Source organism: Triticum aestivum, chromosome 6B (assembly GCF_018294505.1).
Source record: "Triticum aestivum cultivar Chinese Spring chromosome 6B, IWGSC CS RefSeq v2.1, whole genome shotgun sequence".
NCBI classification, from domain to species: domain Eukaryota; kingdom Viridiplantae; phylum Streptophyta; class Magnoliopsida; order Poales; family Poaceae; genus Triticum; species Triticum aestivum.
In genome coordinates this window covers 690,112,109-690,184,197 of record NC_057810.1, presented here as the reverse complement: position 1 = coordinate 690,184,197, position 72,089 = coordinate 690,112,109, and the positions used below count along the sequence as shown (strand labels likewise).

General features: G+C 45.4%; 2 protein-coding genes across 2 annotated transcripts; both read right to left on the bottom strand.

The window, feature by feature from the left end:
* Positions 1-3,862: 3,862 nt before the first annotated feature.
* Positions 3,863-5,588, bottom strand: LOC123139307 (flavonoid 3',5'-hydroxylase 1). Its single transcript, XM_044559113.1, has 2 exons — positions 4,675-5,588; positions 3,863-4,589 (listed from the first exon to the last, which is right to left on the bottom strand). Exons 1-2 carry the CDS (start codon positions 5,569-5,571, stop codon positions 3,957-3,959), a joined length of 1,530 nt encoding a protein of 509 aa, XP_044415048.1. The 5' UTR covers positions 5,572-5,588; the 3' UTR covers positions 3,863-3,956.
* A 30,869-nt stretch (positions 5,589-36,457) lies between these two features.
* LOC123139308 (probable cinnamyl alcohol dehydrogenase 5) lies at positions 36,458-41,065 on the bottom strand. Its single transcript, XM_044559114.1, has 4 exons — positions 40,816-41,065; positions 37,714-38,341; positions 36,986-37,139; positions 36,458-36,829 (listed from the first exon to the last, which is right to left on the bottom strand). The coding sequence occupies exons 1-4, from the start codon at positions 40,911-40,913 to the stop codon at positions 36,612-36,614; spliced, it is 1,098 nt and encodes a 365-aa protein (XP_044415049.1). The 5' UTR covers positions 40,914-41,065; the 3' UTR covers positions 36,458-36,611.
* Between the last annotated feature and the right edge of the window lie 31,024 nt (positions 41,066-72,089).

The following is a 72,089-nucleotide window of genomic DNA, read 5'->3' as shown; positions in this document are numbered from 1 at the left end:
ACTCCAATTACAAAATTAGGGAAAAGGAAAACTACACCATAGGCCTTGAACTGTCACATTTTATTTTATTAGGAAATCATGTTATTAATATATTGATTTAAGGGCCACCGGGTGAAGATAGAGTTAGCAATATGTGGAGATGAAAATAAACAACTTGACTATATGCAACACTAACAATGGATATAGATAATATAGGTACAAGAGAAACCACGGGTGGTAACTGTCAAATAATAGTAGGAGTAAGATAGTGGAATGTATACCAATTTAGGGGTAGCAATCAATTTCAAATCAACAACATTGGATAATCCATTGAGAAGCAGACACTTCTTGTGAGAACATCCACCACATTTACGGTCACTATGACAGACATTGTAACACCCATTGCCAAGCAAAATAGATGCTTTTTCCAGTAATGGCATCTCTTCAAGGGAAGGAGTCAAGCACTGAAAACTACCTAGTTCCAGTGAGATAAGGCGCGGGGCAGTAATAGGAATGTGGTTATCCTCGGAGAAGGTACAATTCCAAATTAACCACAGATGCTTTAGTGAATTAGAACATATCTTCCCTGCGTCAACGTAGCATCTTTCTATTGTTAGCTCCTCTAATACTGGGCAGCCTGAGAAATCTACTGAGGAACCTACGAGGTCAAGGAATCCAAATTCTATGGTCCTCAAGTGGTGGGAGATGAGAGGTGAATCATTGACTAGTAATGGTTCATATAAAATATCACTAGCACAAATCGAGAGCTTCTCAACCCAGCACTTTAGAGCGTACTCGACCCAGTTCTCAAAGATGAAGCGCAAGCTGGTTTTACGCCTCAAGAGGTCACGCCGCTGGGTACCGAGCACGCAAGTCTGTAGGGCTTCATCCCCCGGCAGAAGGGAAAGGATGTGCACGAGCACATCGTCGGAGAGGACGCGGAAAGGATCCGTGCCTGTGTCAACAGCCTTCTTGTGCATTTCGTCGAACAGGTGGTGGGTTCTGCGGGTGCAGGAACGAAATCAACAAAAACACGAGGAAAGTGGAAACCACAAAGTTGATTGGGGTATTGGAGACAAAGAAAATGATTGCAGCATCACCTGAGCATGACTCCTGGACAGGTCGAAGCTCTGGCCGCCGCTGGCCGCGGGGAAGAACAAGGAGGGGAAAACGCTTCTTCCCATCCCATCCCTGCGGTATTTAAACCACGAGGGTTCGGAGCAATCCCTAGATCTCGATTCCCCATGCGTCATTATTGCCCCGCTCATTTATTTATTTTTAGGACAGTAAAACCGCACCGCTTTTCTGCCCTCTCACGCACTATGCAGTTATGGCCGTCCATTCTTTTGATCCGGTCGTGTCTAGTCATCAGATCTGGTCATCAGATCAGGTCGTTTCTAGTCAAGCTGTCCTAATGGGCTGCTGCTCTAGAGGCTAAAAGCGATCCTTCTGGTTAACTGGGCCTGCACTCTCGCGCGAAGCCCGCTCCAGCCTTGGGGAAAATAGAACTAGCAAAGCGGGCCTCCTCCTCTTCGCTCGACCTCCATTCGTCTGTTCATCTATTCCTGCAGCCACCGCCCGATCGAGAAAGGCCAGGGATGAGGCTAGCGACGGCGATGCGCGGCGTGGAGGCGACGGGTCAAGGCACGTCGTCGACTCCGTCCCCCGTGCCGGCGACCGCCTCCCAGCCGCCGCTCCTTCTTCCTCTGCTCCGGCCTCCGGCGTTCCCCTCCCCACATGTCGTGAAGGAAGTGAGTGTTCACACTCACCCGCTCGGTCCTTGCCTATAGCCATCACATGTGGAGCCAGTGATGGGTTCATCGGCGGGCACGATGTGGGAGGAGGATCGACTTGGGATCTGCCAACATCCAGTAAGTGAGGACCAGAGAAATCCCCTTTGCTAGATGATACTCCAATATTGATCTAGATGATCTCCCCGATTTGGCAATGTCGCATTCAACCTCTTGGTTTGCTAATTTCACTCTGCTCTGAATGCACCACATGCTATGGCGAGTGACACAGACCACTTTCGGCCAAGCTCGCCACGACTTGCCAGCTCCGGATGATTACAATAACAACATGTATCACAATTGCAGTAAGATGAACTTTCGCAGACTATGACACATATATGAATTATGAAATGTGTTTCGACTAGGACAAAATAGCAATGCCTAATTTGTCCCGGATATAATATACATATCAGTTTGTAGCCAATCATTTTATTTGTACTCCCTCCGTTCCAAAATAGATGACCCAACTTTATACTGAAGTTAGTATAAAGTTGGGTCATCTATTTTGGAACGGAGGGAGTATAAAATAAGAATGAGAAAGGTGCGATGTCCCCACATCCTCTATGAATAGTAAATCCAAAAAGAATAGAAAAAAATCAAAAAAACCTACAACTTTGCGACATCATATATGGTCAAAATTTGTAGGTTCTTGCAAGTTTTCGTCAAAAATCATGTAGAGCTCCTCGAATATCATGAGTTTCAGATTTCAGTGCCAAAAGTACTCAAAACTTCAAGCATTGAAATATTTTTCTTGTGTAGAGCTCCTCGAATGTTTTTTGGCATGAAAACTTGCAAGCACCTATAAAGTTCGATCATATTTGATGATGAAAACTTGCAAAGCCCACGTACCATCCTCTAACCCCTTCCCACATTCCTTTTTATATGCCAAGAAACCCCCTCCCCCTCCCACTCCCATCCCGTCAATCCTCGGACTTCTCATCGCTAGTGATTTTGCAGCCGACCGTGTCGTCCCTGTCCCCGACTCGCCCTCGATGGCCACATCACGGCCCGTCGTGCCATCTCCTTCTCTGGCTTGGTGCTCCTCAGCGCCATCTTCAAATTGACCGAAACACCAAAGGCTTTTCAAGCAACTCAAGATAAGCAAAAACATAAATCAAAATCTAAGTTTTGACTCGGTTAATATCACCCTATTCAAATAGCAGTTTACTTACTCCCTAAGAAAATACAAATACTACAAAGTTTTCACCAATTTTGTAGCAATCCTTTTATCCCCAGCAAGAAGTACCATTTGTCCTTCTTTCCTATTCCGACGACGTCGAGTTAGATGTGGTGTCGGCACCAACGGAGGTGATGATATCATTTGCCCTTCTTTCCGTATTGGCATGCAAGGCTACATGCCAATAAGAGGTACCATGGCCTACAAAGACATGTTGTGCTGGAGACGACACCAATGATAGATGCAAGGCATCAACGGTGAGTGCTAGGTCGGGGTTAAGGGTAGGAGTATTTATAGAGATGACATTAGCTTAAATGACATCCACTAAAAAAGATACCGACGGCACCAATGAAGGTGACGATATCATTAGCCTTTCTGTGCATATTTGCATGAAATTTCTGCTAACATGCATCAATATTTTGGTAGTCAAATATGTGGTCAAATCTTGATTCAAACGATGTTGCTTCCCTGCTCTTGTGCAACATTATGCTCAATGATGATTTGTACAATACGTTTATCAATTCGCTTGTGATAATGCACCTATTCTGAACAAATGTACCTCAATTGGCATCTACTCCCTCTGTTTTTAAATACAAGTCATTTTAGAGATTCCAATGTGGATTATATATAGAGCAAAATAAGTGAATCAACATTTTAAAATATGTGTGTTAGCTTAAAAAACACTCTTATATTATGGAACGGAGCGAGTAGTTCTTATTTAAATCTCTAAAAAAAACTTGTATTTAAGAAGGGGGGAGTGCTTCAGTGCACCATAATTTGAATTACTAATAGTTTGTCAAATGTTTCTACTATCTGACTAAATGACGAGTCGATCATTGGACTCAAGCCGCGCCATAGCCATCGATCATGGTTATTCGTACATGATACAACTATTGGAGATGCCCTCAGCAATACGGTTTGAGTCCATGAGTTCATTCTGCAGGGACTTTTACTTCATTTATTATTCTAGCATAGCAGATAGAGCACAGCAGCGCGTTCCTGATATGAGATCACTGGTACGCGGCGGGTGCGAGGCGCGGGCGCACGACGGCCCTGAGCGGCACCTTCTTCTGCAGAGCAAGGCCGAACTCCTCGTCCATGTCCATCCCGGCGGTGCCACCCTCCGGCATCTCCCAGTCGAAGGCGTGCACCAGCACGCCCAACATGTGGTGCACCAGGGTCACCCCCATGCGCGCGCCGGCGCAAATCCTCCTGCCGGCGCCGAACGGGATGAGCTCGAAGTGGCTCCCGAGGGGCTCCACCTTGCTCCCCTCCTCCGTCATGAACCTCCCGGGGTCGAACCTCGCCGGCTCCGGCCACACCGCCGGGTCCCGGCCGATGGCCCAGATGTTGACGAGCAGCCTCGTGCCCTCCGGGATGTGGTACCCCTGCACCGTGCACGGCTCGGTGGAGAGGCGGGGCAGGCTGAGCGGCGTCGAGGGATGCAGGCGGAACGTCTCCTTGCAGATGGCGCGGAGGTAGGGGATGTGCGGGACGTCGGATTCCTCGAGGAGCCGGTCCCGGCCCACCACGCCGTCCATCTCCGCCTGTGCTCGTCGGAGGATCGCCGGGTTCGCCAGCATCTCCGCCAGCGCCCACTCGATGGTGCTCGACGACGTGTCCGTCCCCGCCGTGAACAGGTTCTGCATACGCGCATGAACGTGTCACGTGTCGTGTGTGATGAGTGCATGCATGTTTGGTTATTTACAGGGATGTTCTGGTACGTACGTTAAGTAGAGCTTTGATGTTGAGGTCTGTGATGTCCTCTCCGGCGCCACGACATGCGATCAGCCGGTCGACAAGGTCCGGATGGCGGCCGTGCTGCCTGTCACTGTGGGCCACGGCCGCCTCATGTTCGGACAGCAGCCGGCTCCAGACCCTGTCGAGCCTCGCCGACAACCGGCGCATCCTCCGACCGAGCCCCTGCAGGTCCATCCACGCCAAGGCCGGCAGGAAGTCGCCGAGGTTCACCAGCCCGGCCGTGGTCATCAGCTCCACCACCATCTCCTTGAACTCCCTCGCTTGCTCGCCCCCGGCCTCGTCCAGCACCCGCCGGCCCACCACCGCCTGCCCGATCATGTTGGCCATCGCGCAGAACAGGAACTCCGGCACCTCCACCGCCTCGCCCGCGCCCCGCCGGCTCATGGCGCGGACCATGCGGCCGACCTCCTCGTGGCGCGCGCCCGCCCAGTCGGTGAGCGCCTGGGGGCCGAGCAGGCCGAGGCTGCATTCCCGGCGCAGGCGGCGCCACCTGGGGCCGTAGGGCGCGAAGACGAGGTCCTGGGCGCCGTACGCCAGCACCGTGGGCGCCACGTCGTCCGCTGGCCGGTCGAGGAAGCAGCCGCCGTGGTCCCTGAGGAAAAGGCGCGCCGCGTCCGGCGTGGAGGCCACCACGACGCCTTGCCTGCCGAGGGTCAGGTGCATGATCGGGCCGTGCAGCCTCGCCAGAGCGGCGAGCGCTCGGTGCGGCGCCCGGCCCAGCAGAGGCAGCGCGCCGACCACCGGGTAGCCTCTCGGGCCGGGAGGCAGCGGCAGCGGCGACGCGCTCTTGGTCCGGAGGATGGTTCGCGTGAGGTAGTGGAGAAGGACATAGAGGATCGCTAGGACTACAAGCTCTTGAAACATGGTGGTGCACTGCTGTGCTGATCGATCGACGTGCAGACAAGAAGTGAAGGCTTTTATAGGGCAAATTTGAGGACTGTGCGACTCCGTCGTAAAATCATCTACCATTCCTAGACGACTTTGGTCAATCGATCTACCGTTCCCTGTCGATCGTGGCCGTGCATGCCGGCAATCTAGCTACCATTCCCTGTGGTGGCCATGCATGCCGGCAATCTACCATTCCCTCTTGAAATAGCCTGAATTAATTCCAAGTACCTAGTTTGAGATTGCTGCTTACCACAGTGACCGGCCGTGTCAGGGTCGAATTAGTTAGATAGAAAGCATGCATTTTATCCATGAGGAAATGGCATAGCTAACAAACTTTAAGACGAGAGGGAATGGTAGATTGACGCCCAAGATTGTAAAGACCTAGCTAGCTGGGAAGGTGTTGCTAACGGCCGTGCGGGCCGGTGTGAGAATGAACATATACATTTGTGTTTGGAAATGCTATCTGGCGAACGCTCCCCCAGCCGTCGCGCGGATGTTGGCACATGGCCAACGCCATGTAGATCAGCTGGAGGTGTTCACTGTGAATCATTTTTTTTTTTGCCAAACAATCTCTTTTTTTTTATCTCAAAAAATGTTCCCAGGGGACTCTAACCAAAGAACCCGTCACCACTTGGACTGAAGCAACTTGTGCGCCCACTGGACTAAAACCTGTTTTGTGTATCTTTCTAAGCTGAATTCTTTTTTTTTCATTAAAAATACAGATTTCCCCCCATTGTTGATAGAACAAAAATCCTTTTAAGATGGGAATTTTCCAAGCTTTCCATGTGCTTTTTTATTAATGTAGCATGTCACTTTTTTAGGTATTTTTTGTAAGAGTTTTTATCATTTATGCCACCAGTTGTGTCCCACTACTCAGTTTTGTCATTAGAAGTTTCAACTACTCAAAAATGCCATCGATCTGTGAGATGCTTGCTCAAAAATACCATTAGATATCTCAAAAATCCCATCATTCCGTTAGATGTTTGCTCAAAAATGCCATTAGACATTGTTATTTTCACGTCAAACCCGTTGACCATGTTATATGACAAAAATAAGCCTAGAGCCACATGTCAGTTTTCTCTCTATCTCACAATGATAAGGGTGGCCCCACTTGTCAGGAGTAAGCAAGCGAATAATTTTACAGGAAAATAAGAACGCTGTTGGGATCAAGTGGGCCCCACACTTGATTGTAGTGAGATAGAGGGAGAGATGGCATGTTAGTCCATAGGTATTTATGTTGTTATAACATGGCAAAAGAGATTTGAGATCACAATAATGATGTCCAGTGGCATTTTTGAGCATGTGTCTAACGAAGCTATGGCATTTTTGAGCATGTGTCTAACGAAGCGATGGCACTTTTGAGCAGCTGAAAATCATAGTGGCAAAACTGAGTAGTGGGACACAACTGGTGGCATAAATGATAAAAAAACCCTTTTTGTAATGCCACCATGACAATTTTTTATTAAGAGCATGTCATTTTAATAATTAGTAACATGTCATTTTTATTATTAAGAGGATGACATGCATGTCATTTTAATTATAAGTAACATGGTTTTTATTGTCAATAGGATAGAACTTTTATGATTAAGATCATGACATTTTTATTATTAATAACATGGAATTTTTATTATTAGGAGGATGGTAGTTTATTATTAACAGGTTGGTACATTTATTATTGAGAGCATGCCATTTATATTATCAAGAGGATGATAGTTTTTTTATTAAGACGATGGAAATTTCATTTTCATTAGCAAGGCATTTTTTTATCATTTTAGTAAATTATAAATGATAGAAATGGTAATTTTGTTAGGTAGCATGACATTTTTCATATTATTCAGAGAATGGCATTTATAAATTTATGTTTTCCTCAGTTTTTATAAGAAAATGTGTATTTTTTCGTCATGGCATTTTTATCTAGAGGATGATAGTTTTAAAGTTTAGCATGGAAGATTTTTTTCTAGACCACAAGACCTTTTTTTATCATACAGATTGCAAATTTATAAATGAGAGAAATGGCAGTTTTGTAAAGTAGCATGTCATATGTCATAACTCAAAGGATGGAGTTTAAAAAATTTAGGTTTTCTCTATCTTTTATAAGAAAATATATTTCTGGTTCATGACATTTTTTAAAATAAAAACAGTTAACCGGGCCATTTGGGTCAATCTAGGTCGCCCTGGCCTACCCCCTAACGAACATTTAGAAACGATCGCTGGGAGCTGCTCCCTTGTCGAATGAATCGTTTGATGGGAGCAGCTCCCAGATAATCAGTCACCAGATATTCAGGTCTTTTTTGTGCCAGTGTAGGTGGTTGTGATTGCCTAGCTAGTGATCATGCAAGAAGGCTCTGGCTGGTGCTCACATGGGGTCGTACCACAACAGAATTGATTTGTGTATGATCTTCAAATGAAAATTTAATCCTAAGTTTGTTGTTCAAGTGGCCATTTTATCCTGTTGCGATTGATTAGGGTTGGACAAAAAGTGTAATCATTGGAATTTGAAATGAATTAAACACATATTTGGAGAATTGGTAAATCTCACGGTGAGGGTATGTAACGAGAGAATATTCAATGATACCACACATTAAATGCTCCCATAATACCTAAAAATCAATTTTAAATGTATAAAATCATCTGAAAAAAAATCATGAATATTCACAAAGAATGTGTCTACAACCCCTAAAAATTCCAGCTTCATACTCGAAATGCACATTGAGAAACAAAAAAGACAAATCCAGATGTGAATCGTGTCAAATTCGGTCTTGACTTTGTGTGACCCTATTCATGCTAGATTTGTCTTTTTTGTTTCTCAATGATTTGGATCTGGTTTTTAAGGGGATGTATCCACATACACCGTGAATATTCATTTTTAGAACTTTTTTAATCATTTAAAATTATTTTTTCAGTGTTGGTATCATAGGAGCATTTACGATGTGGTATCACCTGATAGTCTCCTGGCAGTTAATATGCCACGAGTGTCCGAAGATTCAATTTTGGAGTCCACGTGTCCAACAGGATTCTTATACATTTTGTGTTAGCTAAAATTATCTCATGCAAGGACAATTTTCATATATTTTATGGCAGGCGATGCGCCTTGAAATCCTGCAAAACATTTTGTGTCAGACACGTGACACTAAATTAGCTGTGTACTTGGACGTAGTGTTTTTTAGCTCGAGCTCGGGTGAACAGTAAAAAAAGTTGAAAACAAATTAAAAATTTGTGAGTTTTTGACAAATATTGACAAATGTTTTGAGTGCTCACAAAATTTCATCCCAGAATGACATTCGTGAAAGTCGTGGCAAAAAACCGATGCTCCAAAAGTGCTATTTTGAAAGCATTTTGGGGTGCTGTTTTATTTTTGCCATGACTATCACGAATGTCATTCCAAGATGAAACTTTGCAAGCACTGAAAACATTTGTCAAAATCCACCACAAAAACTTATCAGATTTTTTTGAATATGTTTTCTATTTTTTTGGAGTGTACCGTTCGTCGCGAACTCATTTGAGCTCGCGAGCATAAGACGACTTTCGGTGTAATTAGCGCTAAATCAACCACAACCACGTTCGAATTAAAGATACACTGAATTTTTCGAACCATGTACTTCTCTTGTTTTGCACGAGCTCCGTGTTAGAAGGGAGAGAGGGAATTGGTGGAATTGTTCGTTGTATTGCTTGAGCCTCATGGGCATATATATAGGAGTACATGGTCATCTTGAAGTACAAGGCAAGGTAGAATAATATCCTACACTATCCCACGTTTCCTAATAATCACGATACTCAACACCCCCCCCCCCCCCGCAGTCACAACGGTAGCGACGCAGACGGTGAGACTGGAGAAGAATCAGAAGGCAAGCCGACGGACATGCCCCCCACAGTCGTAACGATCGACGCATCGCGAAAGGCGTGGCTGGAGTGGAAACCGACGAGGTTGCTCAAGCAAGGAAGTAGCTCTTTGTGCCGTTTGTCGAGGTAGCCGAGAGCGTAGGTGGTGTAGCCGTAGTCGAGGTAGCCGTGCGAAGAACGCCGTGGTCAGTGTCGAGCCGGGGGTCGCCGGTGTCGAGGTAGTCGCCGTGGAGCCGCGGAAGAAGAGCAGCGGCGGCGGCGGCCTAAGGAGGCGGCGGCGGCGGCTAGAGAAGGAGCGCGGCGGCGGTGCTTGAAGTAGGCGATAATGAACTCGACAGCATGACGAAGACCGGCGCGGACGGTGACGTTCCCGCGCCAAGGGAGGTGGCACGACGCATATCACGTGGAAGTCAACGCGCGTGGACAGTAGTGGACCGCGGGCCGTAGCGTTACAGCCAGAAGGGGTGACGCAACGGCGGCGGGTAGGTCGGGGCGACGGCGGGGAAGACCTAAGGGCGGTTGCAGGGATCTCGTGCCACGCTCGCTACGGGCCGATGGGGCGACGCAACGGCAGCACGAGGGTCGGTGCAGCCTAGGGGATGGCCTAGAGCGGACGGCCTAGGTGCGGCGGTTGACCGCGGGCCTCGGCACTATGGCCCGAAGGGGCGACGCTGCGGCATCGCGCGAGGTGGTGCAACCACGGGAACGAACTCAGGGCGGTGGCGGGAATCATGTGCCGCAGAACTATGGCCCGAAGGGGCGACACATTGGCGGCGCGGATCGGTGTAGCCATGGGAAGAACCACGGGGCGACGGTGCTGTGGCCCGACGGGGCGACGCAGCGGCAACCTATTGCTCGATTGGTAGAGGGGCACGCTAAACTCGGGGACAGGGCGATGATGGCCGGCGTAGATCGACGAGCGGGCCGACGCCTGGACGACGTCCGTGAGGGGCCGCCTGTCGAGCGAGGCCGCTGGGTCGGGGCGACGGGTGGGCAGACACACGGACGACGACCGTTAGGTGCCGCCTGTCGTGCGAGGACGCCGGGTCGGTGAAGAGGTCGGCCGATCGCACCGGTGTCGTAGTAGAGGTGCACGGGGGTCGATGGCGGTGGAGGGCAACCCAAACAGATCAAGTATAGATCGGAGAACCAAAAAGAAAAACGCCGATCAAAACGACCAGCGAGAGAGCGAAAAAACCCGAAAACTAATACCATGTTAGAAGAGAGAAAGGGAATTGGTGAAATTGTTCATTGTATTGCTTGAGCCTTAAGAGCATATATATAGAAGTACATAATCATATTAAGTATAAAGCAAGATAGAATAATATCCTACGCTATCCTACGTTTCCTAATAATCACGAATACTCACAACAATGATGAACCTGGGGTAAACGGGTGAGGGTGGGTTGTCGGTCATTGTCAGCTTGCTTAGCAATAAAATGCGTACCAACAAATCACTCTGGACTCAGCGGGGCAACTGTTTGTTTGTTTGTTTTACCTATAAGGGGAATAGTGGTAATATAGGCGAAAATGCTTCACCACCGGGTGTGGTACTCCCTCCGTTTCGAAATATTTATCGGAGAAATGGACGTATCTAGATATATTTTAGTTCTAGATCGATATATCTATTTTTATACATTTCTACAACAAGTATTTCCGTGCGGAAGGAGTATTTTTTTTTACACTTAATAGTATAATAAAGTTGGTGCAACCTGTCCCAAGCAAGTCCCCACCTACTTTATGTACCACTCACTCTGTAATTTAATATAAGACATTCTTTTTGTTTTGCAAAACTAATATATGACGTTTTGTAGCACTTAAACGTCATATATTAAATTACTAAGGCAAAATCCTTTATATCAGCGCTTCATACCTAGAGTATAAATGTAATACGGAGTGGCCGGGATAAGGGAGATGCTAAGTTGATATAAACAAGCGAGCCGATCCAGAACACTTCAGAGTTTTCACAACGTTTTCTTTTCTGAAAATAAATAAATTAATATCACGAAGATATCAATTACACCAATCTCTACACCAACAAGATACTGAAAGTCATTAAGGATGCACACAGTCAACAGAGAAAAGAGAAATTTTAAAACAAAGACTATTGTCCACCCGTGTTGCCGCCTCCTCCTACCAAGGTCGCCGCTCACTCTGTGCGTTCGGTTTATTCGGTTTGCATGGTTCGGTTTATACGGTTTTCTGGTTTGTACGGTATTAATATTTTGGTTTATACAGTATGATATTAAAATACGGCTCGGTTTCGGTATATACCAAATTATTTCGGTATGGGTTTGGTATATACCATAATAACGAAAGTTGACGCGAATTTAAAAATGGCATACTATATTTTACAAACTTATAAATTCAAACACATACTTTTGAAATACAAACTGTATATAACTTTATATAAGTATATATGCATGCCTCAATTCATTCCTTGAAAGGTTATGGACGACGTGGTTAGCATTTTTGCAAGAGAAAAATTACTACGTTACAAGAAAACATGAATGTTCTTTGCAGGAAATTTTACTCTTATACAAGAAAAATGACTACTTGTATTGTTGTTTGCCTCAAGAAATATTTTTTTTATTTCGGTTTATTTGGTTAACCATTCGGTTTTTCGGTATGTATCATAAAAACCGAAATTCAAAACGATATGAAAAGTTCATACCATATCGAAACCAGAAACCATAAAAACCGTGAATTCGGTTCGGTTCAGTTTATTTTCGGTATGGTTTTTCGGTTCGGTTTTAACACCCGGCACACAGGAAAAAAACCTGTGCCGTCATTCTTCGCTAATTTTTTTTAAATAATACATTTTTTATTAAATTGCACAAATATTACGTTGATATTTTTGTTTTTAAAAATATTACCCAATCGGCCAGCAGCAGGCCGACTACGCCTAGTCAGCCCACAGTAGGCCGACTGGAGGCCTATCGGCTTGCTACTGGCCGATAGGCCTATCGGCCACAATTTCAGGTCCAGTCGGCTTGCTGTGGGCCGATAGGCCTGCTGCTGGCCGACTACTGCATGCATTTTTCCCTCCCCCCCTTCGCGCAACCCTTCCCCCTCAATATTTTCCCGCCATATGTCCCCGCCAACCCTTCCCCCTCAACTTTTTCCCGCAAACTTTTTCCCGCCACCCGTTTTCCTCGACCCGTTTCCCGCCATATGTTCCCGCCAACCCTTTCCCGCCAACCCTTTCCCGCCATACCGCAGTCGTTCTTTCCCGCTATTTTCTCCTCTCTACCTAGAAAACCCCCTTCAGTCGGAGGTGGATAAGCATTCCATTGTAGTGTAGTTGAGATGTCCCATTATCATTTCGATCGTAGTTTTCACCCTGGGATGAGCAGGACTCTTCTGAGGCTAGCTACCGATTTCAGGGTTGACAATAGGATAGTTCCATGGGACGAACTCACTGGTAGTGACACCATAATGAATGAGTTGGCTCACGAATTACGTAGGTCTGGGTGGCATGAAAGGACCTATGAGGAGGTACGTAAAGAACTTCTTAAGTTGCATGAAAGGTGGAAGAAGGTAGTGGTGCCGAAGACTGAAACTTTCAGAAGGACTGCAACAAATAATCCATCTTTATGGACTGAGGAGAGCGAGGACGAAGATGATATCTTCATGGCGCCGCTTCCGGGTTCTGCATCATCGAAGGGCAAGAGTTCTGCATCGTCGAAGGGCAAGAGTTCCTCATCGTCGAAGGGCAAGAGTTCTTCATCGTCGAAGGGCAAGAGTTCTGCATCGATGGAGGATGACAATGATGACTTCATGTAGTTTTTATGATGTATGTTGTAAGTTCAGTCGTACGTACCGTTTAAGTCAGATGTACTTCTATGTAGTTGTTTGTACTGTCCTGTTGTACGAGCATTCTGTTCTATCTAAATATGATGTTGTAGTTCAGATAACAGAGTACTAAAATAGAGTAGGCATATGTCTCATACATAAGTACATAGTCATTTGTCTCATACATAGAATAGACATAAGTCTCATACATAAGTAGATGTTCATGTCTCTACTGATAGATAGAAGCGTCAATGACGACGTCTGGCCTGTCCAGGTTGACGCTGTTGAAGTTACCCATTGATCGAAAACCCATCAGCTCACCTGTCTAGGTATTGAGGACAAACTCTTTTAGAAAAATATGGAGACACAAACGATATTGCGTCCATTCCAAGCTGTCCGCAAGCAGCAATTACATGTGAGCAAGGTAGGTGAAGCAATTTCGGTTTGTTGCATGTGCACTCACACGCTGGCCAGGCTTCATTACCAATTCTCACCTCATGCGTCCTCAGCTCATTTGCACATCCGAATTTGTTGTTGGCTAAGCGGACCTCAAACCTTCTTTCTTGGTTACCGATGGCGACTACAGTGTGTGACCTAGCTTTTTGCATCTTGTTGTCCATGTACTTCATGACTCTTTCACAGTAACGTGTATTCGGGTTGTTCAAAATATGTTGCTCTGCTTTTTGCCGTCTATCTCTGAAATACTTCACGGTGCCATAGAAAATACCCTCAAGAATGGCTGTAAGTGGCCATGCCCGGTTTCCTCTAAGGACAAAGTTGTATGTTTCCGTGAGGTTCATTGTCATGACATCGTACCTTGATCCAAATGTGTCATGTAGCAAAGACCACCTCTCAAGAGGCTCATGCTCTATCCACTGCTCGAAAGTTTTAATCATCCTCCCGAGCCTTCTCCTGATACCAAGTGGGTCAAAGCCTGGAAGGTCACATAGCCCAACAGGCTCCTCCTCCACGGCCGCTGTTCCTGTTGCCAACTGTGCAGCTACTGCTTCAACATGTGCCCTCACTGCTGCATCTCTTGCAGCTCTCCTATCCCTCACGTGTCTCTGCGTGCACACATTAAGTCTGTCACGTATCAAATTGTACTTCCATAACTGGTTCTGCTTGCAGAGTTTTTTGAAGAGATTCATCAGGTTCTTATTTCTAAACTGTGAGAAGAAATTAGCCCCCAGATGGCGCATGCACCAACGGCTCTGCAAGTCCAGCCATGGAGTTTGTTCCTCAGGGCCTAGGTTTGTCAGTGTCCTTATCGCACTGAGTATACCTGCGTGTCTGTCATGAAGGATGCACACATTGGGCTTCTCCTTCACAACTGCTATTTTCAACTGCCTGAAGAACAATGTCCAACTTTCAGTGTTCTCACTCTTCACAAAAGCAAATGCGAGTGGGACAACTTGATTTTGGCCGTCTTGACCTATGGCTGTCAGGATCTGACATGTACATGCCTATGAGAAATGTACCATCAACACATATCACCGGTCGGCAATGCCTGAAAGCTTCGATGCATACACCGAAAGAGAAGAAGAGACGATGCAGCACCCTCACAGTTGGGAACTCTGGCATGAACAGGTCTTGGATATCGATATAGGTGCTTGGATTCCGCTGTTGCAGGGTGTGGAGGAGCTGGACAACAGAGTCATATGCATCAAAATAAGTACCAAATCTCTTCTCAAGCGCCACATGCTTAGCCCTCCAAGCCTTGCCATAAGAAATTCTGTACTTGAACCTGGCGAAGACTTTTGTCTGCACTGCCTTCACTTCCATAGTTTTGCCCTGCACTATCTCATCGTAAAACAACTGAGCAATAAGCGTCGATGAAAGGTTGGCATGATCTTGAGGGATGCAGGAATAAGACAAGTGTGATTAACTAAGTCACTGATCACCCAACTTGTGTCATACTTAGGGAGAAAGCCGTGCACCCTCGCGGGAAATCTGCATTCTTGCATACCATTGTCAGGTATTTGTGACTGGACACCTGAGCAGTGAAAACCCTTTGCGTGGACATTGCCCAATTAATTATTGCATCCTTCAGGGCTTGCTTGTTCGGATACATAGCACTCGTCGCAATATTGTTTTGGTGATATTGCCAGGCTGAATCATGTCCATCATTCACGGTCATTGCAGATGAGAAGTCATGATTCAACGATGCAGGATTCGGGACCTCCTCTGCATTTTATTCTTCACATGACTTGTCAGAATCATCGGCATGACCCCTTTCAACATCGGTGTCTTCTTCTTCCATCTGGTCCTGCATGTGCCCATCTACATCGTCAGCGTCCACCTCGCCATTGTAATCACCATCGGCATTTGCTCCTTCTACCTGACTACTCTTCCCTAGTTCATAACTATAAGCATTTCCTCCTTCTACCTGACTACTCTACCTTGGTTCATAACCATAAGCATTTCCTCCTTCTACCTGACTACTTTGTCCTTGTTCATAACCATCATCTCCAGCATTTGACATAGATAACTGCCTCCCTACACTACTATGACCAGCATCGTAGCCACCCTCACCTTCATGTGCAGTGACCTCCTTCACGACGGGAAGCACTAAAGCAATAGGATTGCATCCCCTTCGTTCACAACCATGTAACCACCGCACCCAACCGGAGTCTCGCTCTATTGGCCTCAAATAAAAGTAAATTATTGAACTTGACCGTGTCCATAATGCATAAACACCGACAGTGTGTGTTTTAGTATCAAGACCTAAACTTGCCGCAATCCAATCTTTCAACTGACTGACAGACCATGTTTGAGGTGCGCTCATTGGCACCTCTATGTGAGTAAATTCACTCAGATCTACTCCAAACTCATTTATTTTCACAGTACCAGGACCATAGTAAAATCTGAACTTCACTTCATCGGACATCTCGGCTCACCTATTTTTTTTCAACAACGAAATACAAGGATTAAGCAAAAACTTAAAATACCCCGACTAACAAATAGTAGACATGTCTATATATTAGCTAGCTATATATTACAGAATATTAACGAAGCAACTAATACAATTCACACACCTACAAATATATTACCAATATTTGCCGGAGCAACTACAAATATTGACAGATTTTAATATTTGACTGAACTGCCTATAATACGGATTTTACCGGAGCAACTACAAATACTGACACTCCTAAATACTACACATCCACATATAGTCTGGAATATTACCGGAGCAACTACATATTTTTACGCAACTAATTAGTTGATATCTAAATAAAATGCTCACCGAAACCGGAACGGGAAAATAAAATGCTCACCACGACCACCTAAATATTTACGTTTACTACTGGAGCAAATAATAATAATTGCACGCAACTTCGAAAAATAAATGTTTGTTGAAATATACCCTTGAAGCGTGCGCGCGAACGACCAACGGCGGCCTTCAGTCACCGGAACCGGGGCCGGAAACTCCACCGAACTCCCGCAGCTTCACCTCCACCACCACCTCCACCTCCACCGCCGCCACAACCTCCACCACCGCCTCCACAACCTCCACAAATGAGTTGAAAAAAAAAATGCTCCAACAAAATCCTCACCACGACCACCACAAGCTACCCCATCAGTAGATCGAGGTCTCTTTTGGCTCTCCTAACTAAGTAGAACCCATTCACGGTGCCAAATCCGTAAAAAACCGGGTCATTTTGGTGTATTAATTGGAGCTATTTCGTGTTGGAGAGAGGAGGAAGGAAGAAGAACAGAGAGATGCTGCGTGCGGTGGGGAAAGGAAAGGAGAAGGAGAAGGGAAAGAGAAAGGAGGCAGCGCTGCAGGGTCCGCTCCCTGTCGGCCTGCAGCTGGCCGATCGGTCGGCAGCTGGCCGACTGGGGCGCCCGTGGCCCAGCCCGCGCCGACAGCCAGCGGAGCGACGTGGCCCGTCCAATAGTCGGCCCACACGTGGCCGATTGACAGCCCGTTGGTCCGCAGTAGGCTGATAAGGCCCTGTCGGCCTGCTGTGGGCTGACTAGGCGTAGTCGGCCCGCTGCAAGCTGATTGGATAATATTTTTGAAAATAAAAATATCAGCGTAATATTTGTGCAAATTAATAAAAAAAGTATTATTTAAAAAAAATAGCTCATTCTTCAACACAATCAAAACTCCTCTCCGCCATTACAAGTCTCCAATCGCAGCCACCATGACTTTCTTCACCACTGTCAACGTCATGGAAATCTATACATAGACATGTTCCATGGCACCGGCATGACAGGGAAGCTTCGCACCACATCCTCATGAAGCCTCTCTGACCGAAGATGACTGCTCGCCGGACGGATCAATTCCAATGCAGAAATCCAGTGACGCCACGCCTCGAAAGCTGAGATCTCCGAGAGGAAGACCGGAACCCATCGGTGTACAGATCGAGGAGGCCAGCATGAAGCAGATCGAAGTTTTGAAGATAGAAAAACAGCAGGGCCAAAACCGCGGGGCTCCCCTGGATCCCGATGGAAGAGATATGGGCTTCAGGAGCCATCGCTGGATAGCAGCAGCCATATCTATGGAGCTCCTGCACACGCCGGACAAATGGAGGAGATCCTATAGAGTCTGGCCAAACTAGCCGCCTCCTACCTTTCGTTCCTAGCCCCTGCGACATCGCCACCGCCGCCGCGCAATGCTGTTGCGCCGGCAACTGCCAGTCCCTTTTGCGCATCGCGCCTTCCTCGTCTGGAGGAGAGCCACCAGCTATCATGAGCACCGAGTGATGAAGAAGACCCTGCGGCCGCCACCACCACGCGGGCTTTGCCCGGAGGTGGCCAGCGGCGGCAAGGGGAGAGGGGCAGGCGGAGGGCGCTCCTGGCGGCGGGGGTTGAGTTGCCGCCCGTGTCGCCTAACCTAAGCGACGCGGGGGGCGTGCGTGGCCAATGGATGGATCTGTTGGCGCCGCCTCCTCGCAGCGCCGTTCTTCTTCCTCTCATCTCTCATGAACACACACCATGGAGAAACTCTACACACACACACACACAACCAAGAAGGACACCGGCTGTTACTTTGCACGAGAGGCCCTTCTCCTTGGTGGAACAAGAGACTACATTGTGTTTTTCCCAGCCCTCTTGGCTCACTTTTCTCATTCATCTTCTCCAACTTAAATAGCTAAGTACAAGACTGACCCAAGCACTTGCCAGCCGCCACTCTCGCAGCTGCTAACGCCCACTAACTCATGCACTAGGCCACTAATCACAACTAACTCATGCACGCATGCACCACACCGGCCACTATCACATGACCGGGCGACTAACCCACTAGCTACATGCATGCAACTAGATAACTACCTTATCCATGCACTCCAGGACTCGGCAACTCCACCGGACGCCCCGCTCGTAGCAGCCGCGGGACTTGCTGCTAACGAAACCACGCACATCAAGATTAGTGCTAACATTTCCCCCCTTAATCTTGACACGCCTTGCCGTCGACCGTCATCTTGAACGCCTGAGCTCGACGTCTTCACACGCCTCCGCGCCCGCTGCGACGTGCCGTGCGCCCGCCTGTCACCGGAGTTGATGCAGCTTGCGTCGTCGTCGTCACGGCCGTGACCCAGCCTGCGGACCCGACCCGACGCATCGACGCCGGTCACACCGCCACGGACCCGACCTGGCGCACTGACGCCGGTCGCACCGTGCTCCCTCACGACCCCGGCGACATACGCCGAGCTCCTCCGCCGGCGACACACGCCTGGCGTCCCTCTGCGTCCCGCACGTCCCGCACGCATCCGACGTGCCCGACGAGCCCGACCGCAGCAGTGCGTCCCGCACGTCCCGCGCGCATTCGACGCGCCCGACGAGCCCGACAGCACCAGACGCTCACCACGTGCCGCCTCCGCGTCCGCCATGGCAGCCACCACGCCGCGCCTACGTGCCACGCACCTTCCACGGTCGTTGCCCCGAGCCGTCGCGACCTATGCGCCACCACGCAGGTCCTTCGCGACCTCCTCGTCTCCGCGACCGCCGTGCCCTTCGCGCACACTCCCCACGTCCCCGCGCTCCCAGCCCGCGCTCCCGCCGCGCACGTACGCGGTCTGCGCAACCAGGTCCAGCGCCTCGACGCGGTCCACTCCCGCGGTCCCGACGCGCTCGACACGTCCAGTGCGCGCCCATAACACGCACCGGTCGCGTCCGGCTCGCCGCCGCATCTTATTGCCCTGCACCGCCGCGGCCTCCATGCCGCCATGCAGTGCCTCCACGCCGCCACACCGTGTTGCACCGCTGCGCCACCACGCAGCGCCTCGGCGGCCTCCGCGGTCGCCGCACGTACGACGTCACCGCCCGCCGCCTCCGCCACGCGCTCGCCGCGCGCCGCAGCCGATGCCTCCATGTCGGCCGCGCATGCCCCGTCCGCCGCGGACGCCACCGCGCGCCACGGCCGCCCCTCGAACCTTGTGGCTCTGAATACCAAATGTTGGCGCCGCCTCCTCGCAGCGCCGTTCTTCTTCCTCTCATCTCTCATGAACACACACCATGGAGAAACTCTACACACACACACACACAACCAAGAAGGACACCGGCTGTTACTTTGCACGAGAGGCCCTTCTCCTTGGTGGAACAAGAGACTACATTGTGTTTTTCCCAGCCCTCTTGGCTCACTTTTCTCATTCATCTTCTCCAACTTAAATAGCTAAGTACAAGACTGACCCAAGCACTTGCCAGCCGCCACTCTCGCAGCTGCTAACGCCCACTAACTCATGCACTAGGCCACTAATCACAACTAACTCATGCACGCATGCACCACACCGGCCACTATCACATGACCGGGCGACTAACCCACTAGCTACATGCATGCAACTAGATAACTACCTTATCCATGCACTCCAGGACTCGGCAACTCCACCGGACGCCCCGCTCGTAGCAGCCGCGGGACTTGCTGCTAACGAAACCACGCACATCAAGATTAGTGCTAACAGGATCTTGGCCACCGGCCTAGCTCATTAGAGTTTTCACAGCTTAATCATTGATGAAAACTTCCGTGATTGTCTCCATCATACATATGCACGAACTCAAACTCATGAGCGAGGCGATGCACGAGGACATGGGCCCGAGCACGCACGCTTAAGAGTTTTTACAGCTTAATCACCTGATGTGAAATTTGCGCTTGTCCTCTCTGCACGAAACCAAATGCATGAGCAGGGATAACACGAGAGGACGTGAGCCGAAGCACACACACTTAGGAGTTTTCGCAGCTTAATCACCTAATGCAAATTGCACTCGTTCTATATGCATCATTAATATGCACGAAGCCAAAATCATGAGTGGGACGACACGCAGGGACATGAGTTCGAGCACACACACTTAAAGAGTTTTCGCAGGTAATCACCCTGATGTAAACTTTGCGCTTGTCGTGTCTACATCATCAATATGCATGAAGCCATACTCGGGATGATGCGCGAGGACGTGAGCCCGATCACATACACTTAAAGAGTTTTTGCAGCTTAATCAACTGATGAGCAAATTTGATTACTTTTATTAGTTTGGAACAATTGGAAAAGTCTAAAAACGAAACCCTTTATTTTGAAAAACAAAGGGCAATGAATCAGGTCCGACAGTGGGTTTTCCAACAAGCCGTACAAGGAGCTCTAGGAACTTTCTGCAGTTTATCTCTACAGCAGTTATCCTGTATAATGATTTTTTTGGTCGCTACTCTCCTAACCGACAAGTCGTAGAGGATACGAATGTCCATTCACCTACACGTTTGTCTTGTCTGCGTCATCAATATGCACGAAGCCAAACTCATGAATAGGACGACGCGAGGATGCAAGACAGAGCACGCACACTTGAGTTTTCAGAGCTTAATGTAAGCTTTGCGATTGTTGTTTTTTTTTGAAATGGAGGCAAAAAATTTACCTCATCAATTAATTAAGAAGAAGAGAGTTGCCCAGTTAATTAATGGAAAACTGGGTGAAACCCAATACAAACAAACCACATGTGGACTACTCCCAAAGACTAAAACCCCATGATCGCACCGTCAACTCTACAGACAATTCCAACAAGCAACAGACCTAAGTGCACACGCATCTAAATCGCAAAGGAATCTCCAAAAAGAACACCTCTGATGTAGACAAATGAACCCTCCAAAACCATGATGATAAGCTAAACCATGAGGACGACCCAAAAGACCAAGGAGCAACCATTAAGCAGCTGCAGTCGCCTTCTCTAAGGTATCACTCTTCTTGTTTTTGCTTTTGAGAGACTTCTCCACCTTCTTGATCTTGTTTTCGTTAAACTTTCCGGTCAGGATGCACGCAACGGCCTTACCAGACCCAGGGCTAGCCGCCTCCAAGCTAGAGAGCAAGTTGCAGAGCTCTTTTGAAAAGAGAGCATCAGAACAAGGTGCCAACGCATCTGTCATGCTACCTCTTGAGCATTGCGTTGGATTTCCCCGAAAATGAGAGGATGATGCAGTAAAGTAGCGTAAGTATTTCCCTCAGTTTTTTAGAACCAAAGTATCAATCCAGTAGGAGACCACGCACAAGTCCCTTGTACCTACACAAAACGATAGCTACTCGCAACCAACGCGATTAGGGGTTGTCAATCCCTTCACGGTCACTTACGAGGGTGAGATCTGATAGAGATGATAAATAATATTTTTGGTATTTTTGATATAGAGATGCAAAGTGAAAAGTAAAAGGCAAAGTAAAAATAAAGCAAATAATAAAGTGATGGAGATTGATATGATGAGAATAGACCCAGGGGCCATAGGTTTCACTAGTGGCTTCTCTGAAGAGCATAAGTATTCTATGATGGGTGAACAAATTACTGTTGAGCAATTGACAGAATTGAGCATAGTTATGAGTATATCTAGGTATGATCATGTATATAGGCATCACGTCCGAGACAAGTAGATCGAAATGATTCTGCATCTACTACTATTACTCCACTCATCGATCGCTATCCAGCATGCATCTAGAGTATTAAATTAAAAACAGAGTAACGCCTTAAGCAAGATGACATGATGTAGAGGGATAAATTCACACAATAAGATAAAAAAACCCATCTTGTTATCCTCGATGGCAACAATACAATACGTGCCTTGCTGCCCCTGCTGTCACTGGGAAAGGACACCGCAAGATTGAACCCAAAGCAAAACACTTCTCCCATTGCAAGAACTACCAATCTAGTTGGCCAAACCAAATGGATAATTCGAAGAGACTTGCAAAGATAACTCAATCATACATAAAAGAATTCAGAGAAGATTCAAATATTATTCATAGATAAGCTGGATCATAAATCCACAATTCATCGGTCTGAACAAACACACTGCAAAAAGAAGATTACATCGAATAGATCTCCACGAGAGAGGGGGAGAACATTGTATTGAGATCCAAAAAGAGAGAAGAAGCCATCTAGATACTAGCTATGGACCCGAAGGTCTGAAGTAAACTACTCACACTTCATCGGAGAGGCTATGGTGTTGATGTAGAAGCCCTCTGTGATAGATGCCCCCTCCGGCGGAGCTCCAGAACAGGCCCCAAGATAGGATCTCGTGGATACAGAAAGTTGCGGCGGTGGAATTAGGTTTTTGGCTCCGTATTCGATCTGTCGGGGGTACATAGGTATATATAGGAGGAAGGAGTACGTCGGTGGAGCAACAGGGGGGCCACGAGGTAGGGGAAGCGCCCTAGGGGGGGAGCCCCCCACCCTCTTGACCTCCTCGGTTACTTCGTGGAGTAGGGTCCAAGTCTCCTGGATCACGTTCGGTGAGAAAATCACGTTCCCGAAGGATTCATTCCATTGGGACTCCGATTGATATTATGTTTCTTTGAAATACTGAAATAGGCAAAAAAACAGCAATTCTGGGCTAGGCCTCCGGTTAATAGGTTAGTCCCAAAAATAATATAAAAGTGGAAATAAAGCCCATTATAGTCCAAAACAGTAGATAAAGTAGCATGGAGCAATAAAAAATTATTGATACGTTGGAGACGTATCAAGCATCCCCGAGCTTAATTCCTGCTCGTCCTCGAGTAGGTAAATGATAAAAAAGAATTTTTGATGCGGAGTGATACTTTGGCATAATTTCAATGTAAATCTTCTTAATTGTGGCATGAATATTCAGATCCGAAAGATTCAAGACAAAAGTTCATATTGACATAAAAGTAGCAATACTTCAAGCATACTAATCAAAGCAATCATGTCTTCTCAAAATAACATGGCTAAAGAAAGTTATCCCTACAAAATCATATAGTCTGGCTGTTGCTCTATCTTCATCACACAAAATATTTAATCATGCACAACCCCGTTGACAAGCCAAGCAATTGTTTCATACTTTAGTAATCTCAAACTCTTTCAACTTTCACGCAATACATGAGCGTGAGCCATGGACATAGCACTATAGGTGGAATAGAATGGTGGTTGTGGAGAAGAAAAAAAGGAGAAGATAGTCTCACATCAACTAGGCGTATCAACGGGCTATGGAGATGCCCATCAATAGATATCAATGTGAGTGAGTAGGGATTGCCATGCAATGGATGCACTAGAGCTATAAGTATATGAAAGATCAACAAAATAAACTAAGTGGGTGTGCATCCAACTTGCTTGCTCACGAAGACCTAGGGCACTTTTGAGGAAGCCCATCATTGGAATATACAAGCCAAGTTCTATAATGAAAAATTCCCACTAGTATATGAAAGTGACAACATATGAGACTCTCTTATCATGAAGATAATGGTGCTACTTTGAAGCACAAGTGTGGAAAAAGGATAGTAGCATTGTCCCTTCTCTCTTTTTCTCTCATTTTTTTGGGCCTTCTCTTTTTTTATGGCCTCTTTTTTTTATTATTTTTTTCCGTTCGGAGTCTCATCCCGACTTTATGGGGGACTCATAGTCTCCATCAGCCTTTCCTCACTGGGACAATGCTCTAATAATGATGATCATCACACTTTTATTTTTCTTACAACTCAACAATTACAACTCGATACTTAGAACAAAATATGACTATATATGAATGCCTCCGGCGGTGTACCGGGATATGCAATGAATCAAGAGCGACATGTATGATTATGAAGTCGGCCTTGCCACAAATACAATGTCAATTACATGTTCATGCAAAAAGCAATATGACAATGATGGAGCGTGTCATAATAAACGGAGCGGTGGAAAGTTGCATGTCAATATATCTCGAAATGGCTATGGAAATGCCATAATAGGTAGGTATGGTGGCTGTTTTGAGGAAGGTATATGGTGGGTGTATGATACCGGTGAAAAGTGCGCGGTATTAGAGAGGCTAGCAAAGGCGGAAAGGTGAGAGTGCGTATAATTCATGGACTCAACATTAATCAAAAGAACTCATGCACTTGTTGCAAAAATTTAGAAGTCGTCAAAAACCAAAGCACTACGCGCATGCTCCTAGGGGGATGGATTGGTAGTAAAAGACCATCGCTCGTCCCCGACCGCCACTCATAAGGAAGAAAATCAATAAAGAAAATTGTGCTCCAACTTCATCACAAAGCGGGTCACCATACGTGCATGCTACGGGAATCACAAACTTTAACACAAGCATTCTTTAAATTCATAATCACCCAACTAGCATTACTTTGATATTATCACCTCCATATCTCAAAACAATTATCAAGCATCAAACTTATCTTAGTATTCAACGCACTCAAAAGAAAGTTTCACATATCTTGAATACCAAGTATATTATCATTAAGCAAATTACCATGCTATTAACGACTCTCAAAATAATCTAAGTGAAACATGAGAGATCAATAGTTTCTTTAAAACAAATCCACCACCGTGCTCTAAAAGATATAAGTGAAGTACTAGAGCAAAAATTATCACGCTCAAAAGATATAAGTGAAGCACTAGAGCAAAAACTATCAAGCTCAAAAGATATAAGTGAAGCACATAGAGTATTCTAGCAAATTCCAAATCATGTATGGCTCTCTCAAAAGGTGTGTACATCAAGGATGATTGTGGTAAACTAACAAACAAAGACGCAAATAATACAAGAGGCTCCAAGCAAAACACATATCATGTGGTGAATAAAAATATAGCTCCAAGTAAATTACCGATGGAAGTAGAAGAAAGAGGGGATGCCTTCCGGGGCATCCCCAAGCTTTGACTTTTTGGTATCCTTGGATTATCTTGGGGGTGCCATTGGCATCCCCAAGATTAGGCTCTTGCCACTCCTTGTTCCATAATCCATCAAAAGAATTCACCCAAAACTTGAAAACTTCACAACACAAAACTCAATAGAAATCTCGTGAGCTCCGTTAGAGAAAGAAATCAAAAGACTACTTCAAGATACTGTAATGAACTCATTCTTTATTTACATTGGTGTTAAACCTACTGTATTCCAACTTCTCTATGGATTATAAACTATTTTACTAGCCATAGATTCATCAAAATAAGCAAACAACACACGCAAAATAGAATCAGTAAAAATAGAACAGTCTGTAGCAATCTGTAACTAATGCAAACTTCTGGAACTCTAAAAATTCTACCAAAATAGAAAGTGCTGGAAAATTTGTCTATTGAACATCATCAAAAAGAATCAACGCAAAAACATGTTCCTGTGATTTAACAAAATTATATTCGTGCGTGCAAAGTTTCTGTTTTTCAGCAGAATCAAATCAACTATCATCGTAGGTTATCCTATAGGTTCTACTTGGCACAAACACTAATTAAAAGATAAAACCACATCCAAACAAAGTCTATATGGATTATTTATTCCTAAACAGAAGCAAAAAAACAAAAAACAAAAATAAAATGGTGTTGCCTCCCAACAACCGCTATCGTTTAACGCCCCTAGCTAGTCATAAAAGCAAGGATAGATCTAGGTTTTGCCATCTTTGGAAGGCAATCCATAAGTGGCTCTCATGATAGATTCATATGGTAATTTTCTTTTCTTTCTAGGGAAGTGTTCCATGCCCTTCTTTAAGGGAAATTGGAATCTAATATTCCCTTCCTTCATATCAATAATTGCACCAATCGTTCTAAGGAAAGGTCTACCAAGAATAATGGGACATGAAGGATTGCAATCTATATCAAGAAGGATAAAAATCTATGGGCACATAATTCCTATTTGCAATAATAAGAACATCATTAATTATTCCCATAGTCTTTTTAATAGTAGAATCCGCAAGATGCAAGTTTAGAGAGCAATCATCAAAGTTACGAAAATCTAGCAAATCACACAAAGTTTTGGGAATAGTAGAAACACTAGCACCCAAATCACACAAAGCATGAAACTCATAATATTTAATTTTAATTTTAATAGTAGGTTCCCACTCATCATAGAGTTTTCTAGGGATAGAAACTTTCAACTCAAGTTTTTCTTCATAAGATTGCATCAAGGCATCAACAATGTGTTCGGTAAAGGCCTTATTTTGACTATAAGCATGAGGAGAATCTAGCACGGATTGCAACAAGGAAACACAACCAATCAAAGAGCAATTTTCATAATTAAATTCCTTGAGATCCAAAATAGTGGGTTTAGCAACATCTAGGTTTTTATTTCTTTCAATTCCACTTTCATCAATTTCATCATCAAGATCTAGAAACTCCGAATTCTTAGAACGCCTTCTAGGTAAGGGAAGGTCATATTCAATTTCATCAAGATTCATATTGCAAAACAAAGATTTAATAGGGGACACATCAATAACTTTTAGATCTTCATCTTGATTTTCATAGGAATTGGAAGAACACGCTTTAATAAAGGCATCTTTGGAAGCACGCATCCTAGCGGTTCTTTCCTTGCACTCATCAATGGAAATTCTGATGGCTTTGAGGCACTCATTGATATCATGCTTAGGAGGAATAGATCTAATCTTTAGAGAATCAATTTCAAGAGAAATTCTATCGACGTTCCTAGCCAAATCATCAACTTTAAGCAATTTGTCTTCAAGCAAAGCATTAAAATTCTTTTGTGAATTCATAAACTCTTTAACACTACTCTCAAATTCAGAGGGCATCTTATTAAAATTTCCATAAGAGTTGTTGTAGGAATTTCCATAATTATTAGAAGGATTACTAGGATAAGGCCTAGGATTAAAATTCCCTCTATACGCGTTGTTTCCAAAACTATTCCTACCAACGAAATTCACATCCATAGATTCATTATTATTCTCAATCAAAGTAGGCAAAGGCATATCATTGGGATCAAGAGAAGTATTTTTAGTAGCAAACATCATCATAAGTTCATCCATCTTTTCACTCAAAACATTGATTTCTTCTATAGCATGCACTTTTTTACTAGAAGATCTTTCAGTGTGCCATTGAGACTAATTGGCCATAATATTATCAAGCAATTTTGTAGCATACCCTAACGTAATTTCCATAAACGTGCCTCCCGCGGCCGAATCTAAAAGATTTCTAGAAGCAAAATTCAAACCGGCATAAAAATTTTGTATGATCATCCATAAATTCGAACCATGAGTAGGGCAATTGCGAAGCATCAATTTCATTCTTTTCCAAGATTGGGCAACATGCTCATGATCAAGTTGTTTAAAATTCATAATATCATTCCTAAGAGTGATGATCTTAGCGGGAGGAAAATACTTAGAGATAAAAGCATCTTTGCACTTGTTCCAAGAATCAATACTATTTTTAGGCAAAGACGAAAACCAAATTTTAGCACGATCTCTAAGTGAAAACGGAAATAACTTCAATTTGACAATATTGTTATCCGTATCTTTCTTCTTTTGCATATCACACAAATCAACAAAATTGTTTAGATGAGTACCGGCATCTTCACTAGGAAGGCCGACGAATTGATCTTTCATAACAAGATTCAGCAAAGCGGTATTGATTTCACAAGACTCATCATTATTAAGAGGAGCAATCGGAGTACTAAGGAAATCATTATTATTGGTATTCGAGAAGTCACACAATTTGGTATTATCTTGCACCATGGCAACAAGTAATCCAACACACAAGCAAACAAAAAGGCAAAGGGAAAAAGGCAAACGGGAAAGAGAGGAGGAGATTGGGAAAGAGATGGCGAATAAAACGGCAGGGGTGAAGTGGGGGAGAGGATAACGAGAGGCAAATAATGTAATGCGAGAGATAGGGATTGTGATGGGTACTTGGTATGGTTGACTTGCTTGCGTGAGCCTCCCCGGCAACGGCGCCAGAAATTCTTCTTGCTACCTCTTGAGCACTGCGTTGGATTTCCCCAAAGAGGAGAGGATGATGCAGTAAAGTAGCGTAAGTATTTCCCTCAGTTTTTGATAACCAAGGTATCAATCTAGTAGGAGACCATGCACAAGTCCCTCGTACCTACACAAAACGATAGCTACTCGTTACCAACGCGATTAGGGGTTGTCAATCCCTTCACGGTCACTTACGAGGGTGAGATCTGATAGAGATGATAAATAATATTTTTCGTATTTTTGATATAGAGATGCAAAGTGAAAAGTAAAAGGCAAAGTAAAAATAAAGCAAATAATAAAGTGATGGAGATTGATATGATGAGAATAGACCCGGGGGCCATAGGTTTCACTAGTGGCTTCTCTCAAGAGCATAAGTATTCTACGATGGGTGAACAAATTACTGTTGAGCAATTGACAGAATTGAGCATAGTTATGAGTATATCTAGGTATGATCATGTATATAGGCATCACGTCCGAGACAAGTAGATCGAAACGATTCTGCATCTACTACTATTACTCCACTCATCGATCGCTATCCAGCATGCATCTAGAGTATTAAGTTAAAAACAGAGTAACGCCTTAAGCAAGATGACATGATGTAGAGGGATAAATTCATGCAATATGATAAAAAACCCATCTTGTTATCCTCGATGGCAACAATACAATACGTGCCTTGCTACCCCTGCTGTCACTGGGAAAGGACACCGCAAGATTGAACCCAAAGCTAAACACTTCTCCCATTGCAAGAACTACCAATCTAGTTGGCCAAACCAAACGGATAATTCGAAGAGACTTGCAAAGATAACTCAATCATACATAAAAGAATTCAGAGAAGATTCAAACATTATTCATAGATAAGCTGGATCATAAACCCACAATTCATCGGTCTCAACAAACACACCGCAAAAAGAAGATTACATCGAATAGATCTCCACAAGAGAGGGGGAGAACATTGTATTGAGATCCAAAACGAGAGAAGGAGCCATCTACTAGCTATGGACCCGAAGGTCTGAAGTAAACTACTCACACTTCATCGGAGAGGCTATGGTGTTGATGTAGAAGCCCTCCGTGATAGATGCCCCCTCCGGCGGAGCTCCGGAACAGGCCCCAAGATGGGATCTCGTGGATACAGAAAGTTGCGGCGGTGGAATTAGGTTTTTGGCTCCGTATTCGATCTGTCGGGGGTACGTAGGTATATATAGTAGGAAGGAGTACGTCGGTGGAGCAACAGGGGGCCCACGAGGTAGGGGGGCGCGCCCTAGGGGGGGCGCCCCCCACCCTCGTGACCTCCTTGGTTACTTCGTGGAGTAGGGTCCAGGTCTCCTGGATCACGTTCGGTGAGAAAATCACGTTCCCTAAGGTTTCATTCCGTTCGGACTCCGTTTGATATTCTGTTTCTTCGAAATACTGAAATAGGCAAAAAACATCAATTCTAGGCTGGGCCTCCGGTTAATAGGTTAGTCCCAAAAATAATATAGAAGTGGAAAATAAAGCCCATTATAGTCCAAAATAGTTGATAAATTAGCATGGAGCAACCAAAAATTATAGATACGTTGGAGACATATCATGTCCCAACAACATCTCCACCTGGGGGCACCACTTGCCCAATGGTCACAGGCGAGTGAGTGACCACGACATCCAAACCTGCACACACCACAAAGTCGGTCTGGCTACACTAGTAGAAAAAGGGTCAAATATGAGAAACATTAGTACCGGTTTGTATATGAGCCGGCACTAATGTGTCTATTAGTGCCGGTTCAAATGACTAGGCGGGAGGAGACCTTTAGCACCGGTTCAGTGCGAATCTGTAGTACCGATTTGTGCCACGAACCGGTACTAAAGGTGCTGGCCAGGAGCATCTTTAGTACCGGTTCGTGGCACGAACCGTTACTAAAGAGGTTGTGGCAGGGGCTATTTTTAGTCCCACCTCGCTCCCCTAGCAAGAATTTGACCACCTTAAATATGTTACTTTTCAAACTATCACAAGCATTTGGTCTTCATTGAACTCAATGTGTAGGATCTGTGGCTGCAATAGGAGTCTTCGCCGGTTCTTAAATCGGTGGTAGATTCCTATTGACAATTTAGATTCTATACAAAAGATCATTGATGATCAATGTATTTTTTATATGTACTAGCGCGTTTTGGCTGAAAGGCGGTACTGATCAATGTATTTTTTCCGCGTTCAGATGCACAATTTAAATATGTTATTTTTCAAACTATCACAAGCCTTTGGTCTTCATTGAACTCTACGTGTATAATTTGTGGACTCAATATGAGTCTTCACCGGTTTCGGACGAGAACTTATCAGTTACATGGGCACTTCATTTTTTAACTTATTTGAACTCCAGATCTTTTTTGAGCCGGCATTATGCAGAATTCGAAGCGACGTCATCAATTTCCAACATGTTCTGACATCATTTGCTGTTATTCAGTCATCGATTTGTTTAGATCAGAGCTAAATGACCGAGAAAATGAAAATCACTACAAAACAAACTCTGAAAATGTTGAAGGTATCATTTCACCCGCATAGCATGTGCGAAAGAGTGGAGAGGGTCACGACAAAAACTGGACGAACTTCGTATACAAACTGGACAATCTCTTTCGGAGTATCAGGGTTCCGGACGAGAACTCTTCAGTTACACGGGCACTTCTGTTTTTCAGTCATTTACCAATTTGTTCATAGAGCTAAATAACCGTGAAACAATAAATCACAGCAAAACAAACTCTGAAAAGAAACTATATAAAGCAATAAATAGCAGAAAATAAATAATGCAGAAAAAAAACTATATAAAGAAAAAATGTTCACAAAGAAACTAAATACATCAAAAAAACTACTCAAAAATAAATAGAAGAAAAAAAATAAAGCAGAAAAGAAAAAACTATATAAAAAATTACTCAAAAATAAATAGAAGAAAATAAGTAATGCAGAAAAGGAAAAAATTATATAAAGCAAAAATATTCACAAAGAAACTAAATACAGCAAAAAAATTACTCAGAAAAAAATAGAAGAAAAAAATAAAGCATAAAAGAAAAAACTATATAAAAAATTTTCTCAAAAATAAATAGAAGAAAATAAATAATGCAGAAAAGAAAAAAATTATATAAAAAATAGTTGGGGCGCTTCCCGGTGGGCCTGCCAGACCTAGAGTGTGCAAATTCAGGCCCAGAAGGGCCAGCGGGTTCACAGGACAACGCGCCCTAGTTAGGCCCAGAAGCCTGCTATATAGAAGACTTCGAAAGGGCAGCCGCGGCTGGGTTTATAAACCAGTGCGGCTGCCCTTCGCTCGGTGAGGTGGGACTAAAAATAGCGCCGGTGCGGGTGGGAGCGCACGACCATTAGTACCGGTTGGTGGCTCCAACCGGTACTAATGCGTGCCCTTTAGTACCAGTTGGAGCCATCAACCGGTATTAAAGGCCCTCGTTTCCCGCCGCTTGGGCTGGCCAAAATTGGCCTTTAGTACCGGTTGGTGGCGCCAACCGGTACTAAAGGCCCCTCCTATATATATGGCACTTACGAAAATTCAGTTATCGTCGATCACTTCGTTCCACTTCTCTCGCACGACATCGATCTCCGGCACCGACGCCGCCGCGCCGCCGTGCCGTCGCCCCCGCCGCCCCCGCCGCACGTCGTCGTCGTCCCCGCCGCCCTCGCCGCCCCCGTCGCCCGTCGTCGTCGTCGCCGCGCGCCCCCGCCGCCCGTACGTCGTCGCCGCCGCCCCCGCCGCCCGTCTCGTCGCCGTCCCCGCCGCCCCCGCCGCCTGTCATCGCCTCCCCCGCCGCCCGTACACCCGCTCGATCGTAGTACCCACACACACATAAACACACACATACACACACGCATACACACATACACACACACACACACACTACACGTACACACATGTAAGTACACACATACACACACACACATTTTTTTTACTTATTTTCTGTTTTTTATTGTTTAGATGAATTAATTAATATAACTAGTTTATTTTTAGAATGTTAGAAATGTTAATGTTAGATGAACTAGAACTAGTTTATTTTTAGTAAGAAAATTTATATATATAAGATTATTTGAACTAGTTGAATTAATAGAACTAGTTTATTTTTAGTAAAAAAATTAAGTATATGAGATTATTTGAACTAGTTTATTTTTAGTAAAAAAATTGGTATATGAGATTATTTGAACTAGTTGAATTAATATAACTAGTTTATTTTTAGAAACGATTAGTTGAACTAGTTGAATTAATAGAACTAGTTTATTTTTAGTAAGAAAATTTATAGGTATATGAGATTATTCGAACTAATTAAAATTTAGGTATATGAGATTATTTGAATTAATATAACTAGTATATTTTTAGTAAATGCTTAGTTGAACTAGTTGAATTAATATAACTAGTTTATTTTTAGTAAATGCTTAGTTGAACTAGTTGAATTAATATAACTAGTTTATTTTTAGTAAATGCTTAGTTGAACACTAGTTGAATTAATAGAACTAGTTTATTTTTAGCAAGAAAATTTAGGTATATGAGATTATTTGAACTAATTAAAATTTAGGTATGAGATTATTTGAATTAATCTAACTAGTTTATTTTTAGTAAATGCTTATTTGAATTAATAGAAGTAGTTGAATTAATTCAATTAGTAAGTGTTTAATGTTTCGCCTATATGAACATATAGGAAATGTCGTCTGACGACGGAAAAAATTTCATCATGTGCGAATATTGTGAAGACCAGCGCGGCCAGTGCGACAGAAATTTCCTTATTGATGATAGGCGATTCAGCATCAAGCTGGATGAGACCTTCGAATTCGATACAGTAAGTCACAACGACAAGTCTGTTTTCGTAATTAAGCATGACTTATATATGCTTCATTTGCCTGACTTATAATTTGTAATATTCACTATTCTACTAGCTCATCCCCTGCCATGCAAGAATTTTTGTCTTGGATAAGATAGGTTTCAATGATATGAAAACTATGGAGCTAAAGAAGTTTACCTGAAAACTGAGCATGGTTATACTTTCAACGTCAAAGTATACAATGCACACACATACACCTATTTTGAATGCAAAACTTGGCAAGCACTATGCAAGGCTTATGCATTTGAGCCTGGTATGGTTATCATCTTTGATATTCGTCCGGAAGATGATATTGAAGGTAATAGAGACATATGGGTCGATATGTAAACGCCTCCAGTTCTACCATTATTTGAGTTCTTGTCAACTATATTTTTGTCTTTGATATTGCTTATTCAAAAATAATTGACAACTAATTTCTATTGACAGCTTATTTCCATTCAAGCAAACATGTCCGACGCTTGGTAGACAGGACCTACTACTGTCCCGGAGCTGAACTAAACTACGAGGAGATAAGTCATTCTGTTTCATAGCTTGAGGATCTTCATACTGTCAAGACAAATTTTCTTCCTGCACTTAGAAATGTTAGTACTCAAAACGTGCGACCAATAGTGATGGTATTGAATTACGGTCACATCTATTTAGGAATGATGGTAAGATTTTTACTATTTATCCTCAGTGCATCTTTTGCATACATAATTTTTTTGTTAAACTTTCATTGCTAAGTATATTAATTAAGTACTATACGATGTTCTTCAACAGGGACTCCCGATGACAGTTGTGTCACAGGGGATCGAGACTAAAGGTCGCATGTCAATTGTTAGCTTACGGCCAAGATATCCTGCATTGCACATGAATGCATTCAGGATTTCTAGAAGCGATGAATACTTAATAGTGAAAGATTGGAGGAAAATTGTTAACGATCGCAGAGAAGTACTAGGGGGAAGCAATGAGAAGCGCAGCCCACGATTAGGAGACAGGTTCATCTGCATGCTCCAGTTTGATGAATCAGGAGAGCTATATATGGTCTATGCTATTTTACCAGAGAGAGAGTAGCATGAGTGATTTAGCTAGTTCATACTACTCTTAGTACTTGTCCTTTCATGTCTGTGTTCTTTGTTCTGAACTTAATCTCAAAGAGTGATTTGTTTTTGTGGTGTTATATATGAACGCTTATAATATCATGACAATCATGTTGAACTCGATGATATTTTTGCTTCTGGTACAAGGTGAATGTTTCTTCTTTAAGCTACTGTTGGTGGTGATTAGATAGCGGTAATGACTATGATGATTAAATAGTGATAATAACGACTACGATGATTTTTAACTAGCTAGCTAGAGTATATATATACTCATGTTGATGATATGATGCAAGATTTTTTATATTAATATGATGATGATGATGATGAGTTATTATATCATTTAATGAAAGAAACCACAGATTAGTTTCAGCTGGATGAATCATACCTAAGTGATCAATTATATATATGCCATATCCATATATATTATACTTGATCACCTAATTAGGTGATCAAGTATAATATGGATATGGCATATACTTGATCACTTAGCTAGCTAGATCCAAATGCATCCAGTCGAAACTAATCCGCGGTACTTTCACCTAATGATTTAACAACTCATTATAATATAAAACAATCACTAAATTAAATTGAAAACACAAAATTAAAGGAAAATTTTTAAAAAAACCAAACATTTAGTACCGGTTGGTGTTACCAACCGGTACTAAAGTCTTACGCGCACCCGGGCCTGGCTCGTGCCACGTGTTTGCACTTTAGCACCGGTTCGTGACGAACCGGTACTAAAGGGGGGACTTTTAGTCCCCACTCTTTAGTGCCGGTTGACGAACCGACACTAAAGGCCGGTTCTGCACTAGTGCTAGACTCCAAGGGCGGTGGTGAGGGTGTCGTGGGCACCGCCAAAGCCCCTAGCAAGCCCATCTCCTTCGGAATCACCACCGAAAAGAGGTGGAGGGGACTCCTCACATAGCACTGTCAACTCAGGCATAATTTGTAGAACTGGAGCCACGTCCTCGACGATCACTTCACCCCCAACGTCAGTCGACACCATAGAGCAGGGCCTAGCACGAGGAGAGAAACCTCCATAGGGATCGACTTCCTCTCCATCTGCAGAACCAACCTGAAGCTCGGGGAGCAGAGACCCAATCGGCACAACCTGAAGTTTACCAAGAGCAACCTCCGCCCTTGCCAACACATTCAACACGCACAAGACATTCGCGAAGCTCAATGCAAAGTAGCTCAGCCTGCTGCTCAAGGACGGGCTGTAATGGCACATCAGCTTGGATGGCGGATACAGGCGGTGGAGCAACACATGGTTGCGACGTAGTCTGGTCGACAGGTTGCATCGCTCGACAAAAGCGAGCAATGTGGCCGAAACGGAGGCGGGACATGGATGAATTAAGCTAAACTCAGGAGCGGGACAAAGCGCGAGGTCGTGAGCCATTTGAGCTGTGTTGGTTGGACGAGTGGTCATGGAGTGTGGATGTGATTTGACACCCCAACCTACCACCATGGCAGCTCACTCACTATAGCTCTAACTCTCACCCGTACGTCCGTTCAGTTGAATGCCGGCTAAATTTCATACTAATACAATCCAGGCATGAGCTGATGTATGTATTAAGACACAGGGTTATTTGGTTGCTTATTCCGCGTTAGGGTCGTTTGGCTCTTTAATTTCCAACAATATCAATTGTTAATAAGCAGCACATGGAAGCAGAAGCAGCAGCATATGAGGAGAAGCCACTGGTTCACTGTCCGCCTCCTTAGGTGATATCTCATTACTTTAGCATGCATGATTTCTCTAGCTAGTACTCCCTCCGTTTCGATTTACTCGTCGTGGCGAGTAAATCGAAACGGAGGGAGTAGTAATTTCCAATTACAACCATTTTGAATTTTCAACAATGCACCGAGTATTCCCGTCAAGCAAGCGAAAAAACACAAAAACTATGGGCCACCTCGACTGTCAATAGAAAAGATTCTTAGATGGAGAGATCAACTTTGGTAGTACAAGGGGCGTAATCAAAATGAACGGTGTCCAAGTTGATGGTGTTTACTTTCTACACTTCCTACACAGCTAAGGACCATAAATAGTGTTTTCATTTTAATACACAATGATGTATCTTCCAATTTATTTATTTTGGAATAACAGAACCACATACGATTAAGTACGTTAGGGGAGAGCCAGGTTCGAAAACTGATGGTGTATAGCACATATGGCTCATTCTTGGGATATCATGCAACATCTGCCAAAGAGCTCAAGAAGAATTCATGTAATAATGTCTTCCTTCACATATAATAAAATTATAAATACAACAAGTAGCGCCTATACCTGCTGGCGTACGCTTTCATACACACAAATATAAATTTAGATTAATTGTCTCTCTTGTTACGTACTGCTGACAAAAACAGAGAACAAGAGTCACTCGGAGGAGGCGGCGGCTTTGTCGAGGGTGTTGCCGATGTCGATGACAAATCGATACCTCACGTCGGCCTTGGCAAGGCGCTCCATGGCCGTGTTCACGTACTCGGCGCTAATCACCTCGATGTCCGCCGTCACGGCGTGCTTGGCAGCGAGGTCCAGCATCTCCTGGGTGTCCCTCATGCCGCCGATGCAGCTCCCGGCCAGGGTCTTGTTCACTGTACATTAAATCAGCCACACGTACGTCAGTATGTGCACCGGTCAGTTACGCACAAAACTAAATGCCTGTGGTCGATAATGCAATGCATGGTTTCTTAAAATGGTTAGACAAGAGAGGATATATATAGCTAGGCTTGTGAGGTCGGAGGACTTACGGGCAACCAGAGAAAAAGGGGAGATCTCCATAGGCTTCTCTGGGAGGCCAACCATGATCATCTTGCCGTTGGGTTTTAGTAGCCCCAAGAGAGGGGCCATGGGGATGTTTGCAGACACCGTGTTTATGATGCCATCCATGGTACTCATTGCAGCCTGCAAAGACGACACATTTAAATTAACCAGTAAGCAGTAAGCATCAAGCAGTAAGCTTCCTGTCATCATCGGCGGGAACATCGTCTTCTTCAACAAGCTCTTCTTTCGAGCCTTTGTGAGTAACATTGCCGGCTTGGTACGACCCGTGGATGCCTACCTACCTAGATAGGGGTGATCCCCCCGCCAATATACCTGGTGTTGTTGCCAATCTCTGTCGTACACGGCGGTCTACTATTGCGCTGATTCAACGATTCTTTTACCTCTATATGTCTTGGCGGGTATTTCGATGGCTGGATTTATCGATGTCAACCACTTCCAAAAACCTCGGGTTCCACAAGAGGTAAATCCATTAAAAGGACAAATTTTAGCACTAAGAGCTGGAGTTATGGTGGTGCGAGTTGACAAGTCTTGTTGCGGCTTCAGAAGCATTTTGAGGCATATAATTGTATGTACTTCGTTTAGGGTTGTTTCTGAGTTCAAGTACCATATATCTGGTTGTACCCAATATTATACTAATCTAACAGAAACCAGATTTGAATAAAAAAATTGGTGATGGAAAAAAACATCTTTATACCTTCATCTCGTCGGCATCCTTGCTGACAACGAACGCGTCCGCACCTAGCCGCTCGAGGGCCTCCTGCTTCTTCCCCGACGACGAACTGATCACCGTCACCTTCATCCCGAAGGCCTTGCCAAACTTGACCGCAACATGTCCCAGCCCGCCCAGTCCCAGCACGCCGAGGTGCATCCCGGGAGCGTTCAGACCATGGTACTTCATGGGGCTGTACACGGTGATGCCGGCGCACAGCAGCGGCGCGCCTTTGTCCAGCGGTATGGTGTCCGGGAACCGGACCACGAACCGCTCGTGCACCACCACCATGCCGGAGTAGCCGCCGTAGGTGATGGTGCCGTCGAGATCGACCGTGTTGTAGGTGGGGATTATGCCCGGGCAGTGGTTCTCGAAGCCCTTGTTGCAGCTCTCGCAGGACTGGCATGAGTTCACCATGACCCCGACGCCCACACGGTCGCCGGCCTTGAACTTGGTCACATTCTTGCCGACCTCAGTGACCTCGCCGGCGATCTCGTGCCCAGGGATCATGGGGTACCTGGCGTTCTTCCATTCATTCTTGATGCTGTGTAGGTCGGAGTGGCAGATCCCGCAGTAGAGAATCTTGATCACCACATCGTCATCTCCAGTGCTCCTGAAGCAAGACTCATAAGAAACATGAACATAAAAATAAATGCTATTACGTAGTACTACCTCTGTTCCAAAATATTTGAAGATCTAGGTTGTCTGACCAAGTTATAGGAAAATTTTCCAATAACTACAAAGTCAAATGTATGCAGTATGAAACTATATTTTATGATGAACTAAATAAACCAAATTGGTTATAAAAAATGTATATTTTTCTATAGATTTGTCAACACTAGTAGAAAAAGGACCTATTGTCCCGGTTCTGGAACCGGTACTAAAGGGTCGTTACTAAAGCCTCCCCCTTTAGTCCCGGTTCTTACACGAACCGGGACTAAAGGCCGTCCACGTGGCCGCTGCCTGGAGGTCCACCTTTGCCACGAACCGGTACTAATGCCTCAAACCTCATTAGTACCGGTTCGTGGCACGAACCGGTACTAATGCCTCAAACCTCATTAGTACCGGTTTGTGGCACGAATCGGTACTAGAGGTTTAGACCTTTAGTACCGGTTTGTGCCACGAACCAGTACTAATGGGCATCACACCCATTAGTACCGGTTCGTGGCACCAACCGGGACTAAAGGTCCCATTTGAACCGGGACTAATGCCTTTGCCGCATGAACCGGGACCAATGCTCACATTATTCCCGGTTCATGACTGAACCGAGACTAATGAACTTATCTGTCCCGAACGAAAGCCCTGTTTTCTACTAGTGCAAACTTATAGAATTTCAATTTAGACTGAACGTAGAACTTTAAATATTTGGGAATGGAGGTAGTAAATGTTAGTGTGTAAACCAGGCTAATAAATCTCACTAGTAAATCATGGCTTTGTCACTCAACTCATTTCATTGCTCGGTGATGCAACTAGTCTTAGTTTTTTTATGTTTCATCAAAGAGGCAGATGTCTGGCTCTAGATAACTGAATCCATCAAGAACAAAGTTGGCAAAAACACTCACCCACGCCCACATGATCAACAAGGTTCAAAAGCCAAACAATCAGTCATAAGTGCAAATGATCAATTCTTTTTGCTGATTTTTTTGTCTAATCAAACTACTGAATTTCATCATTCATACAACGATTTTACTCGTTTGAACAAATCACATAATTGTAGGAAAAATAGAGATTTTAGAAAATCATTTGTTCGGACTTGCCTATTAATTATTAATCTTTGGAAAAATAGAGAATTTAGAAAATAATTTGCAAAGCAAGTGGTAGGACCGCACATCCTCATCGTCCATCAACCACCTTATACAGCTCATAGCACACTAGCGCGGCTATGATGACGACATAAAACTACTAGCACCATCTACAAATTACACAGATCTTTTGTTTCCTACTGCAAACTACTTCATAACGGGCACGTACGGTTTGCCCACATTTTTGGTAGCATTACTTTATATGGATATGTGTAAAAATAGAATAAAAATATCAAATGATTTTCTATGACAAACTTGCGGCGGTACATTTGCATGATTGCATCAAATGAGCCTGAATAACTAGGTATTCACTATTTCGAAAGATGTGATGATGATTAAATTGCATAGCTCATTCGCTAGCAAAAGTTCTCGGAAACTAAATCCTCTTCTGAACATGAAGTTTCAATCCAAATAAGCGAACAAGCAACAATAAGAAAAAACGCTACAACCTCTTTGTCGGCCAGTCCTAAGTCCTAACATGTCAAGTCCTACTAAAGTGGTAATCAATGAAGTCATTGGAACAGGTGTGCCGTTGAGGTTTGCCCACATGAGCCACCTGATTCATACCACACGTAGGAAGAACAAAAGCCACACAAACAGAGGCAGTGGAATAGCAGTGACAAGTATGAGAGTGACATATCACATGTATGTACGTGCCTTTTACAACTAACGCCTGAAGATTCTAAAACAAGAAAGGCTGGTGTCGACGTTACGGTTGTGCTGGACACACGATAATCCAAACTTGTATTTGTTACGGTTGAACTGGACACATGATATTACTCATACTATTTGCAAATTAAGACCGAATTTCATATAAAAAAATAACACAGAAAGCAACACATGTACATAAATCTAGAGAAACAAATTTACATGCCACAGACTATTTGGGAACCTGTGTCAAGACAAAGGAGAATATATACTGGATTTAGCCGCACAAATTCGCTAAAATCATACTCCCTCCTTAAAATAGGTGTTGCTGATTACTAATTTCGTAGTAAATCATCGTCAGCCACGCGACAATTTATAACGAGAATAAATTACATTATTTTCCACAGAGGAACCATGCATGGTGCATGCAAGCAAGGGCCGGGGCATGAGGGAAAAAGTAGCCGAGACCAACTGGATCGGCCGTGCCGCCATGTCCATCGGCGCGCCCGGCCACGCATAGTCGCACGACGTACGGCGGCGCTGCCTCATGCGGAGGCGTGCTGCGTGCAAGCTACACCGCCGGACAAGTGCAAAACCGTAAGTACGAGAGGAGAGAGCGACTGGCTTGCGTGCGTACCTCCGGGTGATGGCGACCGGGGAGAGATGGCCGGAGGCGTCGCGCGCCGCCAGTCCCACCGCCTTCCTCGTGTGCTGCTCCGCCGCCGTGGGTGCCATGCTGACGCGCGCGAGGTCCGGCCGGCCGGAGAGTTCTTGAGTAACTCCGCTCCGCTGGGTGGTGGTGGTGCGTCTGTGTTGTGTTGTCGTGGCTGCAACGGCGACCGATGAGGCGATAGGAGTTCCGATGGCCGCCTTTTATGCTATCTCGAATATGCCAAGTACGTCACTGCTGAGCCGGTCGGGCGAGAGGTATGGATGGTTGTGGTGAGCGCGGCGTGGGTGTGAACAGTGCCGCTGTCCCGTCGCTGTGCTGTGCATGCCGAGAGGAAACAAAACACTTCCTCTCGGCCTACACACTCGTGCTCCACGGGGTCTCCACTTGCACTACGATGCCATTGCCAGACTTCTCTTCCCCTCCCCGTCTCCATCTAGATCGAGGGGGTGAAAGCAAAACAAGACTGCCACTACCGGAATCATAGCCCTGAGTCCCGTCGGGATAGACCTATGCTGACGGCCCCCGTCGGCATAGGGCCGTTGGCAACATATGCGTCGGCACAGCCAGGGAGGCCGTCGGCATAGAAAAGCCATCGGCATATATGCTACACCGACGGGGGCCGTACATCAACAATCACGCCTAACGGCGGCCACCGTTAAGTTAGGCCAGCCGCAGGACGCCACGTGGCACCCCTATGCCGACGGCCTGGACGTCGGCTTAGTCAAAACGTACGCCGACGGCCAGGCCGTCGGCATAGGTGTGCCACAGAGCTCCTAGTTGCTGACGCGTGGCACCCTATGCCGACGGCATATCCGTCGGCTTTGCCGTCGGCATAGGTGTCACGCGTCAGCAACTGGGAGCTCACGCCAGTCCTATGCCGTCGGCATAGTTTGCTTCTGATTTTTTTTTCTTTTTTCTGTTTGTTTTCAAATCAGTTCAATTCAAATAACAGCACATATATAACAGCACATATCAGCAGCACATATCAAAGAACGTAAGCATAAGCATCATCACACACACAAGTCTCTAAATGATCATCATCACAACCAACATAAGCATAAGCATATAGAAAAGCACCACACACAAGTCTCTAAATGATCATCACCACACACAAGTCATCTCAAGCATCATCACCACACACTAGGCTTAAGCGCCAGGACGTCGAGCACCGTGGAGGTCGTCACCGCCAAGACCGCCGAAGCCCAGGTCCTCATTGCTAGCGGCAGCGCTACCGCCAAGACCGCCTCCACCTCCGCCTCCGTGGATCGGAGTGGTCGGGCTCCGTGTCTCCGGAGTGCTGCGAAGACCACCGCCAACGGTAGACCCACCTGTTCCCTGCATGTTGAAAAGACATATTAACGGGATATATGACTGTGTTGAAAGGCATGACATGCTTTGGGTGAATAGATTGGGGATGAACTAACCGGCGAGGGGCCAGCGTTCTGTGCCACAAACTCCTCACAGCTCAGCAGCACTGGTTGTGGTGGAGGGCATTGTGCTGGCTGCAACTAAGGACACCTGCCGGCCGCCATTTCCTGAAAAGCCTGCTCCAGCTGGCGATCCCTCTGCACTTGGTGTTCATGAAGCCTCTGATGCCACGCCATGGTCTCCAGGCGTGTGTACTCCAGGTAGGCCTACGGTATGACATGATGGAACTCATAAAACTACTAGATGCGGAAAATAAAGTGAGCAATGAAGATAAGAGGGAAAATACTTACAGATTGTTGCTCCTGAAAGAGGGACTGTGCACTGGTCACTGGCTGGCTCGTGCGCTGGCTCAGGCTCGGGTCGATCCGACGGAGCTATGTGTAGGAGATAGTCGGAGTGACCACATCATCGAGAACCGCCTCCCGACCGTGCTCCTTGGGCCCCATGATCACCAGCGCCCTCTCGTCTAGATCCGCCGCAATGGGGTCAGGTGTGTCCGGATGTAAGTTCAGATAGGCTTCGGAGTAGGCCTTCTTCCTCCCCGCGGTCTTCTTGCAGTAGTACTTGGGCTCGCCAGGCTTGGGGTCCTTCCGCGTATGGGCGATCTCCCACGCCTGCATGTGTGAGAGCGGCCGCTTCAGTTTCTCCTCCTGCACCACCAAACAGATGTTAGTCATACATAAGAAAGTGATGGTAAATAGAAGAAGAAGAATGTTTAATGGGGTTAGTCATACATTAACTGCCTTGTGGAGATAGTGGTTTCGGTTTCCCTGAGCATGTACTCCCTCCTTCCCTCGGTTAGCCTTATTTTTGATTCTCATAGCCGCCCAGGCTCCAGCCTCATCACACCAAAGATCCACCAATGCCGCCCAGGACTCGTCTTTTCCATAACACCAATTTGGACACACCTACATAATAAAAGCATAATGGCATGTCAACATGAAACGGTGAAATGTACCACATGGTAATGAAAGCATAATATATGAAAGCATAATGAAAAATCTTTTATACTTACCGCCAAGTACTCGGGCCTCTCCAAGGTAATGCCCATCCTCCGCGCTTCTTCCTTGGTCATCTTCACACCAAGAACGTCATGGTAGTATGTCGAGATGGCCACATAGCGCACCTCGTACTGCATCTGGCGGGCCTTCTTCTTGCATTGGCGCAGCACGATCTGGTTCGCTCTAGCCCTGTGCTACGGAAGAACTCGATAGAATTTCTACAATCATGCATGTAACAAGAATGGAAGAAGCCATGAGTTAAATCATTCATGAAACTAGAATGGACTTGTGCTTCTGAAGAGAACTCACCCAGAAAGTAGTGATCACATCCTTGGCATGGGTCTCATGGTCCGCGTGGAGGGCCGCTTCCCAGTGGTCCCAGCTCGTGGCCAAAACCCGACGGTCCGGCTGCCTGACTGGATCCGGACAGTACAACCCCGGCCAGTATAACTTCAGCAAGACGGTGATGAGGCCGTTGGGAATACGAACCCCTTTAGAATATATCCAGTTGCTGCAAAAGAATGAACCATTAGCATGTGACAAGCAAAATAAATCACAACCGGAATAAGCATGTGACAAGCAAAATAATGAACCACTTACTCTTTTCCTGTAGGCTCAATGAGCCACTTCTGCTCCTCAGTAGCAGGAACCTGCTTTGGTAGCTTTGCGTTGCCACGCAGCCATCCCTTGTTGTCAACCCCCTTCCCGTCACCACCATCATTCCCGCCACCACCCCCCTCCTCGCCTGCCTCCCCCTCCCCAACCTCCTCCTCCTCCTCCTCCTCGCGTGCCTCCTCCTCCACCTCCTCCTCCTCCTCCCTGGAGTGTACCTCACTAGAGGAGGGTACCTCACTAGAGGAGGGCCTCGAAGACAACACCCCTAAGTCGGTGAGGGTGCGCTCTTTCTGGCCGCGACCCCCTGTAGTGGCTCTCCCCCCAGCACCTCGTCCTCTAGAGGCTCTCCCCCCGCCCCCTCCTCCTCTAGGGGCATCTCTCCCTCGACCTCCCTGTGAGGAGTCATCGTCAAGTAGCCGAGGGGAGGATTACGTGCTCGATCACTCCGACTAGGTAGGCCGACGACCTTGCGTAGGAAACCCACGACGTCGGCCTTCCCCTTGCCCATGTTCCACGAACCTGCATTGAAAAGAGAAAAAGCAATTAGTAAATTAATGAAATGAAGAAAAAGGCATGATAATAAACACATTAATAAAAATGCATAAAAAGGCATATTCCTAAACTATAGAAAAAAGACTTGAAACGTACATCTGCTAGAAACCATATGAATCATCACTGTTGTAACCTATTTCTCGGTCCGTCTCATCATCACTATCAATCATATCATCTTTGTTGTCCGATGGAGGTGGAGGCTCTTCCTCGTCGTCAGCGTCTTCGTTTAACTTTTCTAGCATAAGTATGTCATTTTCATTGACAATGGTCTCACCATCATTCCGTGCATCGTCGATGTTTGGGTCCACATCATCATCACCCAATGGTCTAGCGTCATCATTTCTAACCACGTCATCATCATCATCATCAGGTTGCTCTTGATAGAACACTCCCTCGTATGTCATGGGGTTAATGTTGTAGTAATCGTCTTCATTCGGGTCTGGTAGCTTACCATGTGGCGACACCTTGAACACAACTTCCCAACCCTTTAGATACACTTTCTGGCATGGGTAAGGCAGATAATATACTTGTGTAGCTTGGGTAGCCGCAATGAAGAGATCGGCTTCGGCATCGACGGTTGATGGTTTAACTTCGACCAAACCAATGGAAGGCGTATGTTTTACCCCCTCCCGCGGATCGAACCATCGGCATTTGAACACAGGTAGACTTAGGGTCTCACGCCCCTGGCGGAATTTAACCTCGTATATATTTTGTACCCTTCCGTAGTAGTCTACTGAATTTTGACCGGGGGTGTACACTCCAGTATTTATAGTTTTGGGATCGGGGCGACTATTTTGGTGCTCCTCTGTATGGAAGCGATACCCATTCGCATCATACTTTTTACATGTCATGGCGGCAGGGTCAAAACCCATGGAAACCCATCTCAATTCATCATCCATAGATATGTTCGGATCTTTTCCCTACAAGTATAATGGAAATTGTTGCGTGCATTAGTTCGGTTAACTAATAAATGTTGAAGTAGGTATTTAATAGGGGAGTGTGGAAAATTACTTTCTCCATGAACCAAGCAACAAAATTTTTACGTCCAGGGTTTCCACGACGGAGAAGAGTAAGTGCCTCCGCCTCAGTAGGAGGTTTCACTCCCGTCCATTCCTCTTAAATGAAATCACTAAAAAAAGATAAGCAGTGTTAGACCGGGACTAAGTGAACATGAAACATGATGATGTGGAAGACATAAAGGAATGGTGTAGTGGTATTACCTCATCCACACTTCCTCAACTTCCTTGATGTTGTGCAAGATATAGAACATGAGGTCCTCCCACTCTTGTCGTGACATGTTATAAGATTTCGAGGCCCCAGCCCTCCCACCTTGCACGTTGAATAGATCGAGCCTGGGTTGATACTTGGGCTCTTCTATATTGTATCGAGGCACCTTGTTATGCAGATGGGGAACGTGGTCTGGATAGTATGATGTCCTGAGGTCTGACACCTCCTCTAGGATAACTGCCTCGGCTATGGAAGCTTCAATCTTAGCTTTGTTTCCACATTTCCGTCGGAGATGCTTGTTCTGCCTCTCAGGGCCGTACTGCCAGCAATTTTGCACAGGGCCCCCCAACAATACCTCGTTCGCGAGGTGCAGAATGAGATGTGTCATCGGAGTAAAGAAGCCTGGCGGAAAGATCTTCTCTAGCTTGACTATCAACTCCGGTGCCTTCTTATGCAATTTTTCAATCACCTCTTTACTTACTTCTTTAGCACAGAGCGTGCGGAAGAAATGGCTAAGCTCGGCAAGCACTCGCCAGACATGCTCGGGGACATAGCCTCGAACCATCACCGGCATTATCCGCTCAATCCATACATGGTAGTCATGACTCTTCAGGCCGGTCACTTTGCCCGTTGAAAGATTGACTCCCTTACTTATATTTGATGCATAACCATCGGTGAACTTCAAAATTTGTTTCAGCCAGATAAGTACTTCTTTTATTTTTGGCGGTTTAAGCACAAAGTCAACATCTGGCTTGAACCCGTTTTTTCGACCGCCTGTGGGAGGCTTCATGTTCAGGCGTGGTCTATCACAAATTCTCTGTTGATCAGCTCTAGCTTTTACGTTATCCTTCGTCTTATCAGGAATGTTGAGGATCGTGTGGAAAAGGGACTCTGCCACATTCTTTTCAGTGTGCATCACATCAATATTGTAAGGAAGTTTGAGGTCCTTGAAATAGGGAAGCTGCAAGAAGGGGGTAATGTGAGTCCAATTGTGCGTCTCACCATATCCCTCGAAGCCTTTGGCTTTGGCTTTGCCTTTGCCTTTGACTTTAGGCTTGAGAGCTTTTAGCTGAGCAAGAACATCTGCCCCCGAAAATGTTGGAATCTCGATTACTTCATGAACAACCCGGCCTTTCGTGAAGTTCTTCTTGTCTTCCCTGTCTGGATGGTCTGGAGGGAGGAACTGTCGATGCAGGTCAAAGGCTACATACTTGCCACCCTTACTCAGCCAAATCATTCGCAGAGCCTGCATGCACACTGGGCATGGCATCTTACCACTTGTACACCATCCGCAGAATAGAGCATAGCCGGGAAAGTCATGCATGCAATAGTGTAACCAAACTTTCATCAAGAAATTTCTCTGCAGATCCCGGTCATATGTCAACCTTGGAAAGTACCAAGAATGGTGCAAAGCATCCACAAGCGGCTGCATAAACACATCCAATTGCTTCCCCGGGTATTCAGGCCCCGGAATGATGAGCGACAAGAACATGGTCTTCCGTTGCATTAGGGCACCGGGAGGAAGATTGAGCAGAATTACAAACACAGGCCAGCAGCTGTATGGATTGGACGACATACCATATGGATTCAACCCATCACCCGATATGGTTATTCTGACATTCCCAGCCTCGACTGCTTCCTCGGGGTATTCTTAATCGAATGACTTCCATGCTTCCCCTCCCGATGGATGTACAATTTTTTTTGGATTGTACCTTATACCTTCCTTGTGCCACTTCATCATTTTGGCAGACTCCTTCGTGATGAAAAGGCGCTGCAGTCTTTTTATAAAATCAAGATACCGAAGAACCTTAACGGGGATGGTTAGCTGCTTTTTCTCACCATCCTCACCGACCACCTCAATGTACCGAGACGAACCGCACTTCCTACAGTACTTGTCATCCGCATACTGTTGGGGAACGTAGCAGAAATTCAAAATTTTCCTACGTGTCACCAAGATCTATCTATGGAGAAACCAGCAACGAGGGGAAGGAGAGTGCATCTACATACCCTTGTAGATCGCTAAGCGGAAGTGTTCAAGAGAACGGGTTGAAGGAGTCGTACTCGCCGTGATCCAAATCACCGGAGATCCTAGTGCCGAACGGACGGCACCTCCGCATTCAACACACGTACAGCCCGGTGACGTCTCCCACGCCTTGATCCAGCAAGGAGAGAGGGAGAGGTTGAGGAAGACTCCATCCAGCAGCAGCACAACGGCGTGGTGGTGATGGAGGAGCGTGGCAATCCCGCAGGGCTTCGCCAAGCACCGCGGGAGAGGAGGAGTAGGGAGAGAGGTAGGGCTGCACCAAGAGGGAGAGGTTCTCATCTTTATGACAGCCCAAAACCTCAAGTATATATAGGGGGAAAGGGGGGGCTGCGCCCCCTTTAGGGTTTCCCACCGCAAGGGGTGCGGACAGCCCTAGATGGGACTTGGGGGGCGGCCAAGAGGGGGAGAGAGGGGAGGCGCGCCTGGGGTGGGCCTTAGGGCCCATCTGCCCTAGGGTTTGCCCCCTCCCACTCTCCCTTGCGCCTTGGGCCCCTTGTGGGGGGCGCACCAGCCCACCTGGGGCTGGTTCCCTCCCACACTTGGCCCATGCAGCCCTCCGGGGTTAGTGGCCCCACTTGGTGGACCCCCGGGACCCTCCCGGTGGTCCCGGTACGTTACCGATAAAACCCGAAACTTTTCCGGTGACCAAAACAGGACTTCCCATATATAAATCTTTACCTCCGGACCATTCCGGAACTCCTCGTGACATCCGGGATCTCATCCGGGAATCCGAACAACATTCGGTAACCACATACAAACTTCCTTTATAACCCTAGCGTCATTGAACCTTAAGTGTGTAGACCCTACGGGTTCAGGAACCATGCAGACATGACCGAGACGTTCTCTGGTCAATAACCAACAGCGGGATCTGGATACCCATGTTGGCTCCCACATGTTCCACGATGATCTCATCGGATGAACCACGATGTCAAGGACTCAATCAATCCCGTATACAATTCCCTTTGTCTAGCGGTATTATACTTGCCCGAGATTCGATCGTCGGTATGCCGATACCTTGTTCAATCTCGTTACCGGCAAGTCTCTTTACTCATTCCGTAACACATCATCCCGTGATCAACCCCTTGGTCACATTGTGCACATTATGATGATGTCCTATCGAGTGGGCCTAGAGATACCTCTCCGTTTACACGGAGTGACAAATCCCAGTCTCGATTCGTGCCAACCCAACAGACACTTTTGGAGATACCTGTAATGCACCTTTATAGCCACCCAGTTACGTTGTGACGTTTGGTACACCCAAAGCATTCCTACGGTATCCGGGAGTTGCACAATCTCATGGTCTAAGGAAAAGATACTTGACATTAGAAAAGCTTTAGCATACGAACTACACGATCTGTGCTAGGCTTAGGATTGGGTCTTGTCCATCACATCATTCTCCTAATGATGTGATCCCGTTATCAATGACATCCAATGTCCATGGTCAGGAAACTGTAACCAACTATTGATCAACGAGCTAGTCAACTAGAGGCTTACTAGGGACATGGTGTTGTCTATGTACCCACGCATGTATCTGAGTTTCCTATCAATACAATTATAGCATGGATAATAAACAATTATCATGAATAATAAAATATAATAATAACTAATTTATTATTGCCTCTAGGGCATATTTCCAACAGTCTCCCACTTGCACTAGAGTCAATAATCTAGTTCACATCGCCGTGTGATTAACACTCACAGGTCACATCACCATGTGACCAACATCCAAAGAGTTTACTAGTGTCACTAAACTAGTTCACATCATCATGTGATTAAGACTCAATGAGATCTGGGGTTTGATCATGTTTTGCTTGTGAGAGAGGTTTTAGTCAACGGGTCTGAATCTTTCAGATCCGTGTGTGCTTTACAAATCTCTATGTCATCTCCTAGATGCAGCTACCACGCTCTATTTGGAGCTATTCCAAATGGTTGCTCCACTATACGTATCCGGTTTGCTACTCAGAGTCACTCGGATAGGTGTTAAAGCTTGCATCGATGTAACCCTTTACGCCGAACTCTTTATCACCTCCATAATCGAGAAACATGTCCTTATTTACTCCAAGGACAATTTTGACCGATGTCCAATGATCCCCATTCCTGGATCATTCTTGTACCCCTTGACTGACTCATGGCAAGGCACACTTCCGGTGTGGTACACAGCATAGCATACTATAGAGCCTATGTCTGAAGCATAGGGGACGTCCTTCGTCCTTCCTCTCTTTTCTGCCGTGGTCGAGCTTTAACTCTTAACCTCATACCTTACATCTCAGGCAAGAACTCCTTCTTTGACTGATCCATCTTGAACACCTTCAAGATCATGTCAAGGTATGTGCTCATTTGAAAGTACCATTAAGCGTTTTTGATCTATCCTCATAGATCTTGATGTTCAATGTTCAAGTAGCCTAATCCAGGTTTATTGAAAAACACCTTTCAAATAACCCTATATGCTTTCCAGAAATTCTACATCATTTCTGATCAACAATATGTCAACAACATATACTCATCAGAAATTCTATAGTGCTCCCACTCACTTCTTTGGAAATACAAGTTTCTCATGAACTTTGTATAAACCCAAAATCTTTGATCATCTTATCAAAGTGCACATTCCAACTCCGAGATGCTTACTCCAGTCCATGGAAGGATCGCTAGAGCTAGCATACCTTTTAGCATCCTTAGGATCGACAAAACCTTTCTAATTGTATTACATACAACCTTTCCTTATGAAAACTGGTAAGGAAACTCGTTTTGACATCCATCTGCCAGATTTCATAAATGCAGCTAATGCTAACATGAATCCGACGGACTTAAGCATCGCTACGGATGAGAAAATCTCATCGTAGTCAACTCCTTGAACTTGTGAAAAACTCTTCGCCACAAGTCGAGCTTCATAGACGGTGACATTACCGTCCACGTCCGTCTTCTTCTTAAAGATCCATTTATCTCAATGGCTTGCCGATCATTGGGCAAGTCCACCAAAGTCCATGCTTTGTTCTGATACATGGATCCTATCTCGGATTTCATGGCTTCTAACCATTTGTCGGAATTTGGGCCCACCATCGCTTCTCCATAGCTCATAGGTTCATTGTTGTCTAGCAACATGACCTTCAAGATAGGATTATTGTAGCACTCTGAAGTAGTACGTATCCTTGTCACCCTACAAGGTACGACAGTGACTTGATCCGAAACTTCATGATCACTATCATAAGCTTCTACTTCAATTGGTGTAGGTGCCACATGAACAACTTCCTGTGCCCTGATACACACTGGTTGAAGTGACGGTTCAATAACCACATCAAGTCTCCACCATCCTCCCACTCAACTTTTCGAGAGAAACCTTTCCTCGAGAAAGGACCCGATTCAAGAAACAATCCATATTGCTTTCGGATCTGAATTAGGAGGTATACCCAACTGTTTTGGGTGTCCTATGAAGATGCATTTTATCCACTTTGGGTTCGAGCTTATCAACCTGAAACTTTTTCACATAAGCGTCGCAGCCCCAAACTTTTAAGAAACGACAACTTAGGTTTCTCTAAACCATAATTCATACGGTGTCATCTCAACGGAATTACGTGGTACCCTATTAAAGTGAGTGCGGGTGTCTCTAATTCCTAACCCATGAACGATAGTGGTAATTCGATAAGAGACATCATGGCCAAAACTCGTAACTCAGATATTCATCTCTATGATCATATCATAGACATTTTATCCTCTTGTCACAATGATCTTCTACTTCACTCTGAAATTACTTAAACCATTCAATAATTCAGACTTGTGTTTCATCAAGAAAATATTCTCAACATCTACTCGAATCATCTGTGAAGTAAGAACATAACGATATTCACTGCATACCTCAGCACTCATTGGACTGCACACATCAAAATGTGTTACTTCCAACAAGTTGCTATCTTGTTCCATCTTACTGAAAACGAGGCTTTTCAGTCATCTTGCCCATGTGGTATGATTTGCATATCTCAAGTGATTCAAAATCAAGTTAGTCCAAACGATCCATCTGCATGGAGTTTCTTCATGCTTATACACCAATAGACATGGTCCGCATGTCTCAAACTTTTCAAAAACGAGTGAGTCCAAAGATCCATCAACATGGAGCTTCTTCATGTGTTTATACCAATATGACTTATATGGCAGTGCCACAAGTAAGTGGTACTATCATTACTATCTTATATCTTTTGGCATGAAAATGTGTATCACTACGATCGAGATTCAATAAACCATTCCATTAGGTGCAAGACCACTGAAGGTTTTATTCACATAAATAGAGTAACTATTATTCTCTTTAAATGAATAACCGTATTGCAATAGACATAATCCAATCATGTCTATGCTTAACGCAAACACCAAATGACAATTATTCAGGTTTAATACTAATCTTGATGGTAGAGGGAGCGTGCGATGTTTGATCACATCAAACTTGGAAACACTTCCAACATATATCGTCAGCTCACCTTTAGCTAGTCTCCGTTTATTCCGTAGCTCTTTTATTTCGAGTTACTAACACTTAGCAACCGAACCGGTATCTTATACTCTGGTGCTACTAGGAGTACTAGTAAAGTACACATCAACACAATGTATATCCAGTATACTTCTATCGACCTTGCCAGCCTTCTCATCTACCAAGTATCTAGGGTAATTCTGCTCAAGTGGCTGTTCCCTTTATTACAGAAGCACTTAGTCTCGGGTTTGGGTTCAACCTTGGGTTTCTTCACTAGAGCAGCAGCTGAATTGCCGTTTCATGAAGTATCCCTTTGTTCCTTGCCCTTCTTGAAACTAGTGGTTTCACCAACCATCAACAATTGATGCTCCTTCTTTATTTCTACTTTCGCGGTGTCAAACATTACGAATATTTCAAGGATCATCATATCTATCCCCGATATGTTATAGTTCATCACGAAGCTCTAGCAGCTTGGTGGCAATGACTTTGGGGAAACATCACTATCTCATCTGGAAGATCAACTCCCACTTGATTCAAGTGATTGTTGCACTCAGACAATCTGAGCATAAGCTCAACGATTGAGCTTTTCTCCCTTAGTTTACAGGCTAAGAAAATCGTCGGAGGTCTCATACCTCTTGACGTGGGCACGAGCCTAAAATCCCAATTTCAGCCCTTGAAACATCTCATATGTTCCGCGACATTTCGAAAACGTCTTTGGTGCCTCAACTCTAAACCGTTTAACTGAACTATCACGTAGTTATCAAAACGTGTATGTCCGATGTTCGCAACATCCACAGACGACGTTTGGGGCTCAGCACACTGAGCGGTGCATTAAGGACATAAGCTTTCTACTGTCCGCATAATCGCTACTGTCAACTTTCAACTATATTTTCTCTAGGAACATATCTAAACAGTGGAACTAAAGCGCGAGCTTACGACATAATTTGCAAAGATCTTTTGACTATGTTTAGGATAATTAAGTTCATCTTATGAACTCCCACTCAGATAGACATCCCTCTGGTCATCTAAGTGATTACATGATCCGAGTCAACTAGGCCGTGTCCGATCATCACGTGAGATGGACTAGTCATCATCGGTGAACATCTTCATGTTGATCGTATCTACTATACGACTCATGCTCGACCTTTCGGTCTCCGTGTTCCGAGGTCATGTCTGTACATGCTAGGCTCGTCAAGTTAACCCTAAGTGTATTGCATGTGTAAATCTGTCTTACACCCGTTGTATGTGAACGTAAGGATCTATCACACCCGATCATCACGTGGTGCTTCGAAGCGACGAACTTTAGCAACGGTGCACAGTTAGGGGAGAACACTTCTTGAAATTGTTGTAAGGGATCATCTTATTTACTACCGTCGTTCTAAGTAAACAAGATGCATAAACATGATAAACATCACATGCAATCAAATGGTGACATGATATGGCCAATATCATTTTGCTCCTTTTGATCTCCATCTTCGGGGTTCCATGATCATCATCGTCACCGGCATGACACCATGATCTCCATCATCATGATCTCCATCATCGTGTCTTCATGAAGTTGTCTCGCCAACTATTACTTCTACTACTATGGCTACCGGTTAGCAATAAAGTAAAGTAATTACATGGAGTTGTTCAATGACACGCAGGTCATACAATAAATAAAGACAACTCCTATGGCTCCTGCCGGTTGTCATACTCATCGACATGCAAGTCGTGAATCCTATTACAAGAACATGATCAATCTCATACATCACATATCATTCATCACATTCTTCTTGGCCATATCACATCACATAGCATACCCTGCAAAAACAAGTTAGACGTCCTCTAATTGTTGTTTGCATGTTTTACGTGGCTGCTATGGGTTTCTAGCAAGAACGTTTCTTACCTACGCAAAACCACAACATGATATGTCAATTGCTATTTACCCTTCATAAGGACACTTTTCATTGAATCCGTTCCGACTAAAGTGGGAGAGACTGGCACCCGCTAGCCACCTTATGCACCAAGTGCATGTCAGTCGGTGGAACCTGTCTCACGTAAGAGTACGTGTAAGGTCGGTCCAGGCCGCTTCATCCCACAATACCGTCAAAACAAGATTGGACTAGTAACGGTAAGCATATTGAACAACATCAACGCCCACAACTACTTTGTGTTCTACTCGTGCAAAGAATCTACGCAATAGACCTAGCTCTGATACCATTGTTGGGGAACGTAGCAGAAATTCAAAATTTTCCTACGTGTCACCAAGATCTATCTATGGAGAAACCAGCAACGAGGGGAAGGAGAGTGCATCTACATACCCTTGTAGATTGCTAAGCGGAAGCGTTCAAGAGAACGGGTTGAAGGAGTCGTACTCGTCGTGATCCAAATCACCGGAGATCCTAGTGCCGAACGGACGGCACCTTCGCGTTCAACACACGTACAGCCCGGTGACATCTCCCGTGCCTTGATCCAGCAAGGAGAGAGGGAGAGGTTGAGGAAGACTCCATCCAGCAGCAGCACAACGGCGTGGTGGTGATGGAGGAGCGTGGCAATCCTGCAGGGCTTCGCCAAGCACCGCGGGAGAGGAGGAGTAGGGAGAGAGGTAGGGCTGCACCAAGAGGGAGAGGTTCTCATCTTTATGACAGCCCAAAACCTCAAGTATATATAGGGGGAAAGGGGGGGCTGCGCCCCCTTTAGGGTTTCCCACCCCAAGGGGTGCGGCCAGCCCTAGATGGGACTTGGGGGGGCGGCCAAGAGGGAGAGAGAGGGGAGGCGCGCCTGGGGTGGGCCTTAGGGCCCATCTGCCCTAGGGTTTGCCCCCTCCCACTCTCCCTTGCGCCTTGGGCCCCTTGTGGGCGGCGCACCAGCCCACCTGGGGCTGGTTCCCTCCCACACTTGGCCCATGCAGCCCTCCGGGGTTAGTGGCCCCACTTGGTGGACCCCCGGGACCCTCCCGGTGGTCCCGGTACGTTACCGATAAAACCCGAAACTTTTCCGGTGACCAAAACAGGACTTCCCATATATAAATCTTTACCTCCGGACCATTCCGGAACTCCTCTTGACGTCCGGGATCTCATCCGGGACTCCGAACAACATTCGGTAACCACATACAAAATTCCTTTATAACCCTAGCATCATCGAACCTTAAGTGTGTAGACCCTACGGGTTCGGGAACCATGCAGACATGACCGAGACGTTCTCTGGTCAATAACCAACAGCAGGATCTGGATACCCATGTTGGCTCCCACATGTTCCACGATGATCTCATCGGATGAACCACGATGTCAAGGACTCAATCAATCCCTTATACAATTCCCTTTGTCTAGCGGTATTATACTTGCCCGAGATTCGATCGTCGGTATGCCAATACCTTGTTCAATCTCGTTACCGGCAAGTCTCTTTACTCGTTCCGTAACACATCATCCCATGATCAACCCCTTGGTCACATTGTGCACATTATGATGATGTCCTACCGAGTGGGCCCAGAGATACCTCTCCGTTTACACGGAGTGACAAATCCCAGTCTCGATTCGTGCCAACCCAACAGACACTTTTGGAGATACCTGTAATGCACCTTTATAGCCACCCAATTTCGTTGTGACGTTTGGTACACCCAAAGCATTCCTACGGTATCCGGGAGTTGCACAATCTCATGGTCTAAGGAAAAGATACTTGACATTAGAAAAGCTTTAGCATACGAACTACACGATCTGTGCTAGGCTTAGGATTGGGTCTTGTCCATCACATCATTCTCCTAATGATGTGGTCCCGTTATCAATGACATCCAATGTCCATGGTCAGGAAACTGTAACCAACTATTGATCAACGAGCTAGTCAACTAGAGGCTTACTAGGGACATGGTGTTGTCTATGTACCCACACATGTATCTGAGTTTCCTATCAATACAATTATAGCATGGATAATAAACGATTATCATGAACAAGGAAATATAATAATAACTAATTTATTATTGCCTCTAGGGCATATTTCCAACACATACTCGTGCCTAAACAAAAGGCAATTCTTCGGGCAAACATCTATTTTCTCATAATCCATAGAGAGTGCCTTCATGATTTTCTTTGTATCGTACATGCTTTTCGGCAGTTCATGACCCTCAGGGAGGCTGTTAGACCATACTCCCAGGAATGCTTCGAAGCATTTCTGGCTATAGCCGTACTCAGCCTTGACTGCAATTAGTTGCGAGATGGCATCCAGCTAAGATATTTTCGCACCCGCATAAAGAGGTTTCTTCGACGAGGCCAAGACCTCCAAGAAGGCCTTTGCGGTTGCCTCCGGCTCCTCCGGTTCATTCTCTGAAGGTGTCGCATTTTCTGTTTCTGCAACAATGACATCATCTAGCATGTCCCTGACCCCATCGTCCTCATATCCATCGATGCATTGTCGCATCACCTCCTCTCTACCATGGCCCTACTCGACTATGTTTATCGGCGGCATGTCAAAGTTTGGCATATATCCGTGCGTGCGAAGGTGCTCACTCATGTCCGTCTGATTTCTACGGTGACGTTTGGCACATCTCGCACAGGGGCATGGTGGGATAATTCTCATTGGACGACGGAATATCTCCTTCAAATACACATCGGTTTTCGTGATCCACTCTGATGTTACTCGATTCCGACGGATAAAACCACTGTACATCCACTGATTATCTGCCATCCTCTGCTTTTTTGCAACCCACACAACATAATTAAGGATTCACTTAAATTAATCACATCAAATTTTCAGTTTCTATCGCGTTTAATCCACCTACATCTCTAATAGGTAAAGATGGGTCCTAATCCCACCCGAGGATGTGTAGATTGAGTACGTTCTCCATTCTACCCCGTTCCGAGATAAAATTTCGGCAGCACCTCCCCATTGTTATCTAGATACACATCTCAGCAAATAGCCGAGAGAATGTGCTCCGGAGAACAATGGGGAGGCACCGCCGAAATCCTGTCTCGGAACGGGGTAGAACATGGAGAACATACCCAATCTACATATCCTCGGGCTGTCCATGGAAAACGCTGGACAATCCGAAAGAGCTGCGGTGATAAATATGCAACTGAATACATATTTATCGATGAAACCCTTTCGGACGGGAGACGCCTCGGTTACGTCAGTTGACTTGAGAATGAAATCTAGTGATATGAAAAATTGGAGGAGATGGACTTGTAGCTCACCCTCGGCTGTAGAGGAAGTAGTCGAACAGCAAAGGGATGCTCAGGGGGACCAACGCGTCGGACAACGGTCACTCCAATGAAATGCGAAACCACAAAGCCTGCAAATTCCATCGCGACAAAAAATTAGAACATCACAACTCATAGAGCATATTTCAAACATTTAAACATGCATTCATTTATTTTTGCATCATGTAGGCAAAAAAACTAACAACATTAACAATATATTCATCATCGTCAGCACATATTCATCATCATCATTATCACCTATTCGTCTAACCAAATTTTTTTACTACCTATATTCATCATCGTCATCACATATTCATCATCGCCATCACATATTCATCATCGCCATCACATATTCATCATCGTGACCAATTTTGTTTTTCAAGGTATGCAACATATAGCATCTCATCTAACCAATTTTTTTACTACCTATCTAACTATCTATCAAACTATGTATCTAACTATCTAAATACCTATCTAAATACCTACATAAATACCTATCTAACTAGCTAAAAAATTACTCAAAACACTAAAAACTTTAAAAAAAACACCTTCGAGAGGGCCGGCCGGAGTTGGGGCGGGGAGGCGCGGGGTAGGGGCGGGGCGGCCGGCGCAGGGTCGGGGCGGGGAGCCGCGGGGTCGGGGCGGGGCGGCCGGAGTGGGGGCGAGGAGGCACGGGGTCGGGGCGGGGCGGCCGAAGTTGGGGCGGGGAGGCGCGGGGTCGGGGCGGCCGGAGTCGGGGCTGGGCGGCGCGGGGTCGGTGCGGGCGACCGGCGCGGGGTCGGGGAGGGGCGGCGCAGAGTCGGGGTGGGGCGGCGCAGGCGGCTGCGGGCTCGGGGCGGGGCAGCGCGGCCTCGAGGCGGGGAGGCGCGGGCGGCGGCGGGCTCGGGGCCGGCGGTGGCGTGCTCAGGGCGGGCGACGGAGGTGGTGGGCGGCGGCGCGGGTGTGGGTCAGGGAGGAAGGGGGAGATAGCGAATGGGTGGTGGGGGCGAACCGCAAGGAGATAAGGTCGGCCCTATGCAGATGGCCTGGCCGTCGGCATAGGCCTGGCCCTTTGCCATGTCATCGATCCGTGGACATGTGCGCTGCTATGCCGACGGCTAAGCCGTCGGCATAGATACTTTGCATTTTTTATTTTTTTATTACGACATATGTGTGACTCTCAGCACACTGTAAAAAATAGTCCCACCTCGCCCAAAGACAAGCATAGGAGGGCCCACCGTAACACCTGGCGGCATTGCTACCCCCCTCTGGTACCCCGTCACGTCTAACCCTAACACAGACGACCGCGGGATCTAACTCTTTGACTTTCGCCGGACTGGGTCTGGCTGGTGGACCTTTTCACATGGTTGTCGTAGCCCAGACCATAGCTACACCCCCCAACACCATTCCGGCCCAACCCACCCAAAGATACCCTCCGTGTCGGCCCGACGTGGCCGTTTCCCCCCTCCGGGACACGGCGGCAGCCACGCCCGTGAGGTCTACACGGCAGGACGGGGGCCCTAGGGGAGTAGTAATGCCACCGGAGCGTCGCATCGGGCCCTCATACATGCGGGGTGGTGTCGTGGCATGTCCGAAGAGGCGGCACGCGTGTCCGGGGTGTGCCCCCCCTCACGAACGGCGCCACCGCCGGCACCTGGAGGGGGGAAACGGATGCGTCGGGTCTACACGGAGGGGATCTTGCTGTGGGTCTAGCCCAGATGTTGCTCCAGAGTGTTCCTATGGGCTGACCTAACACAACCGGGTGGGGAGGTCCACTGGTCAAAGCCCGTCCGTGCAAAGTCAAAGGGCTAGATCGCATGGTCAAATGCTACAGGGTTAGGCGGGACGGGGGCACTGGGGGGGTAGCAATGCCACCGGAGCGTCGCACCGGGCCCTCATACATGCGGGGTGGTGTGGTGGCATGTCCGAAGAGGCGGTACGCGTCTCCGGGGCGTGGCCCCCCCTCACGTATGGCGATGACACGGTAGTAGAGGCCAGAACCACAGAACGTCTACTACCGTGTCATCGTCGTACGTGAGGGGGGGCACGCCCCGGAGACGCGTCCCGCCTCTTCGGACATGCCACCACACCACCCCGCGTGTATGAGGGCCCGGTGCGATGCTTCGGTGGCATTGCTACCCCCCCCCCCAAGTGTCCCCGTCCCGCCTAACCCTGTAGCGTTTGACCACGCGATCTAGCCCTTTGACTTTGCACGGACGGGCTTTGACCAGTGGACCTCCCCACCCGGTTGTGTTAGGTCAGCCCATAGGAACACTCTGGAGCAACATCCGGGCCAGACACACAGCAAGATCCCCTCCGTGTAGACCCGACGCATCCGTTTCCCCCCTCCAGGTGCCGACGGTGGCGCCGTCCGTGAGAGGGGGCACACCCCGCACACGCGTGCCGCCTCTTCGGACATGCCACCACATAACCCCGCATGTATGAGGGCCCGGTGCGACGCTCCGGTGGCATTACTACTACCCCAGGGCACCTGGAGGGGGAAACGGACGCGTCGGGTCTACACGGAGGGGATCTTGCTGTGGGTCTGGCCCGGATGTTGCTCCAGACTATCCCTATGGGCTGACCTAACACAACCGGGTGGGGAGGTCCACTGGTCAAAGCCCGTCCGTGCAAAGTCAAAGGTCTAGATCGCGTGGTCAAACGCTACAGGGTTAGGCGGGACGGGGGCACTCGGGGTAGCAATGCCACCGGAGCGTCGCACCGGGCCCTCATACATGCAGGATGGTGTGGTGGCATGTCCAAAGAGGCGGGACGCGTCTCCGGGGCGTGGCCCCCCTCACATACGGCGATGACACGGTAGTAGAGGCCAGAACCGCATCGCCGTACGTGAGGGGGCCACGCCCCGGAGACGCGTCCCGCCTCTTCGGACATGCCACCACACCACCCCGCATGTATGAGGTCCCGGTGCGACGCTCCGGTGGCATTGCTACCCCCAGTGCCCCCGTCCCGCCTAACCCTGTAGCGTTTGACCACGCGATCTAGACCTTTGACTTTGCACGGACGGGCTTTGACCAGTGGACCTCCCCACCCCGGAGCCCCAAGACGGGCGTCTACGCATGCATGAACACTTTCACATATGCATCGGGACCCGTGCGATGTTTCGGTGACATAGCTACACCCCGAATCCCCCCACCAACTAGAATTCCTTCCGTGTCGACCGTTTCCCCCCTCTGTGACACGGTGATAGCGACGTTCGTAACGGGGGGCAATCGATATACCATTGGGTATGTTTTTTTAGATAAGGCATAATTATCTTATGCAAAAATAAAAACTAAAATAAAGTAAAAATAACAAAACCAAGTAAAAATAAAAAAATAAAGTAAAATACACGTATGCCGACGGCTAGGCCGTCGGCATATCTGTGCACACACGGAGGTTGTCCCATGGATCGATGACGTGGCGGGGCACACGGATCGATGATGTGGCGAAGGGGCCTATGCCGACGGCTGTGCCGTAGGCATACCTATGCCACAGATAACCAAAGTAAAATTAAAAAAATTAAGTAAAATAAATGTATGCCGACGGGAAAAGAGGCTGCAAGTCCACCAAAGCCATCTCAGATTTCCGTCTTTCTATCAGTGTCCGTCTTCCTCTTGTCGAAAACCTTATTTAACACCGCAAGTCCACCAAAGTCCACACTTTGTTCTCAGACATTGATCCCATCTCAGATTTCGTGGCCTCAAGCCATTTCGTGGAATCTGGGCTCATCATCGCTTCCTCATAGTTCGTAGGTTCATCATGGTCTAGTAACATGACTTTCAGAATAGGATTACCGTATCACTCTGGTGCGGACCGTACTCCGGGAGACCTACGAGGTTCTGTAGTAACTTGATCTGAAGTTTCATGATCATCATCATTAGCTTCCTCAGTCATTGGTGTAGGAATCACTGGAACTGATTTCTGTGATGAACTACTTTCCAATTTGGGAGAAGGTACAATTACCTCATCAAGTTCTACTTTCCTCCCACTCACTTCTTTCGAGAGAAACTCCTTCTCTAGAAAGGATCCATTCTTAGCAACGAATATCTTGCCTTCGGATCTATGATAGAAGGTGTACCCAATAGTTTCATTTTGGTATCCTATGAAGACGCACTTCTCCGATTTCGTTTCGAGCTTATTAGGTTGAAACTTTTTCACATAAGCATGGCAGCCCCAAACTTTTAAGAAATGATAACTTTCGTTTCTTACCAAACCATAGTTCATAAGGCGTTGTCTCAACGGATTTTGATGGTGCCCTTTTAAAGTGAATGCAATTGTCTCTAATGCATAACCCAAAAATGATAGTGGTAAACCGATAAGAGACATCATAGATCGCACCATATCCAATAAAGTGCGGTTACGACGTTCGGACACACCATAACGCTGTGGTGTTCCAGGTGGCGTGAGCTGTGAAACTATTCCACATTGTTTTATATGAAGGCCAAACTCGTAACTCAAATATTCTCCTCCATGATCAAATCGTAGAAACTTTATTTTCTTGTTACGATGATTCTCCACTTCACTCTGAAATTCTTTGAAATTTTCAAATGTTTCAGACTTGTGTTTGGTTAAGCAGATATACCCATATCTGCTCAAATCATCTGTGAAGATCATAAAATAATGATACCCGCCACGAGCATCAACACTCATCGGACCGCATACATCGGTATGTATTATTTCCAATAAGTCACTAGCTCGTTCCATTGTTCCGGAGAACGAAGTTTTAGTCATCTTGCCCATAAGGCACGGTTCGCAAACATCAAATGATTTATAATCAAGTGATTCCAAAAGTCCATCTTTATGGAGTTTCTTCATGCGCTTTACACCGATATGACCCAAACGACAGTGACAAATAAGTTACACTATCATTATCAACTTTGCATCTTTTGGCATCAATATTATAAATATGTGTATTATCACGATCGAGATCCAACAAACTATTTTCATTGGGTATATTACCATCGAAGGTTTTATTCATATAAACAGAACAACAGTTATTCTCTGACTTTAAATGAATAATTGTATTGCAATAAACATGATCAAATCATATTCATGTGCAACGCAAATGCCAAATAACATTTATTTAGGTTCAACACTAATCCCGAAAGTATAGGGAGTGTGCGATGATGATCATATCAATCTTGGAACCACTTCCAACACACATGCTCACTACACCCTCAACTAGTCTCTGTTTATTCTGTAACTCCTGTTTCGAGTTACTAATATTAGCAACCGAACAAGTATCAAATACCCAGGGGTTACTATAAACACTAGTAAGGTACACATCAATAACTTGTATATCAAATATACCCTTGTTCACTTTGCCATCCTTCTTATCCACCAAATATTCGGGGCATTTCTGCTTCCAGTGACCATTTCCTTTGCAGCAGAAGCACTCAGTTTCAGGCTTTGGTCCAGCTTTCGGCATCTTCATGGGAGTGACAACTTGCTTGTCATTCTACTTGAAGTTCCCATTCTTTCCATTTGCCCTTTTCTTGAAACTAGTGGTCTTGTTGATCATCAACACTTTGATGCTTTTTCTTGATTTCTACCTTCGTCGATTTCAACATCACAAAGAGCTCGGGAATTGTTTTTGTCATCCCTTGCATACTATAGTTCATCATGAAGTTCCAGTAACTTGGTGATGGTGACTAGACACCTCTGTCAATCACTATCTTAACTGGAAGATTAACTCCCACTTGATTCAAGTGATCGTAGTACCCAGATATTCTGAGCACATGCTCACTAGTTGAGCAATTCTCCTCCATCTTTTAGGTAAAGTACTTGTTAGAGGTCTCATACCTCTTGACACGGGCATGAGTCTGAAATACCAATTTAATCTTTTGGAACATCTCATATGTTTCGTGACGTTTCAAAAACGTTTTTGAAGTCCCGGTTATAAGCCGTAAAGCATGGTGCACAAAACTATCAAGTAGTCATCATATTGAGCTAGACAAACGTTCATAACGTCTGCATCTGCTCCTGCAATAGGTCTGTCACCTAGAGGTGCATCAAGGACATAATTCTTCTCTGCAGCAATGAGGATACACCTCAGATCACGGACCTAGTCCACATCTTTGCTACTAACATCTTTCAACTTAGTTTTCTCTAGGAACATATAAAAAACATGGGGAAGCTATAACGCGAGGTATTGATCTACAACATATATAATTTGCAAAATACTGTCAGGACTAAGTTCATGATAAATTAAAGTTCAATTTAATCATATTACTTAAGAACTCCCACTTAGATAAACATCCCTCTAGTCATCTAAATGATCACGTGATCCAAATCAACTAAACCATGTCCGATCATCATGTGAAATGGAGTAGTTTTCAATGGTGAACATCACTATGTTGATCATATCTACTATATGATTCACGCTCGACCTTTCGGTCTCCAGTGTTCCAAGGCCATATCTGCATATGCTAGGCTCGTCAAGTTTAACCTGAGTATTTCTGCGTGTGCAAAACTGGCTTGCACCCATTGTATGTGAACATAGAGCTTATCACACCCGATCATCATGTGGTGTCTCGGCACGACAAACTTTGGCAACGGTGCATACTCAGGGAGAACACTTATACCTTCAAATTTAGTGAGAGATCATCTTATAATGCTACCATCAATCTAAGAAAAATAAGATGCATAAAAGATAAACATCACATGCAATCAATATAAGTGATATGATATGGCCATCATCATCTTGTGCCTTTGATCTCCATCTCCAAAGCACCGTCATGATCACCATCGTCACCGGCGCGACACCTTGATCTCCATCGTAGCATCATTGTCGTCTCGCCAACTATTGCTTCTACGACTATCGCTACCGCTTAGTGATAAAGTAAAGCAATTACATGGCGATTGCATTGCATACAATAAAGCGACAACCATATGGCTCCTGCCAGTTGCCGATAACTCTGTTACAAAACATGATCATCTCATACAATAAAATTTAGCATCATGTCTTAACCATATCACATCACAACATGCTCGCAAAAACAAGTTAGACGTACTCTACTTTGTTGTTGCAAGTTTTACGTGGCTGCTACAGGCTGAGCAAGAACCGTTCTTACCTACGCATCAAACCCACAAGGATATTTCATCAAGTTAGTGTTGTTTTAACCTTCAACAATGACCGGGCGTAGCCACACTTGATTCAACTAAAGTTCGAGAAACTGACACCCGCCAGCCACCTATGTGCGAAGCACGTCGGTAGAACCAGTCTCGCGTAAGCGTACGCGTAATGCCGGTCTAGGCCGCTTCATCCAACAATACCGCCGAATCAAAATATGACATGCTGATAAGTAGTATGACTAGTATCGCCCACAACACACTTGTGTTCTACTCGTGCATACAATATCTACGCATAAACCTGGCTCTAATACCACTGTTGGGGAACGTAGTATTTCAAAAAAAATCCTACGCACACGCAAGATCATGGTGATGCATAGCAATGAGAGGGAAGAGTGTCGTCCACGTACCATCATAGACCGTAAGCGGAAGCGTTATGACAACGCGGTTGATGTAGTCGTACGTCTTCACGATCGACCGATCCTAGTACCGAATGTACAACACCTCGGTGATCTGCACACGTTCAGCTTGGTGACGTCCCACAAACTTATGATCTAGTAGAGCTTCGAGGGAGAGTTCTGTCAGCATGACAGCGTGATGACGGTGTTGATGAAGCTACCGACACAGGGCTTCGCCTAAGCACCGCTACGATATAACCAAGGTGGATTATGGTGGAGGGGGGCATCGCACATGACTAAAGATCAATGATCAACTTATGTCTATGGGGTGCCCCCTTTCCCCTTATATAAAGGAGTGGAGGAGGGGGAGGGCCGGCCCTCTACTATGGCGCAGCCTGGGGAGTCCTACTCCCACCGGGAGTAGGATTACCCCCTTCCAAGTAGTAGGAGTAGGAGATAAGGAAGGGGAAGAGAGAAAATAAGGAAGGCGGGGGCGCCCCCTAGTCCAATTTGGACTAGGCCTTGGGAGGGCGCGCGGCCTGCCCTAGGTATCCCCTCTCTCTTTCTCGTATGGCCCAATAAGGCCCAATACTTCTCCCGATGAATTCCTGTAACTCTCCGGTACTTTGAAAAATACCCAAATCACTTGGAACATTTTCGATGTCCGAATATAGCCTTCCAATATATCGATCTTTACGGTTCGACCATTTCGAGACTCCTCGTCATGTCCCCGGTCTCATCCGGGACTCAGAACAAACTTAGGTCATCAAATCACATAACTCATAATAGAAATTGTCACAGAACGTTAAGCGTGCGGACCCTACGGATTCGAGAACTATGTAGACATGACCGAGAATCATTTCCTGTCAATAACCAATAGCAGAACCTGGATGCTCATATTGGCTCCTACATATTCAATGGAGATCTTTATCGGTCAAACCGCATAACAACATACGTTGTTCCCTTTGTCATCGGTATGTTACTTGCCTGGGATTCGATTGTCGGTATCTCAATACCTAGTTCAATCTCGTTGCCAGCAAGTCTCTTTACTCATTCTGTAATGCATCATCCCGCAACTAACTCATTAGTCACATTCCTTGCAAGGCTTATAGTGATGTGCATTACCGAGAGGGCCCAGAGATACCACTTCGACAATCGGAGTGACAAATCCTAATCTCAATCTATGCCAACTCAACAAACACCATCGGAGACACCTGTAGAGCACCTTTATAATCATCCAATTACGTTGTGACGTTTGGTAGCACACAAAGTGTTCCTTCGGTATTCAGGAGTTGCATAATCTCATAGTTTGAGGAACTTGTATAAGTCATGAGGAAAGCAGTAGCAATGAAACTAACACGATCATAATGCTAAGCTAACGGGTGGGTCATGTCCATCACATCATTCTCCTAATGATGTGATCCCGTTCATGACAACACATGTCTATGGTTAGGAAACATAACCATCTTTGATTAACGAGCTAGTCAAGTAGAGGCATACTAGGGACTATAGGTTTTGTCTATGTATTCACACATGTACTAAGTTTCTGGTTAATACAATTCTAGCATGAATAATAAACATTTATCATGATATAAGGAAATAAATGATAACTTTATTATTGCCTCTAGGGCATATTTCCTTCACCATGATTGAAAGATCGTGGATGTCGCCTAGAGAGGGGGGGTGAATAGGCGCTTTAAAATAATTACGGTTTAGGCTTGAACAAATGCGGAATAAACCTAGCGGTTAATTTGTCAAGCACAAAACCTAAAACAACTAGGCTCACCTATGTGCACCAACAACTTATGCTAAGCAAGATAAGTAACTATGCGATAGCAAGATATATGACAAAGAACAATATGGCTATCACAAAGTAAAGTGCATAAGTAAAGGGCTCGGCTAAGAGATAACCGAGGCACGCGGAGACGACGATGTATCCCGAAATTCACACTCTTGCGGATGCTAATCTCCGTTTGGAGCGGTGTGGAGGCACAATGCTCCCCAAGAAGCCACTAGGGCCACCGTAATCTCCTCACGCCCTCGCACAATGCAAGATGTCGTGATTCCACTAAGGGACCCTTGAGGGCGGTCACCGAACCCATACAAATGGCGACCCTTGGGGGCGGTCACCGAACCCGTACACTTTGGCAACCCTTGGGGGCGGTCGCCGATACCCGTCAAATTGCTCGGGGCGATCTCCACAACCTAATTGGAGACCCTGACGCTTGCCCGGAGCTCTACACCATAATGATTGAGCTCCAAGCACCACCAACCGTCTAGGGCGCCCAAGCACCCAAGAGGAACAAGCTCAAGGGTACCAAGCACCCAAGAGTAATAAGCTTCTCAACTTGTAACTTCGACGTATCACCATGGAGAAACCAAACCGATGCACAAATGCAATGGCAAGGTCACACAGAGTGCCCAAGTCCTTCTCTCTCAAATCCCACCAAAGCAACTAATGCTAGGGAGGAAAGTGAGAGGAAGAACAAGAAGGAGAACACAAAGAACTCCAAGATCTAGATCCAAGGGGTTCCCCTCACATAGAGGAGAAAGTGATTGGTGGAAGTGTGGATCTAGATCTCCTCTCTCTTTTCCCTCAAAAACTAGCAAGAATCCATGGAGGGATTGAGAGTTAGCAAGCTCAAAGAAGGTCAACAATGGGGGCAAAAACGAGCTCAAGAGTTGGGGAACCATTGGGAAAGAAGACCCCCTTAAATAGGTCCCCACGAATCTGCCTGTTATGTGCAGAATAACATAGGAGCGATACAACCGCTATGAGCACCGGTACAACCGGTAACAGGCATTAAACGGTACAACCGGCCCACAACCGCCCAACAACCGCACCACAATAGAAACTAGTCCGGTGGTGGAGCGGTACATGGCCGGTACAACCTCCGGACCAATTCTGGAGCGGTACAACCGCTCCAAACACCGGTTGTACCGGTCAACCGGTACAACCTCTCTATGGGGCGGTACAACCTCTCTATGTAAAACAGGCAATATCAAAACAGCCACAACTTTCACATACGAGCTCCGAATTCGATGAAACCAAGTTTGTTGGAAAGCTAGCAACAAGCGATAACACAATCTTGAAAGAAATATAAATAATAAGAAAATTAGAAAAGGCTCATCAGAAAAAGGTGAGAACCCTTCCTTGGATAAGACCGGTAAAACCTCCAACACCGAAAACATCATAGAAGACGCATGCGAACTCCGTTTTCGATTAACTCAAGCTTGTCATCAAGATGACCATAAGCTCTAAGACTCACAAAGAGAAACAAGCAAGAACCAAGAAATAAGATGCAATGATGCAATGGTTTGAGCTCTCTACGAATGATACGACCAAGCTACTCATCGAGAGCCCCCCTTGATAGTACGGCAATCGATCCTATAACCCGGTCTCCCAACTACCACCATGAGACCGGTAAAAGAGAAAACCTATCAAGGGAAAACCTTTGCCTTGCACATGGTCCAATTGAGCTAGATGATGACGATCTTGACTCCCTCAAGTTGGACCACCTTTCTTGATTGTGTTGGCTCGATGAAGACTAGATGATTGCTCCCCCATAGTCCACTATGGGTGAGCCTCTCTTCGGCACATCTTCACAAGACCATTGACACCACAAAGGATGGCAAGATTCAAGAACTTGATCTCTTCGTGATGCTCCACTTGAACTTGCACACGGCAATCATGATGACGATCACCACTTGATGTCATCCTTTCCATGGGTTGTATGATATCTTCCTCTTGACGCAAGCCCATGGACATGTACCTAACCCCACATAGAACTCTCAGATAGACCATGGGTTAGTACACAAAGTGCAATGTACAATGCTTACCATACCATGGGATCACTTGATCCCTCTCGGTACATCTTCTACGCTTTGTGAGTTGATCAACTTGATTCACTCTTGACTTAGTCTTGATCAACCTTGAATCTTTCCAACTCTCTTTATTTGGATGATGTCTTGAAGGTAATCATGAATGATCACACAATCTTCTTCTTCAAGACATGCTTGCAATGAGCTCAACACTCACATGACCAATCTTTGGATAATTCCTTAATAGCACATTGGTCAACTCATAAACTCCTTGAAACCAACACATGGACATCAAGAAAAACCTATGGACAAATCCTTCAAATATAACTCAAGAAAACCATTAGTCCATAGAGATTTTCATCAATTACCAAAACCAAACATGGGGGCACCGCATGTTCTTACAATCTCCCCCATTTTGGTAATTGATGACAATCACTTTCAAGAGAGTTTATACAAGGAATTATGCATCACCATGCAATGCATTAACCAATGATGCATGAGAATGAGATGCAAAAGCTTAGGAACCAAAACCAAAGCAAGGAGAAGACTCAGACGACTTCTCCACAAAACTCTCTGAAACTTCTCCCCCATTGGCATCGATTGCCAAAATGGGCGAAAAGCTTAAAAGGCCAATATAAATTGTGGTCCTCCAAAAATTGTGTATTTCTCAACAAGAGAGTGGAATGCAATACACATATCCAACTGTCAGTACTTGGAGGAAGACAAACTATATTGAGGCCCAAAGATTGCAAAAGAAAGATATGCCACAAAGACATAAAAAAGAGAGACACAAGCAATCAGAGGATACCGATTGAAGCAAGCAATCAACGGATATCAATTGAACCAACTAGACCAATGATCCTACGAGCCACATGAAAAAGGATATTATGATATGAGCAAGGGAGTGTTCTAAAGAAACTAGAGAAGCTCCCCATGATTTGTGCACACATAAGAGTTTTTGTATTTGAATACAAAGTGCACAAAGTAGGATCATAGCTCCCCCAAAATCAATAGAAACTCACACCCAGTGCAAGTGAGAAAATAGGAAACAAAGCCTAGCGCTTGCAACAAGCACATGGTTGAGCAACATATAAACGGGGCAACTTAAGAGTAGGCTCAACCAAAATGATGTGTGTGAGTCATGGCGAAGCACTTGAGAAGACTAAAAATAAGGATGAGCATTACGCATCAACATAGTCTTGAAAGAATGAGGCACATGGTACAAGGCCTATCATTCCCACATACAACAGGCAAATGGGTTCACAAGCTTACTAATAAGCATATAAAGACCTATGCTTGTGACAACCCATGGTGAAGATAGAAAATGAAAGCCTCATCAAGACGAGGGATACCAATTAAGATGGCAAAAGCCTCGTAAAGATAAGCAAGAGGAAAATAATCTTCACCACACAAAAGTGCAACAAGATGCAACGATAGAGGACATGCACTCAAGGCAAAAGCTTTCACTGAGCCACCAAAGAAATAACAAAAGAAAGACAAGGTGGACGTGAAAGAAAGGATATCATCTAGAGATGTAATTTCTCTCAAGTGTATAAGGTTCTAAGTAGACGAAGTCATGATGATATATGTCTACAAAGAAGTATGTACACCCGAAATAGTTACAACACGAAGGAACAAGATATACAAAAGGAAGTCATAGATATACCAATAAGATATTTGCTTGGAAGCATAGCACTTGGCTAGATATTGTCTTATTGTATATAAGTGAATTCCTACCACACAACCATCAAAGACATCACAACTAGCAACATGAGATCATTGTTGGGATGCTTTGAGAAAGGAAACAAGTAACACAAGAAAGAATGAATTACATGCCATGATACAACCTACACAAGGTTGATGCAAGAAATGTGTGCATGAAGTAGATGATGATACTTGTTACCGAGATACCATTGAAGGATGTAGTAGATACCAATTGAAGTTAGATGGTAGTCCATTGATCATCCTAGCTTGACTCCAATAAGCACATGGTGAAAACACCTTCCTTGTGAGTGAGCCGAGCATCCAATGCATCTCCAAATGTTCCTACAAGAACAACACAAACAACATGGTACCCAAACTCATTGGGACCAAAGGGTTAGAGACATCAATACATAGGACAATCTCCACATAAATATGTGCAAAAAGATATGAAAATGAATTTCATACACATCTCATCCGATTTGAGACTTGGTGGAGATTCCCCTATATATTGAGTCAAAGAAAGAAAGCATGCCAAATAAAATACATGAAGTAAACATGCATGCTTAAGACTTTCAAGAAACGAAACCAAAAGAAAAAGAAATGCCAAGCGAAAAGGATACCAAATGGAGAAATCATCACTTGGAAGATATCATTAAAGATACATCAAGTAATGAGATATCCATTGATACACACTAAACTAAAGATGTCAAACTCCCAAAGAGAGGATGGTTCCAAACAAACCAAACTCTCTACAAAGTTTCATGATGGCACAAAGTACCAAAAAGAAACGGCTTGCCTTCCACAAACACACACTTGATAAGGATCACAAGATGAGTGTTTTATAGAGAATAGGATAGCTCCCCCAAGACTAGTGCATTATAGAGAATTTGCATTTGAATACAAAATGCACGAGGTGGGATCACCACTTTCACTATATCTAGAAAACACTAGACAAGGTCAAGAAATTAACAAGATCCACAAGTGGTATGGAATACAATGGGAGTTGACACAATCCTAGGCAAGAGATAAAGCAAATAAAAGCAAAGGCCAATGTAAAGATGATCAATAATTTCTACCACACATAAGTGAGTACCAATTGTCAAAAGACAAGAAGTATTTGTAAATAATTCCCGGTGGTAGATAACAAGGATATCTGACATCATCTTCACACCAAATAAAAAGAAAATTGCAACTTGTAGAGCTAACATGCCACCTAGGAACAAGATAATTTACAATATCAATTCTAGATGACAATATCTCAAATGTACACATTTTCTAGGCTAGTAATATACACATAGCATATTACTCCCCCATAATGTGATACCAATTAAAGATAAACGAGAGGCAAAATAACGATCCAACACGAGATAATTAATGGACAATATAGAATTTGAATTTCTCATGAGAAGACATACCAGATAGCGACTAGATAATCTTGAAATATCAATACTAGATGGTATTACTCATGTACACACATATATAGGATTGTGAGGTGCACAAAGCACATCACTTCCCGATAATGGGATATTCCATTAATCTCTCACAAGAGCCAACTAAGAAAAGAACAAGATGCAAAAGGCTCAATGCATGACACACACGTACATGATGTGCCAACCAACACACACATACTTGATTGCCCAAGATAATCAAGTTGGAAGCACAACATATACAAACACATGCAAGGAACAAAACCAAACATGCAAAGGGGTAAGTAACTATCAATGTAAACACTTTAAGCATGAGTTACCGCATGGAGAAACATTGGATATAAGATAG

Bases quoted from the DNA above. Each gene is read 5' to 3' on its own strand.
- LOC123139308 (XM_044559114.1), bottom strand. From the start codon at position 40,913: ATGGCACCCACGGCGGCGGAGCAGCACACGAGGAAGGCGGTGGGACTG. The intron at 38,342-40,815 runs GTACGCACGCAA...GTCTTGCTTCAG, and splicing joins CCGGTCGCCATCACCCGGAG to GAGCACTGGAGATGACGATG. The intron at 36,830-36,985 runs GTAAGTCCTCCG...TTTAATGTACAG, and splicing joins CCCTTTTTCTCTGGTTGCCC to TGAACAAGACCCTGGCCGGG.
- LOC123139307 (XM_044559113.1), bottom strand. From the start codon at position 5,571: ATGTTTCAAGAGCTTGTAGTCCTAGCGATCCTCTATGTCCTTCTCCAC. The intron at 4,590-4,674 runs GTACGTACCAGA...GCGCGTATGCAG, and splicing joins ACATCAAAGCTCTACTTAAC to AACCTGTTCACGGCGGGGAC.